At 40.1% G+C, this 72,089-nt stretch overlaps 1 protein-coding gene across 2 annotated transcripts; it reads left to right on the top strand.

Annotated features, from left to right (window-relative positions):
• The first annotated feature begins 16,693 nt into the window (after positions 1–16,693).
• On the top strand, positions 16,694–64,579 carry LOC124556514 (membrane-bound transcription factor site-2 protease). 2 transcript variants are annotated; one of them, XM_047130468.1, is made up of 6 exons: positions 16,694–17,072; positions 17,203–17,481; positions 27,117–27,220; positions 36,899–37,145; positions 50,164–50,344; positions 63,518–64,579. In XM_047130468.1, the coding sequence occupies exons 1-6, from the start codon at positions 16,998–17,000 to the stop codon at positions 64,111–64,113; spliced, it is 1,482 nt and encodes a 493-aa protein (XP_046986424.1). In that variant the 5' UTR covers positions 16,694–16,997; the 3' UTR covers positions 64,114–64,579. The 2 variants fall into 2 exon arrangements, with proteins under 2 accessions (XP_046986424.1, XP_046986425.1); XM_047130469.1 differs by lacking the exon at positions 17,203–17,481.
• Positions 64,580–72,089: the final 7,510 nt, after the last annotated feature.

Below are 72,089 nucleotides of genomic sequence, written 5' to 3'. Positions count from 1 at the left end.
GTTGCGGTAATGGCGTGCAAAATTCCAGCCATCATCGCTGATGAATAGCAGTAGGCATGGCTACATGGACCAGGTGCTTGCTGCAGAGGCCATACACAGCAATGTTCGCAAAATGGACGTTGAGGAGACACTATCGGCAGCCCACTGGTTCATCTGGGTGGTCAGTCTCGTAAGAATTGAAAGTCTTTTCTTCCATACACATCTCCACAACCGTTGGTCACCCCTGTCATCTATAGCCTGTGATGCACCACAGTTGTCCTTGGCGCCACTTCTGGGAAGTATCATTTTGCTGTGCTCGGTATACTTTTAGCATGATGGCACGAAAACAGTTCACAGACGTAGCCGTTTCGGAAATTTTTTCAGCCTTGGCCCGAAAGCCAATGATAATGCTCTTTCGGATGTCAGATAAATTGTTTCGTATCCCCATCATGACAATGACTGTGCTGTTTTCCGCATCCTTCAAAATCAAAATGTTCAAATGTGTGTGAATTCCTAAGGGACCAAACTGCTAAGGTCATTGATCCCTAGACTTACACACTACTTAAACTAACTCATGCTAAGAACGACACACACACCCATGCCCGAGGGAGGACTCGAACCTCCGGTGGGAGTGGCCGCGCCGTCTGTGCAGGACGCCTCAAACCATGCGCCCACTATGCGCGATCTTCATCCCTCGACAGGCTTTATATACCGTCCACTGGTAGCGCTACCATGTGCTGTCTGTGAATGGTTATTGCACTTGGACGTCGAACATAGGCAGTAGTCACATTAAAGGGCTTCAGACAGATTGGAAAATCCCTATTTTAAACAATGTAAAATTTATTCGTATAAAAGGTACCTTGTCTCAGAAACTAATGGGACTAAAAGTTTCAAATAAATATGACTTGTAGGCTACACATTTCTAACCACTTTAACACAGGTATTTCTAAAAGTTCTGTCGGTTTTGAGATAATAATTATTTTTGTAAAAAATGGACATACAGATACAAAGCAGTCTACACTTTTCGATCTATGTAAGGTTCTATCTTCTTTTAGATTCGCAAAATAAGAAAACCCCTGTGTTGAAATGTGCACAATACTCCAGTGAGTATACCTGTTATTTTTGACAAACTGTGGCAATTAGAAACAGCCATTGAAGTTTTCAATGCATCACAGCTCCTTAGTATGGGTCGTCTGCATCCTTTTCCATCTCATCCTCATTTTAGACATTCCTTTTTCTTTTGCTCATTACCACTGGCGTGCCCTTGTTTCAAGCCGCGCGGGGTAGCCGATCGGTCTAGGGCACCTTGTCAGGGTCCACGCAGGTCCTCCCATCGGAGGTTCGAGTCCTCCCTTGCGCATAGGTGTGTGTGTGTTGTCCTTAGAGTAAGTTAGTTTAAATTAGATTAAGTAGCGTGTAAGCTTAGGGGCTGATGACCTCAGCAGTTTGGTCCCATAAGCCCTTACCACAAATTTCCAAAATTATTCCTCGTTTCAAAGTCTCTAACGGGTCTCCCTGGTGCCCTAAGTCTTTCTTTATCTGAATTTAACATTTGTTTCGCTGTAAAATGGCCACTAGTTTCTAGCAGTCTTTCCAGGACTTCACACCTTGCAACATTTCCTTCATTCAACGTTGCCACTGCGCCAAAGGCACCAAAATGCAGTCTGCTAATTGAACAAATATTGTTTTGGGAATTCTAGTCCAGATTATAGCAAAAGGTATAGATGGCTTGTGAATAAATTTCTTGCTATTTTACTGTGATATATTGTATTTGCACCATGAATCACTTCCTGGACGGCATACACTATGAACAGCTTTGTCGTCTCTTGAAGAGAGATACCGAGTGATGTGGCGCAGTAGTTAGCACACTGGACTCGCATTTGGGAGGATGACGGTTCAAACCCACATCTGGCCATCCAGATTTATGTTCTCTGTGCTTTCCCTAAATCACTCCAGGCAAATGCCAGCTGATTCCTTTGAAAGGGCATGGCCAATATCCTTCCCCATCCTTGACGTCATCCGAGCTTGGCTTCGTCTCTCCCTTGATGTTGATGGGACATAAAACTCACTCTTGCTTCTTTCCTTCCTTTTGAAGAGAGATAAAACAAAACTGCCCATACACCTTTCTCGTGTCTTCCACGTTGTTGACATTTGTCCTGATGGTCATGCCAGAATATTTTTTATTTGTTAATTTTATCTACGACAAATTCAGTGGTTCTTTTCTTACCATCTAATCCTCTGCCATTTTTCAATTTCTTTCCCCTGAATCAAGTTTTCAGTCATCACAGCATGGTACCCATTTACTTTTATACGTGACCTATGAGCTTCAGTTTAGTGATAGTTACATTTTCTCCATATGGCTTCTCTTCCTCAACTGCTCTGAAAGCTTCTGAACCACCATCTCCTAAATAATTGCCCTGAGACTCAGGTGATTCAAAAGTCAACTTTCAGTCTGAGAACTGTCAAATGTACATGGTGACGCCCACTCAATGTTTTCCATAAATGAATGATTAAACCAGAAGTAAGATAACGATATGTTCGTATTATATACCATTGGAAAGTGGAAATTCCTTAGATTAACCCGCCGTGAATGAGGTGAGACATTGTTACACCAGTTATGAGGTAGGTATGAGATAAACGAAACTCTGATGACGAATGTTTGATATCATAATCCAACATTAAGCATTATTTACTTGGGATATTAATAATGGTGTCTATTAAACAAGATGAGTAAGTAAAATATTATGTTTAAGATACGAAACTTGTGTTTAGAATGAAATAATGGAATGTCCTATATTTTCTCAGGAAAAGTACAATTTACAGAAGTTTAACTTTTTTCATACGAAAGACGAACAAAATTACAGTTTCTTTGATTAATTATCATAATGATGTTATCTTCTAATTATAAAACAGAAAAATGAAATAAAAGGTTTTATGAGATCAATTAGCTCAGCACCAGCATTACACCTACAAATCAGTACATTCCCCACATATAAAAATCGCGTCCTCCATACATATTGTTGGCTTCTCACACATCGAACTACAAACAACACTGTTTTGTTTTCTTTTCTTTTTTCAGTACAGTCACCACGCCTGACAAATCTACAAGCTTTTTTTTTTTTTTTTTTTTACTAACGATGAAGTTTCTGCCAGTTGATCAGCAATCCTCTTTCGAATTTCCGTTGGAAGACGTCCGTTTTCTTGCCCCATGAGAAGACGAACAAAATTACAGTTTCTTTGATTAATTATCATAATGATGTTATCTTCTAATTATAAAACAGAAAAATGAAATAAAAGGTTTTATGAGATCAATTAGCTCAGCACCAACATTACACCTACAAATCAGTACATTCCCCACATATAAAAATCGCGTCCTCCATACATATTGTTGGCTTCTCACACATCGAACAACAAACAACACTGTTTTGTTTTCTTGTCTTTTTTCAGTACAGTCACCACGCCTGACATATCTACAAGTTTTTTTTTTCTTTTTTTTTTTTTACTAACTACACTCCTGGAAATTGAAATAAGAACACCGTGAATTCATTGTCCCAGGAAGGGGAAACTTTATTGACACATTCCTGGGGTCAGATACATCACATGATCACACTGACAGAACCACAGGCAACAGAGCATGCACAATGTTGGCACTAGTAATAGTGTATATCCACCTTTCGCAGCAATGCAGGCTGCTATTCTCCCATGGAGACGATCGTAGAGATGCTGGATGTAGTCCTGTGGAACGGCTTGCCATGCCATTTCCACCTGGCGCCTCAGTTGGACCAGCGTTCGTGCTGGACGTGCAGACCGCGTGAGACGACGCTTCATCCAGTCCCAAACATGCTCAATGGGGGACAGATCCGGAGATCTTACTGGCCAGGGTAGTTGACTTACACCTTCTAGAGCACGTTGGGTGGCACGGGATACATGCGGACGTGCATTGTCCTGTTGGAACAGCAAGTTCCCTTGCCGGTCTAGGAATGGTAGAACGATGGGTTCGATGACGGTTTGGATGTACCGTGCACTATTCAGTGTCCCCTCGACGATCACCAGTGGTGTACGGCCGGTGTAGGAGATCGCTCCCCACACCATGATGCCGGGTGTTGGCCCTGTGTGCCTCGGTCGTATGCAGTCCTGATTGTGGCGCTGACCTGCACGGCGCCAAACACACATACGACCATCATTGGCACCAAGGCAGAAGCGACTCTCATCGCTGAAGACGACACGTCTCCATTCGTCCCTCCATTCACGCCTGTCGCGACACCACTGGAGGCGGGCTGCACGATGTTGGGGCGTGAGCGGAAGACGGCCTAACGGTGTGTGGGACCGTAGCCCAGCTTCATGGAGACGGTTGCGAATGGTCCTCGCCGATACCCCAGGAGCAACAGTGTCCCTAATTTGCTGGGAAGTGGCGGTGCGGTCCCCTACGGCACTGCGTAGGATCCTACGGTCTTGGCGTGCATCCGTGCGTCGCTGCGGTCCGGTCCCAGGTCGACGGGCACGTGCACCTTCCGCCGACCACTGGCGACAACATCGATGTACTGTGGAGACCTCACGCCCCACATGTTGAGCAATTCGGCGGTACGTCCACCCGGCCTCCCGCATGCCCACTATACGCCCTCGCTCAAAGTCCGTCAACTGCACATACGGTTCACGTCCACGCTGTCGCGGCATGCTACCAGTGTTAAAGACTGCGATGGAGCTCCGTATGCCACGGCAAACTGGCTGACACTGACGGCGGCGGTGCACAAATGCTGCGCAGCTAGCGCCATTCGACGGCCAACACCGCGGTTCCTGGTGTGTCCGCTGTGCCGTGCGTGTGATCATTGCTTGTACAGCCCACTCGCAGTGTCCGGAGCAAGTATGGTGGGTCTGACACACCGGTGTCAATGTGTTCTTTTTTCCATTTCCAGGAGTGTATGAAGTTTCTGCCAGTTGATCAGCAATCCTCTTTCGAATTTCCGTTGCAAGACGTGCGTTTTCTTGCCCCATGAGAAGACTGTCATTTATCAGATTCAAACCTAAATTACGAATGAAATCTGGGCGCTTCATGTGTGTTTTGTCACCTTTCTTATTTTCTCATGAAAGCTGACAATGACTGGAAAAACAATGAAACAATGATACCTATCATCTGAGGATGACATGGAGGTCGGTTGGTACCACTGGGCCTTTCGAAGCCTGTTCAGGTGGGGTTCAGTTACTGAAGATCTTATGCACACATTCTTCTCTCTCATTCACGTTGGATTGAAATGGTATTGTTCTCTGACGGTAAAATCTTTTCAGGTGATCAGCCAATTGTTGGCGTCATCTTGTCGCAAGGTTTCAATGATAATGATGATGATGTTGGTTTGTGGGGCGCTCAACATCGTGGTCATCAGCGCTCATAAAAGTTCCCAATCTTTCCAGTTACCAATCTTGCCACTTTCAAAAATGATGATGAGGTGATAAGGAACCGAGCCAGGAATTGAATCCAGGACTCTGTGACCCACAGGTAGTAACGTTAGCCGCTAGACCATGAGCTTTGGACAACAAGCTTTCATTGAGTTTCGTACCCATCATCTTCAGGCAAAGTGAGTTGTCCTCTATTGTTTTAATACATGACAGTTTGGACACTTACACACGTCATAAAAAGTTTTACATCACCCCGATTCCCAGAACTCCTGAAGATAGACGTTGACTGTGGATCTTTTATCACAGACACAGTCCCTTTCACTGTCGAAAGGTGTCAAGTTGTTCTCTATTTTTTTTAATACATGACAGTTTGGACACTTACACACGTCATAAAAAGTTTTACATCACCGCCTATTAGACAGATGGGGGGGGGGGGGGGGTTCGACAGTCTATCAGTTCCAGTCATTCCACCAGGAAAGAGGTACACGGCTCGTGTTGTCTGTTGTTGAACCATGCCTAGAACGTCAATACCGCGGTTCGACCGCATCCGCATTGTTACTTCGTGCCAGGAAGGGAAATGTCCAGGCGTCTCAGAGTGAACCAAAGCAATGTTGTTCAGACATGGAGGAGATACAGAGAGAGAGGAACTGTCGATGACATGCCTCGCTCAGGTCGCCCAAGGGCTACTCTTGCAGTGGATGACTGCTACCTATGGATTATGGCTCGGAGGAACCCTGACAGCAAAACCACCATGTTGAATAATGCTTGTGGTTAAGCCGCAGGAGGTCGTGTAACGACTCAAACTGTGTGCAATATGCTGCAGGATGTGCAATTTCACTCACAACGTGTATGGCGATGTCCATCTTTGCAACCACAATGTCATACATTGTGGTACGGATGGGCCTAACAACATGCCGAATAGACTGCTCATGATTGGCATCACGTTCTCTTCACCGATGAGTGTCGCATATGCCTTCAACCAGACAATCGTCAGAGACGTGTTTGGAGGCAACCCAGTCAAGCTGAACGCCTTAGACTCACTGTCCTGCCAGTGCAGCAAGGTGGAGGTTTCCAGATGTTTTGGGGTGGCATTATGTGGGGGCGACTAACACCGCTGGTGGTCATGGAAGGCGTTGTAATAGCTGTACGATACGTGAATGCCATCCTCCGACCGATAGTGCAAACTTATGAATAAACGACGAATACAACCATGCTCCAATGCAAGAGGATGTTCTACTGGGTATCATAAGTACTGGTGTGCACAGCAATCTGAACCACCACCTCCGAAGTTCTCGCTGTATGGTGGTACAACACACAATGTGTGTTTTTCATGAGCAGTAAAAAGGGTGAAATGATGTTTATGTTGATCTCTACTCCAATTTTATGTGCAGGTTCCGGATCTCTCGGAACCTAGGTCATGCAAAACTTTTTTGGTGTGTGCATATGAATAGGGAAGCAACAAAATTTGTACCTTGATGTGTAAGTATTGTGACAGTATTGTGGAGTTCCAAAAAGGAAGACCAAATGTGTAACAAAAGCTTTCACTAAAAATGGCTCTGGGCACTATGGGACTTAACATCTGAGGTCGTCAGTTCCCTAGACTTAGAACTACTTAAACCTAAATAACCTAAGGACATCACACACATCCATGCCCAAGGCAGGATTCGAACCTGCGACCGTATCAGCAGCGCGGTTCTGGACTGGAGCGCCTAGAACCGCTCGGCCACAAAACTTTCACTACTAGCTCACTGTGACGACAACAATCGACACCAGACAATGTAGCAAGAGAATTAATCAATAATTGATAATATACAGGACGAGCCAGAACTCCGCTGACAAAGATTCAGAGGTTGTTCATGGATACCTTGTGAGTATTTTGGTATGAGGGGCCCATGGTCTCCGGTGGCTCATTATAGGGTAATACTGTAATTACGATTTATTCGTTTTGCTACCGTAATCACCCTTGTTTCTGTGAAAATATTTGCAAAACTGCAAGGCAGCCCGCTTTATGCAGTAACTGAAATGTACAATACACAACACAGAGTACTGCAAAAACCCTCAGGTGAAACATTGCACTGTGATATGGTTACCATTGCTGCAGGAATAGCTCAGTGCAGTGTCGTTATGCTGTTCTTACTTTACATTCAGTGAACCTATTACATGAGTCGCATGTCAGCCAGCCCTTTATCAACAAACCTATCCATACAGATGTGTATCACTGTTAACACACAACTAACACTGCCAGAAAAGCAAATCCAAGACAGAACTGAGCAGTACTGAAACCAAGCTTGAATGTGAGGAGCAAAATGAATACTACTGTTGTCAACTGCAGGTACAGTGAGCAGATGGAAACAAGACACACAGTGCATACTGTTGACATTTACACAGTTGTGCACTATTTTCAGTGAAATACAGATACAAAATTAATTGAGGCAAAAAACCAAAAGAAATGTAATAACTCTGCAACGAGCTGCAGGAGACTGCGGGTCCCTTGTGTCAAAATACTCAGAAGGTATCCCTGAATAACCTTTGAGAGGTTTCTCATTGGAGTTGTGGTTTACCCTTTATACTTATTTTCTTGCCATGCCTGCAGAAATGGTCATAAGATGTCCAAAGGAACTATTTCGAAGGGTCAAGAGGTCTCAGGTAGAGTTTTCAGTGGACTTTGATGTTTAATCTGTTGCGGTCACAGTGTACAAGAAAAGCAAGACCTGTAGCTTCGCATTGTTGACCCTTCCACCAGTATCTTGTAGTTGCTCCAGCATTTTTTGCGCACTTTCCACGATGACAAGCTTCAATGTCATCATGGCATTATGTAATAACATGTCACTGAAGCAGTTTTGGTATCACTAACCGATTTCCCTTGCAGGGTCTTATGATACAAAATATCGTATTCTGACACAAATTTCGGAAGAAAAGAAAGTTGTTAACATGCTCCATCTTGTTTCAATGCCTCCTGGAATTAAGAAATAAATGCCTCAGTTGCATGTAACATGTGAACTCTCCGCCTCAGTGCATCAGTATTTTGGTGCAGTTTGCCAGGCTTGTGGTGGATCTAGTAATCATACTCACCCAGCCTGTAATGTGAGTCAACTACTGGGTCTTTCAAATTATGAGCCAGAATAAGCCACCGTGGTCAGTGACTATTTTGGAACGTTTATCTCAAAGGTTGTACATGAAGTAGTTTACACTGAACACCATGGCCAACAATTCTGTCTCATTTGTACTGTAATTAATTCCTGCTTGCAGAATGAATTTTTCACTCTGCAGGGGAGTGTGCGCTGATATGAAACTTCCTGTCAGATTAAAACTGTGTGCTGGACCAAGACTCGAAAACGGGACCTTTGCGTTTCGTGGACAAATGCTCTAATGACTGAATTACACAAACATGACTCAGGAGGCGTCCCCTCTCCTTTACTTCCGCCAATACCTCGTCTCCTACTTTCCAAACTTCACAGAAGCTCTCCTGCGAAACTTTCAGAACTAGTTACAGAGCGAAAATTTCGTTCTGGAAACGTCCCCCAGGCTATGCCTCAGCCACGTCTCGAAAATATCCTTTCTTCCAAGAGTGCTAGTTCTGCAAGTTTCGCAGGAGAGCTTCTGCGAACTTCGGAAGGTAGGAGACAAGGTACTGGCATAAGTAAAGTTGTGAGGAAGGTTTGTCAGACACACTTGGGTAGCTCAGTCGGTAGACCATTTGCCTACAAAAGGCAAAGGTCCCAAGTTCGACTCTTGGTCTATGACACAGTTTTAATCTGCCAAGAAGTTTCAGTTTCTGTTATCTTGCTCATGACTTAAAACACAACCAATGATGTAATCACTGACGTCACTGGGTTGGCTGGACGATTTTTATAGTCCAAATAAATTAATAGGGAGGATTTTGTCAGATCATCTTCAATTTTTTTCGTCACCGATTTGTGACTGTGACATAACCTTGTGCGAGTCTACGGAAATATTTAGCGGTGTTAGGAAATGACTGTAATTCTTTCATCTTGATGCAGGAAAGTTGTCTATTGCTTTCATGCTTGTTTTTCGCCAGCAGAACTTATAATGCTGTCTATGTATTGCACATAAGATCTGCAAACAGTCCTGCAATTTTAAGGGTAAGTTGGCCCTTTGTTCGATTTTTCATTTGTATATGAATTTTACTACTTTCATTAACCCCAAAGTTGAAACCTGTTTAGTTTTTCTATTAATATTAATATTAAGGCATTATTATTTAAAAGTACTTTCTGATACTTTCATTCATTTGATAAACACGTGGTCAAAAATTTCCCAAATCCTCTCAGAGGTTAACATTAGCTTGTGTCATGGCAGGCTAGTGTTATACATGGCTTTTCCTGTGACAGGACTGGAGGTTAAGTTGTTAGGGGAGAGTGACGTATAAAGAAGCTAGTGTTATAACACTAGTCATCTTGCAATCAGCGTGGCTCTCCAGCAAAAAGCTAACGGTGGATGGCAACTCTTAGATTTTTCCCTCATAAGAGATTGATGCTCAGGCCAGGGGGAGTGTTTACAATTGGGAGTTGCTCATGTTATATGAGACCATCCGGCATTTCTGCCTTTACATAGAAACATGGTCGTTTTCAGCATAGATTGAGCACAAACCCATCACTCTTGCCTTCAAGAGACCTAAGGAGACTTTTTCTCTGTGGCAATTAGAATTTAAGTCAGTCGGTTTACTACAGAACTGAAACACATTAAAGGGGCATATAACACAAGAACCAATTATTTTTCGAGGCTAAACGCAATTTCCTGTACCACTGATATTGATCAATTGACTGCAGCGAATGCAGCTGATGTGCAGCTACGTGAACTCGTGCCAAGTAGAGATGCAGGTGAAAAAAGTGTCTCTAACAGCATAAAAAAATCGGTATGGTGCAATGCCTCTAAAAATCCTCATAGGCCATTTGTACCCACTGTTTTTCGCAAGTCAGTGTTTCATTCAGTGCACAACCTCCCACATTACAGAGCTAACAGCAAAATTAAGCTTATCAAGGACAGGTACGGTTGGCAGAGTACGGAAAAAGACTATTATTTGTGAACCAAATTATATTTCATATGGCAGAAAGCCAAAGCCAGTCATTACATTCATACACCAATCGGCCAGTTTTCTGAAACGTCACATTGTTTCTCACACATCCACATTACTCTGGTGAACTCACTACCTCAGTCTGGAGGATTCAGATATACCTTCATGGCAACTGACTTATACACCCACAGGGCCGAAGCTATTCCAATCATAGACATTCCTGCAGAAACAACAGCCAGCATGGATCAGCCAGTTTGACTACCTGGTACATTTAACAATAGACCAAATACGGCAGTTTGAGTCTGCCCTGTTTCTCGAACTCGCTAAATTATGTAGATCCCAGCACCACCACACCACTAGTTATCACCTAGCCAGGCTGGTAGAACGCTGGTGTAGGATGCTCAAAGACATGCTTACGTGACATGACATGACCAGGACAGCAACACTACCACTAGAGCCACGCTTGGCCTCTGTATTGCAGTTAGCGAGCCATTGGTGTGTCAACAGCTGAGATGGACTACCATCAGAGTTGTTCATATCACAACAGTCCCTCTCTGCACCCAAACCGCCTTTCGTACTACAACAAGTGAAGAGTCACATCTCCAAGCACCACTCTTCATCGGCACCCCAACACAGAGAAGCCAAGGTTTTGATTCATACGGATTTGAAGGCGTACTTATATGTTATGTTGAGGAAAGACGTGGTGCGCTCGCTGCTACAGCCTTCTTACGCTTGCCCTTAGCAAGTTTTCAAGTGTAATGAAGATACTACATGAATCAGTCAATGTACGACAGTATCACTTTAAAGGGTAAAGCCAGCATAGCTTTTACCTGTTGACTACCTACCAATTCAGCACTCCTGGCCTCTGTCACCACATGCAGCGAGTGAAGTCAACGTGCCACCCTGGACGCAGACACCAGTTCCCCTATAATCCCGTAGCTCCGCTGTAATGCAGGGGCCTATGTGGGAGTAGAAGTTCGATGAATGCTTTGATTGTAGTGTGTACTCTGTTGACACAGTGGATCGCTGTTCGCAACAATCGGTGCACTTCAATGAGGGCACATCCACACACAATGACCTGTCTGCACAGATATCTGCACAACTATCTGTGCATGCAGTATATCGCCGCAGGTGTGGCGTGTTCACATGAGACAGGTTCCAGTCTACAGCTCACCCACCATGTCGGTGAAGAAAAGAAATTTCAGTGGCAAGTGACTACACTCTCGTAACCTCAAAGTTTATTTCATTTGTTCGGAAATGGAGGAAATGCTGTTACAGTCTGTGTTCGCAACTTGTGTTGAATAAAAAATGCAAACAAAATACAGAAAACAGAAAGACTGATCAAAATGGTCTAGGTAGTGGCTACTTGTGGGAATGCAGTTTTCAGACATAAATTTACTTCACAACTTTCAGAATGAATCTAAAAACTGGTGTAATTATTTTTGGATGGATCTGGAAATGTATAATGTCTTTTGACGTTCATAGCTCCTTGTATAATACAGAAAAATACTTGTATGAGGAGAGCAATTTCTCCACATGAGCAGCTGATAGTGTCATTAAGATTCGTTGCAACAGGGGAAGCTAATAATATTTTTACAGTTTTAGACATGTTTGAAAAACAGTCATTATATATATGGCCAATGACAATAGTTTAGTTTGTTTCTGAGTCGGGATTTTCAAGTCCCTACTTGAAGTTTACCAGCCATCTGTTCAAGGCTTTTGTGCCAGAATATAAAACTCCATTCTGGACTCCAGACAAGTATTCATTGTGCGTCTGGAAAGGTTTATTTCTAGCATTGTGGCAGTGAATTCTACAGTTCATCTCTAAATCATTCTTGATATAACCTATTATTCAGGCAAATTAAGTTGGCACTCGACGCAGTGGCTGATGGGAGCATGCATTTACAGTCGCTTCGATCAGCCACTGTGCTGAATGTCAACTTTGTTTGCATGATTAGTACATACTATATTAGGTAGTAAAACGAGTATGTATCCCTGAAGGCACTGTTGCAAGATATTACATTATCAAGTTGGCACAATATTTTTCTTGCACTCTTCTTTATAACAAACAGGGCATTCTTTTTATGCTGCATTCTCACATAAGATTATGGCATAGTACAGAACTGAGTGAAAGTATGCAAGCAATCCCCTGAGCTCAGATCGAATAGATTTCGTTATTTTGTTTATCTCTTTCTGGTAAACAGTCTGCAACGAATTTATTTATTTATTTATTTACCGTTTCCGTTTGCTGTAAAATCAACCGCTCATAATTTCTCTTTAAAGAATTATGAGCAGCTGCCTTCTTATCCCTGTTGGTGTATTCCCTGTTCTTGAATTTCCACAAACATGTATGACTACTATACATATTCATAAATTCAGCAATAAACAATACAAAGCACTGATGTACATCTGTCATTTTGAAATAAATTATGCACACACTGACAACAAACACTAAACCAGTGGTCGCCAACCTGCAGCTCATGGGCCACATGTGGCCCAAATCAAGTGTTCATGTGGTCGGCGATTCTCAGCCATATTTTGTAACAGTATGCATCTAGAAACTAACAGCCAAATCCAAGACGTCAACTAACATTTGTAACTTCCTAAGAGCGTAGTTTTCCTTCTCATTATCAGTAACAAACAAAACAGCTTACAGGGGCAGTAATATTTTAAGAAGTGCTGAATTTTATTGGATGTTGGTGAATTCGGTCTTGAGCTAAGTAACGCTGGCTGCTTATATCAGGGACAGAGAGGTGAGTAGCGTGGCCACTGCGAGGTTAGAGGATGTGAGAGGGGGAATATTTTACTGTTTGTCTTCCAGTACAGAGAACTAATGGACGTGTGCAAGTCGTACCGATTAGCTGCTATGGTACAAATTATGATTCGAGAGTAACATGATTTGTGGATGCACATTACAGACATGCTAATCTTCAAATGCAGTACACGTTTGTAGCAAGGAATATGAAACTGAATTACGGGTGTTGTAATAGAATGCATTAAGTAGAAAAAATAGATTGTTCAAAAAACTCGTAAACATAGATACAGGGCGTTAAAAAAAAGTGTCGAATACTTTGAGAGGTGGTAGCACTCATCGAAACAAGAAAAATAAGTCCAATATACATTGGACCGGAAATGCATACTTTCCAGGATAAACAAGTTTTTATACGAGGGGCTGCGCGATGCTTGGTTGCAGACCCGTTGCACTGGCACTCTGTCAAATGTGTCGGTAGGGTATTATGATGTCTTACTCACAGTATTCTACCTACCAATAGGTGATCTGCAATCAGTTGCGTGGTTCGAGTTGTGTTGTAGGCTACGTTAGTTTTTGTCCTTTTTGTCTGCCTTATTGTATAGTACTGTCAAACCTGGGTGCATATCATAGTGTTTTACCTTATTCCAGATGTGGATTCTCTTACATGTTAGTGATATTGCGCTTTTGTACATACAAATGGTGTAGTACATTTACATTTGCTATCTTCCACCACTTGTTACCAATGGAAGCCCACTACTCAACAAGTGAAATGGCGGAAGCGATATTCTGCTATGGTTTAGCAAATGAACATACCCTTCAAGCCCATGCCCTCTACAGCGAAAAATATCCACAGGACAGAGTGCCCTCTGATAGGCTGTTAGGCGGACTTTCCCAGCGTCTGAGGAACAGAGGTGCCCTTGCACCTCAGAAGACTTGCAGTGGAAGGCCCTGCACAGCCCACACACCTGACGTGGAGGAGCATGTGCTATGTTCAATGGAAGAAACGCCAAGGACTAGTGTGTGACGATTAGTGGCAGCAGAAGGCATGTCTCACTCTCTTATCGGGGGAGTATTTCATGAATATATTGGGTATTAATAACCGCTTCAGCCATATTTAGTCCTTTGATATTAGATCACCACCCGTTTCAGGCATTAAAAGCCACATCTTCAGGTGAACATATGACTAAAACATTAGAGCAGAAAACCTTAGAATCTTTTTACCCAACATACGTTGTCTGTCAGGATAAAACACCGCTAAAAAGCGATGGATGGGTCCGCTTTTACAATCTATATTCCACTATATAGGAATCCTGCTGTTTTACCGAGTGAGGCGGCGCAGTGGTTAGCACACTGGACTCGCATTTGGGAGGACTATGGTTTAATCCCGCGTCCAGCCATTCTCATGTAGGTTTTCCATGATATCCCTAACTCGTTCCAGGCACATGCTGGGATGGTTCCTTTGAAAGGGCACGACCGATTTCCTTCCCCATCCTTCCCTAATCTGATGAGACCAACGACCTCACAGTTTGGTCTCTTCCCCCAAACAACCCAACTCAACCCTGCTGTTTTATTCTATGACATACCACCTTTTAGCGGTTTCGTTCTGGTGGACAACAAATGTTGGGTAAAAAGATTCCGAGCTTTTCTGCTCTAATATTTTAGTCATATGTTCATCTGAAGATGTGGCTTTCAGTGACACGAAACTGATAGTGATCCAATAATAAAGGACTAAATACAGGTGAAGCAGTTGTTAATACCCAAAATGCCTACTCATAGCTATGGTTGTCCCACCTACAAGATTGTCTGCACTTCATGAACAATTGCTGTATCCGCATCACCTAGAGTGCGTTCAGGCCCTAAGGTCACAGGATCATCATGGCAGATGGTGGTTCTGTCAGTGTCTGTTGGAAGTGTGCCGCAGATCGACTGGTCACATACAAAATTTTATTTACTGATGAGGCATGGTTCACAAGAGATGGTGGTGTGGATTTCCATAACCAGAGTGTATGGGCAGCTGCAAATATCAAAGAAATTCAGGAAAGAGAGCATCAACACCGATTCACAATCAATGTATGGGCAGATGTACTTGGTGATAAATTAATAGGGGCATATGTGCTACCAAAAAGGTTAACTGGGGTACATTATCTGGACTTTCTCATTACTGTATTGCCTACCTTGCTGGCGGGTGTGCCATTGCAGCAACAAATACAAATAATTGAGTAACGTGAGCTAAGGCGACTTTATTACCAAATGTGCCCTAACAAGACCAACATGCTGTTACTCTATTCTTGGCTGCCGAAGGACAAACACTGGTAGACTTCTTTTGGAACGTACAGGGCAGTATGTCTGTTAAAAACCACCATTATGGAATTGTCTGCCAAGTTCTGTGCTGGTTGTTATTCGACACAAGACGCCAGTCAATCTGGGAGGCCAGCCACATCCATTCTCATCAAGCCAACTCAAGTGGGAGGCACACGAGCACCTGCCCTATAGCCCTGATATCACCCTATGCTATAATCACTCCTTTGGCCCCTTAAAAAAGGCCTTGAAGGGTTGGCGATTTCTAACGGACTAGGACGTGCAGCAGGCAGTTACAGACTTCTTCACACAGAAGGACACATTGTTTTATCAAATGGTTATCTTCAGTCTGGTGCGTTGATTGGACGTTTGCCTCAATGCTCAATTATGATAATTGGCATACCGATTCTGGACTACACGGCCTTCGAAAGGAAACTTATAGGTCGCCCCTTGTAGATTGACAGTTAACAATAAGATCAGTACACATGCGGCCCGATGTGCCGACCCACAAAGTTAGTATTTGTCCTTGAGTGGGAAAGTTTGATGACCACTGCACTAGATGAACAAAAAGCTGATTCAAACATGTTTCGCGCGTCAGATATGCGGCGATCTCCTGTCCATACGCTCCAACTTGTGTGCACAGATGTGATTTGTCACTCAAATCTCCAACTCCAACTTCCAGATTTGCGCACATCTCATTTATGTGTAAATCTCTTTTTCACATGCAACAATCTGTTTGCGCTCGTGATCTAGTGGCTAGCGTTGCTACCTCTGAATCACGGTGGCCCGGGTTCGATTCCCGGCCGGGTTGTGGATTTTCTCTGCCCGGGGACTGGGTGTTTGTGTTGTCCTCATCATTCCATCATCATTCACGAAAGTGGCGAGATTGGACAGTGTTCAGATTGGGAATGAGTATGGCCGCTGATGACAGCGCAGTTGAGCGCCCCACGAACCAAACATCATCATCATCACAATCTGTTTGCGCAGATATGATGTGCGCAGATATTTGCGCAGACAGATCTGCTTGTGAGTACTGGACAGGCCTTAAGTCACTGGTACGTCTTGGATTCACTCGAGTTCAGTGCACGAATAATGTCATGTAAATGTTGCAAGCTGTAAATAAATTTTGTTATTATTCAGCAATTTCCAGTGCATGTTATTTAAGTGTTTAGTATTCCAACAATCTCACTGGCGTGCACTAGATAATGGCATTGGTCGTGACGAAGTACAGTGAGATCTTTGCCAGTTAGTTTGTAAACAACGTGTTTGTGTATGCGATAAGACATGATAGATGCATCGCTTGAGTATTTTGTGATGTAATGTTAGATAGGGCGTTATGATAGTTCCAACACACAGTATTTTTGTATGTAATGTTAAATAAAGTGTGATGTGCAGTGTTGTTCGTACTTCTTTTTTTACTTCTTCTGACACATCGGTAGGAGTTCAGTGCGCTATGGAAACTTTTAGCCCCAGGTTTCAACACAAGTAGCTGTCAGTTTTCATTCCACATCGGTTTCATAAATTAATTTGATTGTTACCCTGAAAATGACTTTCATAAATGTTATTGTCGGAGTAGTGGTCGTGCACTGTGCCCTTTACTTCTTCGATATACTATTTAAGGTAATTTGTAGAGAACTGAATGTATCTCGTAGCTTTCGGTAATTCAATAGATGTAAACTCTTCCTCGGCGAGTTAGCTTTAAATTTTCTGCATCATGGGCATATAAAACATTACGTTTCTTTCTTTTCAGAGCTGCTCTCACTACCCATACATCTATTTTCTTCAGAATGTTGGACTTAATATTGAACCGTTTAAAATAAAATGGTTTACTACAGCATTTAACAGGATATTTCAAAAATGGGGGACGTGGCACCCAAAGTTGTTGCGCTGCTGGTTCACAGTCGGTTCTTGGGTGTCACTAGCACTAGTTCCCCTCGCAACATACATAACGATTAAAACTTGTTTTGACTTCTGGCAAACAGCCTCTGTTGAGCACGATCGTAAGCATTCGGTTACCCTGGAGCCATTGGTGAGTGTTTATTTCGTAGAGAACTAGGTACAAAACTGATAATCATTACAGTGGTTATTGCGTGGTTGATGCCAGAGGTTTTCAAATTTACATAGCTTATAGGAGGTCTGTATCTTTCAGTGTTCGATTTTTTATTTCGTCACAACAGACTGATAAATCGATGATTTTTGTTCCTTTCGCTACACATTTGTTATGTGTATTTAGTAACAATATGGAATAACCATTTAATTTAATTTGCTACATGGTTCATTGGTTTAGAACGTATTGTTGTCAAATAAAAGTTGATCTTAATACTTGTTTGTAACAGCCCTCATGAGAGCCAGTAATTTCAGTAATTAGTACCACTGAAGAAACATTAAGTGGTAGGCAACTCACGAATGGTACAAACTTTCCACACCTGGAATGATGTGGGTGGATGGACTTATGTGTGGTGTACAGATATTTTGTTGGTTGTAAGTTGTTTTTATTGTGTATTATCATCAGTTCATTACACCTGGATCAGAATAACAAAGTGATTAACAGTCAGCCAGTGTTACCCACTTGCATTATGACTATGGTAACAACAGCTATAAGATCCTCTACACAATGCGATCACACCTGCTCCATTAACATGCAGTAGTGAAGTCACTTTGAAGGATAATATCTCAGCCCTATTGTGTGCATTTTTTTTATCCTGTTATGAACACCACACTGAGAAACAAAGCACACAATTTAAATAAATCACATCAGTAAAACTGGTCTATTCTAATCCAGGTGTAGGATAGTGTACAAAAGTATGAGTGAGTTGTAGTATTAGGTTTGTAACACCCCTTTGATGACAAGGTCATTACAGATGGAGGATAAGCACGGATTGGAGAAGGAAGGAAAAGGACATCAGCAATGCCATTTTCAAAGGAACCAAGCTGGTATTTGTCTTAAACAATTTAGAGACATCACGAAAAATGTAGATCCAGATGGCCAGCTGAGCATTTGAATCCTTTTCCTTCCAAATGTGAGTCCAGCCCCTTAATGACTACACCATCTCATGTGGTAAGGATACATGAATCATAGGAGTTATTTGAGGTTGAGGGTAGGTAAGAACACGTAAATCAATAATGGTGACAGTGTATGAATGTAAAGCAAATGCAGTGTAGCATGAAAAAACTGAAGAAGAGGAAGGAAGAAGAAGAAGAAGAAGCAGCTGATTGCTATTAATGCTCTGATAGTAATTTTTAGTCCGGAGAGTAATAAAACATTTTATTACTCTGATTTTTCCCTTCTTACAAGTTGTGGATATGTTCACATTTATTCGTTGACCTTTTGACACAACACCGTGATTCATTTATATAAAACAAACACAAGTTATTGGTAGTTTCTTCAGTGGCCTTTAAGTATCTTTGTATTACAAATCAAGATGTAGGCTAAAATTGTATTTCTTGTGAATGTCATTATGTCATGTCATGATAAGAACAGTTTGTGTGAAACAGATTCACTGATAAAAAAATGTCAGCATTCCCCTGCTAGAAACGTAATGTTAGAAGAATAATGTTATCATTTGATTAATATGTTCTAGTCATGTTCTTCTCAAGTGGTTATACAACTGTACATTTAGCTTAACAGCATACATTTTTAAGATGGGCAAATGTGCCATTCTTTACACACTAATAAGGGACCAAAATGCCATGTTTGCCATTATTGTGTACATTACTCACTCTCTGCTGTTGCACCAAAAATAATAATAATTTCGGTGTGTAAACTCTGTTAATTACAGTATAGCTAACTTATTTATTCTCATTTGTGGTGTACTCCATACAGTGATCTTTCTGGGAGTGGAAAATTACTGTCATTCAACAAGCTAGTCTTTCTGTCTTTTTATGGAAAATACAAACTTTTTTGAATAATTGAAGTTTCAGTACCACTTCAGCAACTCAACCAAACTATCACCTTCCAACCTAATGTAGAACTCAGGCTGTGCTACAGGTCAGTCAGTCACCACAACCTACTAATATAGATGGAAAAAAAGTATTATCAGTGTTCTGTTCTCTTTCTGTGTGCACACAAATGACTTCACAAACTTTGTCAGTATGTTATGGTACAAAGCCGACACCTAGTATTGGTTGTCTCAGTTGGCCCAAAATTTTACTGTGCTTCACATTATGGAACTGAAGCTCTCACTCCAGGTTTGAAGTGTTAGATCCATGATTGGCAGTTTGTGGTCTTGTGATTGCAGTACAGTGGTATAATATGAGCTTATATTCAGGAAAAGGCTTGGGACTGTCATTTGATTTTAAGAGGGAAGCTAAAACAGCTTGGGTCTAACCCGCCACTACCCTCACCAAAACTAAGTTTATTGGCGGTATCATTCCCTGTATATCTAATAAAGCCAACCAGTGCCCTTAAATAGTGCAAAGAGTCTCTCTACCAGTTTTTTGTTAGACACAATTTCTTCAGGTCTAGTTGTCCCGAAGATTCTGTATCTTTTACTCTCCAATGCCATGCATTCGAAGATTAGGTGTGATGCAGTTTCTTCACCCTCATCACAGATCCTACATTTAGGGTCTTCTTCCATTATATCCATTGTGTGTTGGTGTTCTTTGAAATTCCCGTGGCAGGTGAGTTTGATCTCTTTCCTGTTCAATCCCAGGATTACAGAGCTTCTTTTAAAACACAGCTTGGGCATCATTACCTTGACATGTTTTTGTTTATGGACCTTGGTCCAATATCCTACATGCTGTTTCCTATGCCAGTTCCGTAGCTCTAATTTGATCATAGCCTTGGTGATTGTCAGGACAGGTTCTGGTACAATAAATGGAGTTGTTGCCCCCATCCTAGCCAATCTGTCGGCTTGTTCATTGCCACAGATCCCTGAGTGGCCAGGGACCCACTCTAGGTTTACCCTATTGCTTCCCCTTAGCTCCACCAAAGCCCTGTGGCATTCTGCAACAATCTTAGATCTTGTTGCAGGAGCTGCCAGTGGTTTCAGGGCTGCCTGGCTGTCTGAATAGATGTAGATGCTACGATCCTTGTAGCCCCCTATGCATATTCTCCACACATGCCCTGATTGCAGTAACTTCGACTTGGAATACGGAAACCAGTTTTCCTAGAGAGATGACACCGTCCAGTCTTGGCTAAACCCCATACACCCTTGCCCCAACGCCTTGATCTATTTTCGACCCACCAGTGAAACAAACGATGTCCCCTGTACAGTGTCAAACTGTTTTTTCCCACTGTTCCCTGCTTCCAGTTGTTATATGGTAAGGCTTGTCGAAGCAGTTGGAAGTTGTTATATAGTCAGCAGGCATTTTCCCAGCCATTCCTATATTTACCTCACTCACTAGCTTGGTGTGTGATTCTGGAGATCTGAATGAAACCCAGTTGTTGCCAGTTTTAAGTCTGTGTGCCCCAGCTGCTGCCTCCACCTTGGCCCAAAGGGGTAGTGGAGGTATGTCCAGCATGGCTTCCATTCCAGCAGTTGGTGTGCTCCAATTCCACCTGTTATGGCTAAGCAGGCCAATCTCTGCACCTTTGCAAGCTCCTTAGCTGCAACCCGCTGTTCTACCTTCTTCCACCACACTGCGGCCCCTTAGGAAATCCTAGGTCTGACCACTGTGGTGTATATCCATTGCGTACCCCTGGGGCTTAGGCCCCAGTTTTGCCACAAGCCCTTCTAGTACTCACTAGAGTACTTTTTGCCTTGAAGCAGATACTCTTAATGTGAGGGGTCCATGTTAGCTTCTCATCTAAGGTTACCCCTAGATATTTCACTATCCCCTTCACAGGCAGAGTTTCATTGAAGAGCCTTAGGTTCCAACTTGAGTGTTGAATATGTCTCTTCGTAAATGGCACCACAACAGTCTTCTTAGGATTAACCCTCAGATCCTGTTTAATGCACGAATTTTGCACGATGTCCAAATCTCCTTGTGCCATATTTCTAACTGTGTCAGTAAATTTGCCAAGTATTACTATGACAAGGTCATCAGTGTATCCTTGGTAGAAGCATTGTCTGGAATTTAATTCCTCAATGAGTTCATTCACCACTAGATTCCATAATAGAGAGGACAAATGTCCTCCTTGTGGGCAGCCTCTAGTGATGTTAATTACCATCTTTTCATTCAGCATGGTAGCCTCTACCATCCTTCCACAAAGCATTGGCCTGGTCCACCTGCATATTGTGGTCCCCAGGTCATGCATCTCTGCTGCCCTTACCATGGAATCGAAGGTCGTGTTACTGAAGGCAACCTTGAAGAAGAAAATTTTGAGAAAGTCTCGCCTTTCGACATCCAGAAAGGTTTAGTAGAAATTGCTAAGAGACTAAAATTTGTAAAGTGGTTGTGAAATGGAATGCTGTTGGCAGAAACATCCAGTTCCCAACAAGCTGTTAACCCATAGACAGCGACGTGCCCAGGGGGAATATTCCATCGACACCGAGCTCCGTAGCACCTTGAACTTCAGAAAAGGTGTTGTGTTATATAGGGACTTAGTTGCTATTCCTATAGAAGAATTGAAGAGTGAGTGGGCTCAGGAGGAAACTGTTGATGTTCAGAACATTATGAAAAGGGTAGATGGAGCCCTGGTAAAATCCGACTCCTGTATTCTTACCTTCAATACCAACAAAGTCCCAGACCATGTCAAGGCAGGCTTTCTTCATCTAAACATGTGGCTACATGTCCCAAACCCAATGTGCTGTTCTAAGTAGAAGTGTTTTGTGCATACAGCTGTTGGGTGTAAGGGAGAAGTGACATGTGGCTACTGCAGCAAGGCAGCTCATGAAGGAGTTGGTTGTTCATCTCCTATCAAATGTATAAACTGCTCTGGAAGCCACCCTGTTTGGAGTATGGCCTGCAGAATCTTTCTAGAGGAATGCAAAGTACAGAAAATAAAAACAACAAAGCGTATCCCCCTACGGTGAAGCGAAAAATATCTACAAGTCCGTACAGCCCCCTGCATTTGCTACATCTTACATCTTTTGCATCAGTCCTTCAGGTAAAATCAAGTAGTAAACCATCGGACCATGTCAACATGATTCTACCTGATGCTTCATCTGCCTCTTCTCCAGGGATGGTGGAGTATGAAGTATGTGTGAGGCGATCGTCTCGCCACACGACAGAACCTCTGCCTGCCGCAGTCTCTCACCCCAGCAGAGAGACAGGATGAAGGTGCTACCGCCCATGCTAGATGACTCCCATACTAAAGTGGAACTTGTGGGGATGTCTACTACCTCAGGGTAGACCACTGTGTTTGTGTTTCCGGGAGACTAATTTCAAACAATCATACAGAGGAGGAGTAGGTATTTTCATCAGTACCAACTACCACTCCTCGCCCCTCTCCTTTACAATGAATTTACAAGCAGTTGCAATATCAGTGCATGTGTGGCATCCATTGACAATATGTTCCCTTACGAGCCCCCAAATGATGCGCTCTACGAAGAGTCTTTCAGTGACCACCTTACGCTGCTCCCCACCCCTTCATCCTCTGTGGTGATTTTAATGCACACAGTGTGCTCTGGGGATCTACCACTACCAGCCCGAGGGGTAGAGCAACTGATAGGCTTCTCGTGTCATCATGTACATATTTGCTAAATACAGGACGGAGCACACACTTCTTCACTGCAACTTGCTCGTTCTCTGCCACTGATCTCTGGTTTGCTCTCTAGCCCTTGCTCACACTGTTCAATGGGAAGTGGTCAGTGGCTTGTACAGAAGTGATCACTCTGCTCTGAATTCACCTGCCAAGTGGAATGGAGCACGAAAGGAAACCACCACAATGGGTGCTCTGTAGAGCAGACTGGACACTTTGTAGTTAGTTAGCCCAGTTTGAACATTGTGTCAATGTCGAGGTATGGGTGGATCGTGTTACCAAAATGATCCACTGTGCCACTGACATGCATTCCACAGTCCACAGGGCAGCTGTCCTTTGGTGGAGCGACGAGTGCTGCTCTCCAATCAGGACTAGGTATGCAGCTGTGCATAGGTTCAAGTGCCAGCCAACTGCAGAGAATCTTGCAGGCTTTCAGGTGGCGAGGGCAAAATGTCACCAGATTATTCTAGAGAACAAGAAGTTGTCGTGGCATCAGTTCCTGAACACCCTTACTCATTCCACTAAGAGTTCCGTTGTGTGGGAGATCATCAGGAGAATTTCTGGGAGAGGTGGGAGATGCCCCATGCCTGCTGTAATGAGGAACGGCACCTCCAAACCAGTCTGATGACAGACATTGCCCAGACTGTGGCAGCCTACTTTGGCACAGTTACTGCAACTGCCAGTCAGGATCCAGGTTTCCAGTGCCACAGAGTGGTTGCTGAGAGGAGAAGTTTGTACTTCTGGTCCACCATTGATGAAAATTACAACTGCCCATTCTCCATATGAGAGCTGGATTCTGCGTTGTCTACGGCTTGTGACACATAGACTGGTCATAACAGAATACATCACAGTGTGCTGCGGCACCTCACAAGGAGAAACAAAGATATCCTCTACATACTTTTTAATACCATTTGGGCATCAGGTCACTTTCCCAACTCGTCGTGTGAGGTAGTTTTAATTCCTTGTTTAAAACCTGGGAAAGATAGTACATGCCTGAGTAGTTATCATAGTGTTGCCCTCTCGATCTGTGTGAGAAACACCTTGGATCAGATGGTCAACTGCCACCTTGTACCTTGGAGCAGATTGTAAACTGCCACCTTGTCTGGATCTTAGAATCCAGGCAACTCCTTAGTCACTTTCAGTATGGGTTCAGGAGGTATCACTTCACCTTTGATAACCTGGCCCTCCTGAAGGCAGCTATACAACAGGCTTTCTTGCGCCGGCATCACCTTCAAGGTACATTTTATGACATCGAGTATGCCTGTGATACTACTTGGAGGCTTCTTATCCTCAAGCAGCTTCATGAATGGGGCTTTAGTGGATGTCTTCCCATTTTTATTCAGTCCTTTCTCTCGCTATGGTATTTCCGATACCAAGTCAGTGGCATCCTGTCTGATCACATTGAGCAGGAGAACGGTGTCCCTTAAGGTAGTGTTTTATGTGCGACTGTCTTAGCCATAGCTATCAATAACATTACGCCAGTTGTGAGAAGTTCTGTCCAGTGTTCTTTGTTTGTGGATGACTCCTCTGTGTTTTGCTCATCTGTAGACCTTAACAGCAACACATCAGTTGCAACTAACTCTTCTACATTTGGATGAATAGGTGCAGAAGAGTGGTTTTATTGTATTCTTTTTGACTGTTCTCATTCCCATTTTAAACTTTCCTGAGTTGAGGGTGAAGGACACTGATATTAATTTTAAAGACCAAATGTGGTTTCTGGGCAAAAAAAAAAAAAAAAAAAAAAAAAAAAAAAAAAAAAAAAAAAAAAAAAAAAAAAAAAAAAAGTGCCCCTTAAGGCTCTAAGTATTTCAAAATGTCTTATTCATATTACATGGGGAGCAGACTGGACTTTTCTGCTCCAGTTTTACAGAGCTTTTGTGCGCTCTCAGATCGGTTATGGGTGCACAGTGTATGGGTCTGTGAGAGCCTCATATTTAATAATGCTAGACGTGGGATTCGGTTGGCCACTCGGGCATTCAGAAGAAGCACCATACCAAGCTTCTGTGCAGAGGCTGATGAACTGCCACTTCACATCAGGCGACAGCTCCTCACATTGTGCCAGGCATATAAAACACTGTCCACAACATACACATGTGCATACCATACCATTGTTCAACCTCCAATGGAAATGCTTTTTTGTAACTGGCAATGGGCAACAAGGCTGTATGGGATTCGGGCACAGGATTGCTTTTTAGTGATGGGTGTGGTCGGTCTTAATGTTTTACATCGAGGTTGGACCAGATTTTCACAGTGGCTCCTCCAGAGGCCCAGACTTATTTTAGATGTGTCCATTTTTAAGAAAGATAGTACTCCAGATCTTACATTTCAGTCTCTGTTTTTTAATATTTTAGGTTTGCACATGGTTTCATGGTAGTGTACACTGATAGCTCCAAACAAGGGAATTCCCGTGGCTGCTCTGTAGAGTTCCTCGACCGTGTCACCAGGATTCACCTTCACGATGAATATACCGTTTTCTCTGCAAATAAAGCAGTTTCATTCTGCTGGGTGCTAGGGCATGTGAGGATACGGGGAAAAGAACAGGCCGATCAGGCTTGCAGAGGACAGGATGTGGCACAGTGCCCTACTCCCCTGCAGGCTGTCATTTTTACACTATATAGGAAGTTTATGCAGTTGTGGGATGAGGAATGGCTGGCGGTAACAGACAATAAACTGCGGTCGGTGAAGTCAACTATCCGGCCATGATGTTCCTCCTGCCGGTTGTTCAGACGGGCCAAGGTGTCCCTCACGTCTTCAAATTCAGCACTGCCCTCTTACACATGGCTTTTTCCTTTGGCGAGAGGCTCCACCATTTTGCGATGCTTGTGGCGTGCAAATATCTGTATGCCATATTTCAACAGAGTGCATTTTATACCATTATGCAAGGGCAGAAACAAATATTAGTGGGGATCTGCCCTCTATTTTAGCTGATGGTGACACAAGTGTGACTTGAGTTTTAAAATTTTGTGCTGTGACTGGACTCTGGCCTAATCTTTTACGATGGAGGTTTTAGTGTGTTGCAGAGTGGCTGGCTTTATTTTATTTTATTCTTGCAGTCAACCAGCCACGTCCATTTGCTATATTGCTCTAACTCCTCCTACCACTTTCTTCCTGTTTAGTTAATGTTTTAATATTGGCAAGATACTTCATTTTAAGCCTCTGTGTGGGTACACACACACACACAGTCACATCTTAGTACAAATAATTCACTCAAGTTCTGCACCATGGTTTCAAACAAGATACATCATTTGAAACTGGAATTTATTCTTTTATGCAGAGCACATGCAACTCTAAATTGAAGTCAACAGTAATTTTTGTTGTTGTAACAAAAGCATTTGAGTCTTTGAACATTTTGTACTTGTGGACAAGTTGGTGTTGCTCCAGTCCTGGGTGGTGCTAAGTCAAAAGGATGGCACTCATTTTGGTGGGTCAGAGGGTATGTGGAGGATAGTAAGTGACTGGGCAGACAAGGCACATGAGATCTGTTTTTGGACAAGGTGGAGAGGGTAACTGCGCAAAAACGTGATCCTGAACATGGCATATGATACAAAAATAAGGAATTTTACAATCGTAGAATGATGAAATACTACAAAATCAAACCTTGCAATTCTAAGACCTGAAAATGGATGACAAGTGTTTGTGCATGTGTCACATTCAGAAACTTGTTCAGAAATTGAGTGTTGCAGTCTTCACTGTGAACATAATCTCCACTGGCAATGAAATGTGAAATATTGTTCACTTTGCCATTTTTCCCACGCTATTACTCCCTGAGGCGCATTTTTTTGTGTTGTACATTAACAAGGAATATTCTTAGCCCATAAAGATTATTTTTTATTTTTGTTTAGCCGTCATAGTAATATTGTGCACAAATTAGTATTTTCAAGATGTGTACTTTTTCTCTCTTGTTTTCCAGTCATTTAAAAATTATGTAGCAAGTGTTAGAAGTATATTGCAAGTGTTGTATTATTTTGTGTATACTGGACTGCAAGTTTTGGCTGTCACTAATGCTGTACTGTATTCCACTACTGCAATCTAGTCAGCAGTTGTTGACAATTGCTACAGAGGCAGATATCCTCTTGCAGGTACCTGGAGTAAATTTGCCAGCAAGTGAACTCGGATACTATGGATTAACAATGATTGCCTGCAGTATTGTTCATGAGTTTGGTCATGCAGTGGCTGCAGTTCGGTGAGTGAAGGTATTGTTATGAACCAACCCATATTTCCTAGTTTTCCAGTCGTGGAAATAGGTAGCCAAGAAATAGTCCTGATAAAATAATAATAAAAATAACAATAATTAAAAAGAGGCACACTCAATTGGATCTGCATCTTTTGCCCAGTAGTTCCATACTTACGCTGTGAGGTTTAACTTATATGCTGTGTACCTCAAGACAAAGCCTCAGTGCTTTGAAATTGGTAAAAAAAAGGCAATTGTGGAACTTTTTTGCCTTGAATGTTTACTTCTGCACACACTCCAACATTTTTTTTCCAGAATGATCTGTGCTTGTTTTCTTCTTTAGGCTCTATTTAAGTTTCTGACAAACTGATTGTTTCTGTTAAGAAAAAGCAACATTTTCGAGCCAATGAGCAGAGTGCTTCTCTGATTTAAGGTGTTTCACAACATTATTTTTCTTTTTGTGCCCAATTTGATAATTACAAAATCAATAGATTATACATTCCGATCATTCATGGGAATTCATAGCCATCCAACCCATACTTGACAATGCTACAGATAGACCCAACAAGGTACTGAGCATAGAAGTAGCACTAAAAATAACTCTATTTGCACATTAAGGGAAGACTTTTAGTGTGGTTGTAATATGTTGACAGGTTTTGTTTTCCATTCGCTTTTGCACAGAGTTGGGGACACTATAAACTGACATTCAGCCATGAGTATGAACAAACTAGAATTTAGACAACTGGAGGGGAGAGAAATGGTGAGGTGAAATGAGTCCTGCCTCCCTCTTGCAAGACAGCCAGTCTACACTCCTGTTCTGTGTTTCTGCAAAACTCGAACTGGCACATGGTCAAAAGGATTGCCGATCCTTTCTGGTTTCGTGAAGGCTGTAATCGAACTCCACGATGGACCTGGATTAGTCTCTTCTAAGAGAAAGGAAAACAATGAGCAACACACAACACAAAGCATTGAGTGATGGCTACTTTGAAATTGGTTACTGATGATGGCAGTGTCATAAAAGAGTTAGTTAAAGCCTGACCTCTACCGGTACTTGATTTAACTACAGCTCAAAACACTCACCACCTAACAGAGTCCATTCAACCACGTACAGTTGATGTGGCAGCAGAACATTGAGTGCATCGATACACTGTTGTGTTCATGCACTTTCAGTTTTGCAAACTCATTATACATTATTGTTTTGTTTGGGCTTGACCATGATGATATGAAATACTAGTAACCAAAATTGGTAACATTTTTGATATTTATTTGCAAAAAATAAAACTATTTCACTCTACCTCTGGTAACATAGCTCACCTGAATACAGCCTGTTATGAAACAGCATGTATTAAGTAATTTTGTGTTCTCGCCTTTTGAGACAGAATTTACATCAATATTTGGATTTATTGCAAGTGCAATTTTTTTTTTTTCAGGTCCCTATTCATTGCATAGCAGGTTCAGTATATGTGAAAGTTTTTATCATCATTTTGTGTGAAAACACACTTGACCTCTTAGCAACAAATAATCCTGAGCTAATAATGGGCATCAAAACACATACTGGGACAGATAAATATTCTCTTGCTGCCTTCCTGAAAGACACTCTCCACTCCTTCCAAATTAACAGTGTAAGTCTGGACCAGATGTGGCTTGAATTGAAAGTAATAGTATCAACAGCAATTGAGAGATTTATTCCAAAGAAATTAACAAACAACAAAGCTGGTCCTCCGTAGTACACAAAACAGGTCAGAATGCTGTTACAGGAACAATGAAAGAAGCATGCCAAATTTAAACGAAAGCAAAACTCACAAGACTTGCAATCTTTTACAGAAGCTTGAAATTTAGCATAGACTAAGAAAACTGTGTCTCAAAACCTGGCAGAAAATCCAAATAGATTCTGGCATATGTAAAGTATGCTAGCGGCAAGACACAACCATGCTTTCTCTGTGCGGTAACGATATAAATACTATCAATGACAGTGCTGCTAAAGCAGAGGTACTAAACACAGCCTTCCAAAATTCCTTCATCAAAGAAGATTAAGTAAATATTCCATAATTTGAATCAAGAACAGCTGCCAACATGAGTAACGTAGAAGTAGATATCCTCCGACTAGTGAAGCAACTTACATTACTTAATAAAAGCAAGTTTTCCAGTCTAGGTTGTATACCAGTTATGTTCCTTTCACGGTATGCTGATGCAATAGCTCCATACTTAACAGTCATGTACAACCACTCGCTCTATGAAAAATCCATATCCAAAGACTGGAAAGTTGCACAGGTTACACCGATATTCAAGAAAGGAAATAGGAATAATCCATTAAATTATAAGCTCATATCATTAACACTGATGTGCAGTGGGATTTTATAATGTATATTGTGTTTAAACTTTATGAATTATCTTGAAGAGAACAGTCTATTGAAACATAGTCAACATGGATTTAGAAAACATTGTTCTTGTGAAACACAGTTATCTCTTTACTCACACGAAGTGTTGTGTGCTATCAAAAATGGATTTCAAATTGATGCCGTATTTCTAGATTTCCAGAAGGCTTTTCATACTGTACCTCACAAGTGGCTTGTAATCAAATTGCGTGCTTATGAAATATAGTCTCAGTTATGTCACTGGATTTGTGATTCCCTGTCAGAGAGGTCACAGATTATAGTAATTGATGGAAAGTCATCAAGTGAAACACATGTGAAATCTGACATTCTCCAAAGCAGTATTTATCTATATAAATCATTTAGGAGACAATCTGAGCAGCCGTATTAGATTGTTTGCAGATGATGCTGTCATTTATTGTCTAGTAAAGTCATCAGAAGATCAAACCCAATTGCAAAATGATTTAAATAAGTTATCTGCATGGTGTGAAAATTGGCAATTAACCCAAAATAATGAAAAGTGAAAGTTCATCCACATGACTGCTAAAAGGAATCTGTTAAACTTTGATTACATGACAAATCAATAAAATCTAAAGACTGTAAATTCAATTAAACTCCTAGGAATTACAATTACTAACAACTTAAATTGGAAAGAACACACAGATAATGTTGTGGGGAAGGTGAACCAAAGACTGCTTTTTATTGGCTGAACACATGGCAAATGCAACAAATCTGCTAAAGCGACTGCCAACATCACGCTTGTCCATCCTCTTTTGGAGTACCGCTGCGCGGTGTGGAATCCTTACCAGACAGGATTAATGGAGTATGTTGAGAAAGTTCAAAGAAGGGCAGCGCATTTTGTATTATCGAGAAATGGGGGAGAATGTCTCATGGACATGATACAGGGTTTGGGGTGGACATAATTAAAACAAAGGTGTTTCTCATAGCGGCAGCATCGTCTCATGAAATTTGAATCACCAACTTTCTTCTCTGAATACAAAAATAATTTTTTTGATGTTGACCTACATAGGGAGAAACAGTCATCTAATGAAATAAGGGAAATCAGAGCTCACACAGAAAGATATAGGTGTTTGTTTTTCTGCGAACTGTTCGAGAGTGGAATAATAAAGAATTATTGTGAAGGTGGTTCAATGAACCCTCTGGCAGTAACTCAAGTGTGATTTTCAGAGTAGCCACGTAAATGTAGATATCTTCATTGCGTTCATCCCCTGAACCCATTAATTTCATTTCAGTGGATTTAATTAATTTCATTCTCTGTATATTTGGCTCATCAGATTATTCTAATTTGACAATGCAGGAATACCAAGAATATTTAATTGTGATTGACTAGGTTCTGTAGGCTTTAAAGAAACAAAAGTGTAGTTCCCTTACTTCACATATGAAAAAAGAGAGCACTTCCTTTGTGCATTGTGTACTCAACCAGCAGGTAGCGTTCCTTCTGTTGTGATACAGCAAAAAAAAAAAAAAAAAAAAAAAAAAATTACCAAGTAGTGTTGATTAACATAGATCAGTTTATTAAAAGGAATATGAAATTTTTAAGAGCTATCAGTTTTCATGTATATCAAAATGCTTAAACAAAAAGTTCATGCTTTTATTCATGTGTGTCAAATATATACTTTCCGGATGTATTGTTTCTTTTTAGAATGCCAACTACATGCCATCTAAAGGAACTAATTTCAGTTAGTAGCAAAGGTGCTGACATGTGTGTACTCAACAGTAAATGTTCAATGAATACATATTTCTCAGGACAGCAACAAACTTGTAACAATCAAATCATGTGTGATTCCTTAGCAATTTGCTTAAAATGTGTTTCACGTTATAGAATAAACATATAGTGACAATTGAAAACCTATGATAGGTCTTCAAAATACATACACTCTTTCTTTCTTATGTCTATTATGTATTTCATTCAATGCATTTTAGGCTCTGTTTATTTGACAAAGTGTATGTGTCTGTTGTGCAGGGGTTCAAGAGACTCGAGAACTTTATAGAGCTACAATTCCACACATCCTATGGGAACAGTGTAGTGTCACAGATTGAAGTCTTGCAACAAAGGCAGGTCACAACTCAACTTAAAACTGGATACATCATAGTTCACTTATAACTATACCAACACTTTCATGAACTATGCCTTCGTGGTAGAGATGATTAAATGATAGTGACTCAGTTGCAGTTGTAACCCTCGCTGAATTCTGCTGTTTGAGAGAGTTTTGTGTAATTTGACTGACTGGATAGAAATGATAGTGTACAGTTTGTAATTGTAAGTTTGCATGCCAACACCCTATATTAAATTTCGAACTTTCCATGTTTTCTGGTATGAGTGCACAAAAAGGTGTAAATAGTGATTATCATGGAGAACCTTAACACTTGCAGTACTTGTACAGGTCTTGATTACATGGTAACATCATGTTTCACTTTCTCCCTTTATTTATGCTGTAGATTCACATTATTCTGACCACTTCCTAGATGTGAGAACTACAGAATGTACATAGCTCATGAGAAACATAGTGTGATGTGCACTGTTGAAATAGGTACCTACGGAGACTGGCAGGCTATTTGTTCACATTTTTCTGACTGTTGCTTTAGACAGTGTAGCAATTTATCTGAGTTGCAAAAGGGGCGGTGACAAACATTTGGGCCAAGGAGTAAATATATTTGAAATAGTGAAATTTATAAACTTTTTCATTATGTCTGTGGTGAAAGTGCATCAAAAACAGACATAATGGCACCACTGTGAATAACTGCTGTGGAAACTATGAAACACTGTGTGCTGTTTATATCAACTAAAGTGGAGTGTGAAGTACAACTAGACTTCTACACTGGAATACCTCACTGCCCAGATATATCATAGGACTGACAGACTCTTGTTTACCATAACAGCTTAGCAAATCTTACTGTGAATGAGGCCCCAAAGCATGATATTTACACCATTGTTAATGATGCTGCATCAGTTAACAAGACTATAAATTTGATTGCCAGTATCGAAGTTGGACCGCTGTTGATTGACAGTAATGACCTTGTCCAATGAGTCTCATTTATTTCCTTTAAGGGACTATAGACATTATCATAACCAGCAAGAAACAAACATTCTAAAGCTGTTTCTGAAGAAAAAAGGAAGAAAAAGACAATTTGGTCTTTTTCTAGAGGTAACAAATATTTTCATGGCATATCCTTAGAGCATTAATCTCCATGGGAAATATCATTAACTCATCAGTCGCGCCTTGTAGCAGTGACAGCAGCAGCTACCACCACCTGATGATGTCGAGCAGTTGCATCGAAGAAATATTGTACGATTTACACAATACGATCCGGCGGCAAACCCGAGAAGCGTATTTGCAACTCATTATTACTTGGCAAGGTGAAGTGACCATTGTGAGAACTTGATCATGTGACAAAGTACTGTCACATTCCATTATAAAACAGTGCACATTGTTAGCTCATAGTGTGAGTGCCAAAAGTTTTCATGGAGAAACGTTTGGTAGAAGCTGCGACAACTTACTGTTATTGGCCTCAATTTTAATGACATTGAGAATGAGAAAGGTGTGATGGTGCTGACAGAGAAGGTAACGGGAGGTGCAAAAAAATGTGGACAAGAAAAAATTAAAGAAGCCAGTGATGTGCAAATTACAGGAGGGGGGTCACCATGCAAGGTGTGGCAGGATTCAAATATTTGCCCCAAAGTAGAATGAGCGAAATGCTCACAATATATATTTTATTGATGATGTAGATAAATGTGGTATTAGGCAGCAATTGCTGGAATATTTCGAACAATACAGAAAATATTATCTTTGTAAAAATTTCACAGCTTTGTTCACATAGAACTGGAGTTCCAGGCTACTAAATAAACTCTAAGAAATAATTGTTCCATCTGTGGGATTTTATTTTAAAAGGTGCCAGAATGAATGATAACTATTTGTGGCTGAAAGAACATACTTGCTAAAAGGGCATATAACATTAATTTTCTTACAAAAAGTGAAGCATCCAAATTAAAGTGGTCAGTAGCTAATTTAGATGAACTGTGCATTCATATAAACAGCACTGTGAATAAATGTTGCCAAGCAACAGCATGTAGAGAGCATTGTCAAACAACTGTCTCAGCTAATGTTTCATTGTTGTGAATGCTGAATTTTCTTTCATGTTCGCTTGTCCTCTATGTCTATTACAGGAAAAATGTAAGACTATCATGTGGAAACTGAGAGAAGAAATTAAAAATATATAGAGATATGAAAAGGTGAACTTTTGACATTAATTAAGAAGCACCAACCCTCCCCTGTTTATTCCACTGACAAAATTTTGCAAGGAAACAGTTCTCTTCCCAACTCTGCCATACCATATGAACTTACATCCTTTAGAAATGGTCAGGAATCTTGCAAAGAATAAGATGTGTAGTCATAATATGTCAAGCATCACACGATCTAACCCGAAAACATAATGGCTGATGCTTTTGCTGCTAATAGATGAATGTCATGTGTCTTAGAAGATAGATTAAGAAAAGACTAACCTACGTTTCTCGCATTTGTAGACCTAAAGAAAACTTTTGACAATGTTGACTGGAATACTCTCTTTCAAATTCTGAAGGTGGCAGGGGTAAAATACAGTGAGCGAAAGGCTATTTACAATTTGTACAGAAACCAGATGGCAGTTATGAGAGTCAAGGGGCACGAAAGGGAAGCAGTGGTTGGGAAGGGAGTGAGACAGGGTTGTTGCCTATCCCTGTATCTGTATATTGAGCAAGCAGTAAAGGAAACAAAAGAAAAATTCGGAGTAGGAATTAAAATCCATGAAGAAGAAATAAAAACTTTGAGGTTTGCCAGTGGCATTGTAATTCTGTCAGAGACAGCAAAGGACCTGGAAGAGCAGTTGAATGGAATGGACAGTGTCTTGAAAGGAGGATATAAGATGAACATCAACAAAAGCAAAACTAGGGTAATGGAACGTAGTCGAATTAAATCAGGTGATGCTGAGAGACTTAGATTAGGAAATGAGACACTTGAAGTAGTAGATGAGTTTGGCTATTGGGGAAGCAAAATAACTGCTGATGGTCAAAGTAGAGAGGATATAAAATGTAGATTGGCCCTGGCAATGAAAGTTATTCTGAAGAAGAGAAATTTGTTAACATTGTGTATAGATTTAAGTGTCAGGAAGTCTTTTTCTGAAAGTATTTGTATGGAGTGTAGCCATGTATGGAAGCAAAACATGGACAACAAATAGTTTAGACAAGAAGAGAATAGAATCTTTCGAAATGTGATGCTACAGAATAATGATGAAGATTAGATGGGAAGATCACGTAAGTAATGAGGAGGTACTGAGTAGAAACTGAGGAGAAGAGGAATCTGTGGCACAACCAGACTAAAAGAAAGGATCAGTTGGTAGCACACATTCTGAGGCATCAAGGGATCACCAATTTAGTATTGGAGGGAAACGTGAAGGGTAAAAATTGTAGAGGGAGACCAAGAGATGAATACACTAAGCAGATTCAGAAGGATGTTGGTTGCAGTAGTTACCTACTCGGAGGTGAAGAAGCCTGAACGGGATATAGCAGCATGGAGAGCTGCATCAAACCAGTCTCAGGACTGAAGACCACAACGATAACGTCACCTACCCTGGTGTAAGCCTTTCAATGTAAAACACTTCTTTGGTGACTTGTGCAGCAATTTTGCTGCTTTTATATTCAGGCAGCTTTTCAGTTGGTCTAACAAGGTTGAGTTAAACTCCTTCCAGGCCTTTCCACCCGAGAAAAAAATTAGGTGGTCACAGGGAATTGAACTCATGACCTCGATATTCCAGCAAAAATGAGAACTACTAGACCATGCAGTCAGTGTGCTTGTACTGTTTGGCTTTAGATTTTTGTGTTGTGACAGTATAAAACTACAAGGACCATATATCAGGTAAAAAAAGTGTGCGGTGACTATTGGATGAGAGAGAGTATGATGGATGAAGAAACTGAAAGTACAACAAAATCAGTCATATAAATACATCTGGAGCTGAAACAAGAGATGACAAAACAACATCAACAACTGTGGAAAACAGTGATATTGTGAGAGAAAGCAGTTTTGCTATACTGCCAGTGAAGTGTTGTGAGCAGCCAAGTTGAGATATACTGTCTCTCCTGTTTGTGTTCTTGTTCCCAATGGGCACTTCATTTAGAGGCATGTACAGACATGTATGTTGTGGTAGTGCTCCATTTGTAACTGGAGCATACACTGTTACTTCCTCCCCTTCCTGCTTCTTTGGCATAAATGCAGTGGTGCTGTCACCGTGGCTAGGTAACCAGGTCACTTTGACAGGTAATAGGTTACAAATTCATTTTCAGGGGTCATGTTTACCTCTACTCTACGATAATCTTTGCTGGGATTGATTTGATCTTTTGGCAGGTTGATGCACTATGTCAGCTGGCTAAATGCGTCTTCAGATAGTTTTAAGAGCAGGATTGTGTGTTTCAAAACACTTGGTCTCCGAATTCCACGTGTTTATTCAGCTGAGCTTCTGTGAGACCACCTTGAGGATGAAGTTTGCTGTGGAAATCCTCCAACATATACACTTCTGCGGCCACAGGAAGCACTGCAAGTAGCATGTCTCCAGGTTCTTGTGGGGACTTGACAGCACCAGCTTGAGTCACTTTTGACTCATTTAGCTGTATGCAACAGATGGCAATTACTCTCAATTGACAGCCGGCAGTTATAGTGTCACTACTGTGAAGTGCAGTGCCTGTTGAGAGACTTTGTGAATTTTTGGTACCCGCCAAGGGCTACACCGTACATGCTGATAACAGTCACTGTGACTTGCATGTCCCTAGTGAACAGACACTGTTTCTTCAGAAAAATCTGAGCAGGCACTTGCATTTAGCATGTGCTAGTTGTTGGGTGCTCACTTGGTATGTTTGACAAGTCACTTTTTTTTTTATTATAGAAACATCATACGAGTAGTTATTTTGGTTGAAGATGTAGTTAACCCCAAGTACTGCCAGCATATGACTCTTGGTTTATTAAAATGATACTTTATTTATCCCAGTAACTTCTCGGCGAGCTGAAGTACACTAGTCTTTCTCATGGAGGGTAAGTGAAGCTTGTAATCTCTAGCAGTTCCTATGTGATGAACATGTTGGTGCACTTGTGGCTTTTTAATGTAGGTGAAATTTTAGTACATAGTTTTTTGCACTTGTAGCTCCACAGAGTGATGATGTGATTATTCATGGAATGTTTTCATTACCTCAATCATTTTTTCATATTGTGTGTGTATTTGTTATCTGAATGTGTAATAGTGCAGTTGCAAGTTTTGGTCATTTTCTCTCTTTCAGGGAAGATGTTCACATATCAGGCTGTGGCATAATCTTAATAGCTATTGTGCCATTAGCGTATGTTAATCTTAATTCAGATCAACTGGAATCCCTGTCTCCAAAGAGGCAACTACGAATTTTGTGTGCTGGTGTATGGCACAACATTGTCTTAGCAGTTTTTGCAGCTATATTCCTATGGCTGTTGCCACTGATTTTCTACCCAGCTTTTGATTCAGGCAGTGGTGTAGCAGTGCAGAACATCAGAGAGGTATTTGTCTGTTTACTGTTGATTTTTAAGCTCTCATACAATGGTAATTGTATCAAAAGGCAAATTAAATCGAGAAAAATGTTAAAATTACAAAGCGATAGAATGGCTGAGCAGTACTTACCTCTAGAGGGCAAAATTTCTAGTACTGGTGAGAGAGACACTGCAAGTGGAAAGTGAAAGCTAGGGATAGGTGATTTTTACTTGAAATGTTTCTGTCACCAGTAATAGGGACTCTGCATACTGAACTATGGTAAACTTGTTATAAGATTAGTAGAACATCAGTAACATCATAAACTCATTTCAACATTCAGTGTATATCATGTAGTCAGTATTGAATTTCAAAGACCTGCAGTAAATTTTGCTAAAACTGATGTATGGTCTTTTTCGTAGTAAATCCACAACATTAGAAATATTGTACAATATAGGCAGACAGTAAAAGTCTTGCAATAAATGTCATGAATTTGCCACGTCTTTGATAATGATTCACTTCATGTTTATTTTTGCATACTCTCTTTCTCACTGCAACCTTTAACTGTAATGTTGTTAAACCTTTTACAGTGTTAATATGGCACTACGTGTTGTATCAGGGTTTCAACACCCTGCTCTGAAATTAATTCTCCTTCTGCACCAAAAACTATTTGTTATCGATCAGCTTTATTTCAGATTCAAGCCACCATGAAAGAGTTATTGCTCCTACAGTTGCGCACCAACCGAAATGCAGTTATGTTGTGTCTCCCTGTTGTATTATAAACAACCAGTTACCAAAAATGGTTAATGATTGATGGATATGGATGAGAAAATATTTTGCGAGGACAGTTATAGCAATGAAAATTCATTTCACAAAATTATTCAGAGTACTGAAATCCTCCTCGTTGTACTTCATGACACTTTCTGTAACGCAGAGAATTTTATGGAAATTGACTTTGGCAGCAAAAGCCTACAAACTTTCTATGAAAATTCTTGGTAGGTTTTGCTGCAGGTTTCTGTGCTGTCCAGTTGTTTTCACTCTAGGTTTCTGTGCTGCCCAGTGGTAGCATTAGTATTTATCAATTGTTACAGTTTATATTCAGTTACCGGTAAACCTCAATTCTTTAAAGAATCAAACTCCCATGCGTAAAAAAGCTTCAAACGTCTGATCACTGTGCAAATGAGTTAATGTGTTAAATATTTGACTTTAAAAATGTAAGCAAGAAAAAGTTTAGGAAAGGTTTGAAATTGCACTTAAAAGTTTTTTGGAAGTCACTAAGTGCTCTTATTATGGAACACTGCCTAAACATAGTCTGGGTAATTTGCATTCCATTGTAAGCAAAAGCTAGTTTTTCCTGCATTTAAATGTTTATGACATTATGTCTCCTGAATTACGTGTTGTACAGTGATCTAATTTTGCAGGTACAGTAAGTGGTATATGTGGGTACTGGTGCTGTGGTATATGTGGGTACTGGCGCTGCAACCTGTGTTGCAAGTGTAGTAGGCAGTAAAGGAATAATAAACTAAAAAGTCGTGCATGATGCTGAAGTTTTACTTCATTAACAGTGAAAGAACTTTCTTCCTTTCATCATTTTGTGGGGGCTATCAGTAAGAAAAAGTTTTGGAAAGGTTTGTAATTATGTGTAAAGTTTATTAGAAGTCACTAAGTCCTCTCATCCTCAAATACTGGATGAATATAGTCTGGGTATTGCACCCCATCGGTTACACTGCCTCAAGACAAGCACACAGTTTCTAACTGTAATAATTGTGTTAAGCTTTAACATAAGATTATACGTCTTTATGAATAGCTTGTGATAGCTTTTTAAATTTGATCAACTATCACACAAAATATTGAAACTGAATTTTGTTTGCCCCTGTAACCAGTTAGATAGGCAACCTGCAACTAGGATAAGATTTTGGAATAGCAGTTAAGTAATATAGATACCTATCAGTCTTAAAATCTAAATCTTAGGAAGCTTGATTGTTTTTGATGTGAAGTCGAAGTGATGTTCTTAGAAAGGGAGTTTTGATTCCAATGAGTAACTTATGGCAATCATAAATGAACATTTTGCAGACCAATGGGAGAGTAAAGGTGATCTCCCCCTCACACACACACACACACACACACACACACACACACACACAGTAATTGTCCCAATGCTGGGGATCCACTTGGGTGAATAGTTGTATTAGGTGGAATGGGCGAGAGGAGCAAGGGGCTAAAGGACAAACGGGCAACAAGGGAAATGTATGGGAATGTGAAACCAGCAAGGTGGTGCAGTCAGGGATACTTTTGTGCAGAGCTGAGGTTCTTAGTGAACAGATAAAAATAGGGGTTGTGGATTTTTTTTGCATTGTACAGGATCTTGGAACGGAGTTTGTGGTAGCAAGACAGGGTCTGGAAGCTATGAGAGACTGGTAGGGTGAGTTCTCTGGGGATAGCACAGTGATTATCACACTAGGTTCAAATTTGGGAGAAAAGCGGTTCAAATGCCCATCTGACCATCCAGATTTTCTTGGTTTTCAAAAATCACAAAATGCAAATGCTAGGATTATTCCTTTGAAAAAGACGCTGCCAATTGACTGCTGCATCCTCCTCCCAAACTGATCTTGCACTCTTCTTCTTACCCATTCCAACCAATACAAATCCTTCTCACCAGGAGATCCACAGCAGTACTCCCCCATTGTTAGGTCTTTACAATATCAGTTTATGACTTCCATAATCTTCTCATTGGAGTTAGAACTTCCATCAAAAAAATTCTTTGATTTGTGAATAGGCAGAAGCCGGAGGATACCAAATTTGATTAATAGAGTGTGTATGCCAACATTTAATACTACACATCCCAAAGTTTTCCATTGCTGAAGTAGCTTTGTGGTCAGGTACTTTGCCCTGGTTGAAATTTGTTTTTATTTTCTTTTAGCAGTCTAGGTCTCTTTGCACATATTTCAAAAGGTTCAAATGACTCTGAGCGCTATGGGACTTAACTTCTGAGGTCATGAGTCCCCTAGAACTTAGAACTACGTAAACCTAACTAACCTAAGGACATCACACACATCCATGCCCGAGGCAGGGTTTGAACCTGCAACCGTAGCAGTTGCGCGGTTCCAGACTGGAGCGCCTAGAACCACTCGGCCACTGCAGATATTTCTTCCACCTAGTTGCTCCAGAACACTTGCATAGTATTGGCCATGAAATCAACTACATGTGCATCCAAAACCACTGGCTTCCACATACTGCTGTGTTTAATGTTTCCTTTCTAGCGTGGAGTGATGGAGACACATCTTATCCAAAGTAAGAAATTGGTGCACAACTATACTGGAAAATTCATTTTTACATTTTCTCAACATTCAACTAATGTGGCATCCATCTTGTACAGTTCTTTCTCATAGTTGGTTCTCGATGTGAAATACAGTATAGTATTTCTTATGCTCAGCTATTTTATACGTCTTTAGTCATACAATACTACACTGTGCACTTTCTTACTGTGTTGAATTGATTTTGCGGTTTTCATATATCCTTCAGTTGGATCATCTACAAGAGATGCACAGCCACATTTGAATTCAGCCACATAGCTATTAACAGTTGAAAATTGAGGAGCAGATGCCTTATAAACCTTCACCAACTTTTTAGTGAATTTTCATTGGTCATAAACTGTTCAAAATGAAGAATTTTTGTTAGGGCACAGTGTTTCAGTATTTCCATGTGAACAAAATACACACAGCTCTACTTCTTTACAAACTTATGTAAGCAAACTTACTTCACAGATCAAGTAGACAGTTTCTTATGTACTGTGCAGGCATGGCATGCAACTCAATAGGTATGGGAAGGGGAGACTGGCAAAGCTTATAGGTGACAGTGTAGTGGGTGGTGGTGGGATTACTCATGAAAAATTCCTGTAGTAGTTGTTGTTAGAGCTGCACCTTTTTTAGATTGAAGTCAGCTGACAGGTGTACATGCTTAACCCTTTAACTGCTCTGGACGTGTTAACATGCGCACCCTTGTACCTGTCCCTTTGTGTCCTCTGAATGTGTTTATGTGCGCCACCAGTCCTTCTACCTGGTACTCTGAATGTGTCTACATGTAGACACGTCCAGAGTACCAGGTAGAAGGACTGGTGGCATGCATAAACACGTTCAGAGCACACAGGGACAGGTACAAAGGCGTGCGCGTTAACATGTCCAGAGCAGTTGAAGGGTTAAAGGAAGTACCTCTAACTAAGGAATCACTTTCAGAGGACATCATGTTTCCAAGTAGAGAAGGCATTAGCATATTTCATCAAAATATAAGAGGTATTAGACATAAAGTTAGTGAACTGCTTATAGATGTTGAGTCTGAAATTATTGGTATATGGGAACACCACTTAAATGATTTGACAATTCAGAGGCTTCCTTTACCAGGATACAGATTAGCTGGCTGTTTCTCAAGCTGTTCCTTGCAGAGTAGGGGAGTGGCCATGTACATAAAAAAACCTGTATTCCATTTGAGTCCATAGACATATATCACGGCACTACACTGAACAGATATTTGAATGTTGTACAGGGGGAGTTGAACTTGTTGTTGTTGTTGTTGTTGTTGTTGTTGTTGTGGTCTTCAGTCCTGAGACTGGTTTGATGCAGCTCTCCATGCTACTCTATCCTGTGCAAGCTTCTTCATTTCCCAGTACCTACTGCAACCTACATCCTTCTGAATCTGCTTAGTGTATTCATCTCTTGGTCTCCCTCTACGATTTTTACCCTCCATGCTGCCCTCCAATACTAAACCGGTGATCCCTTGATGCCTCAGAACATGTCCTACCAACCGATCCCTTCTTCTAGTCAAGTTGTGCCACAAACTTCTCTTCTCCCCAATCCTATTCAATACTTCCTCATTAGTTATGTGATCTACCCATCTAATCTTCAGCATTCTTCTGTAGCACCACATTTCGAAAGCTTCTATTCTCTTCTTGTCCAAACTATTTATCGTCCATGTTTCACTTCCATACATGGCTACACTCCATACAAATACTTTTGGAAACGACTTCCTGACACTTCAACCTATACTCGATGTTAACAAATTTCTCTTCTTCAGAAATGCTTTCCTTTCCATTGCCAGTCTATCCTCTCTACTTCCACCATCATCAGTTATTTTGCTCCCCAAATAGCAGAACTCCTTTACTACTTTAAGTGTCTCATTTCCTAATCTAATTCCCTCAGCATCACCCGACTTAATTCGACTACATTCCATTATCCTTGTTTTGCTTTTGTTGATGTTCATCTTATATCCTCCTTTCAAGACGCTATCCATTCCGTTCAGCTGCTCTTCCAAGTCCTTTGCTGTCTCTGACAGAATTACAATGTCATCGGTGAACCTTAAAGTTTTTATTTCTTCTCCATGGATTTTAATACCTACTCCAAATTTTTCTTTTGTTTCCTTTACTGCTTGCTCAATATACAGATTGAGCAACATCGGGGAGAGGCTAAAACCCTGTCTCACTCCCTTCCCAACCACTGCTTCCCTTTCATGTCCCTTGACTCTTATAACTGTCATCTGGTTTCTGTACAAATTGTAAATAGCCTTTCGCTCACTGTATTTTACCCCTACCACCTTCAGAATTTGAAAGAGAGCATTCCAGTCAACATTGTCAAAAGCTTTCTCTAAGTCTACAAATGCTAGGAATGTAGGTTTGCCTTTCCTTAATCTAGCTTCTAAGATAAGTTGTAGGGTCAGTATTGCCTCACGTGTTCCAATATTTCTACGGAATCCAAACTGATCTTCCCCATGGTCGACTTCTACCAGTTTTTCCATTCGTCTGTAAAGAATTCGTGTTAGTATTTTGCAGCTGTGACTTATTAAACTGATAGTTTGGTAATTTTCACATATGTCAACACCTGCTTTCTTTGGGATTGGAATTATTATATTCTTCTTGAAGTCTGAGGGAATTTCGCCTGTCTCATACATCTTGCTCACCAGATGGTAGAGTTTTATCAGGACTGGCTCTACCACGGCTGTCAGTGGTTTTAATGGAATGTTGTCTACTCCCGAGGCCTTATTTTGACTCGGGTCTTTCAGTGCTCTGTCAAACTCTTCACGCAGGATCGTATCTCCCATTTCATCTTCATCTACATCCTCTTCCATTTCCATAATATTGTCCTCAAGTACATCTCCCTTGTATAGACCCTCTATATACTCTTTCCACCTTTCTGCTTTCCCTTCTGTGCTTAGAACTGGGTTTCCATTTGAGCTCTTGATATTCATACAAATGGTTCTCTTTTCTCCAAAGGTCTCTTTAATTTTCCTGTAGGCAGTATCTATCTTACCCCTCATGAGATAAGCCTCTACATCCTTACATTTGTCCTCTAGCCATCCCTGCTTAGCCATTTTGCACTTCCTGTCGATCTCATTTTTGAGACATTTGTATTCCTTTTTGCCTGCTTCATTTACTGCATTTTTATATTTTCTCCTTTCATCAATTAAATTCAATATTTCTTCTGTTACCCAAGGATTTCTACTAGCCCTCGTCTTTTTACCCACTTGATCCTCTGCTGCCTTCACTACTTCATCCCTCAGAGCTACCCATTCTTCTTCTACTGTATTTCTTTCCCCCATTCCCCCATTCCGGTCCCTGAAACTCTGTACAACCTCTGGTTCTTTCAGTTTATCCAGGTCCCATCTCCTTAAATTCCCATCTTTTTGCAGTTTCTTCAGTTTTAATCTACAGTTCATAACCGATAGATTGTGGTCAGAGTCCACATCTGCCCATGGAAATGTCTTACAATTTAAAACCTGGTTCCTAAATCTCTGTCTTACCATTATATAATCTATCTGATACCTTCTAGTATAGTGAAACTAAACTTCTAATTTTTGTTGTTTATAGGTCCCCTAACTCTGACTTCAGAGCATTTCTGCTCAAGCTAGAGAGGATTCTTGAGTCACTTTATAGGAAGTACCAGAAATTAATTATATGTAGTGACATCAATATTAATTTTGTGTATGATTGTGCAAGAAAAAGGGTGTATGTAGAGCTCCTAAATTCATATGAACTGACGCAGCTGTGTTTTTTCCAACTAGGGTGCAGGGGAATGGTAGTGCAGCAATAGACAATATTTTTATTTATGCTTCATTACTCGATGGGCATTCTGTTAGTGAAAGGCTGAATGGCATTTCAAACCATGATGCACAAATTTTAACACTAAAAGGATTTTTTAGTCAAACAAATGTCACATATAATTACAAACTATGTACAAAAGTTATTCCAACGGCAATTGAGAGTTTTTTAAACTTCATCAAGGAACAAGAGTGGCAGTATGTTTATAGTGCTGATAACACAGATATGACAAGTATAGTGCTTTCCTTAACACATTTCTCATGCTCTTTGTTTTCCATTAGAACGTTCTAAACAGGGTACTAGCAGTAAAAGGCAGTCTGTGTGGCTGACTAGTGGGATAAGGATATCATGTAGAAAAAAGCGGGAATTATAACAAAACGTTAGAAGTAGCCACAATCAAGCTACAGTAGCCCATTACAAACAGTACTGTAAGGTGCTTAAAAATGTTGTTAGGAAGGCAAAGAGTATGTGGTACACAAATAGACTATCTAATTCACAGGATAAAATTGAAACCATATGGTCAGTCATGAAGGAGGCAGCCACAAGATCGACGATATAAAGTCAGTTCATAGTAAAAATATGTCTGTTACTGTTAAATCAGATACATGTGCAGTATTTAACAATCGTTTTCTAGGCACTGCTGGTGAATAAAATTAAAATTTAGTTTCTACAGGGAATCATATAACTCTCTTGGAAAATGCCTTTCTGTGATTGATGTCTGAAATACTCCTCTGTGAGACAGACGAGGGGGAGATTGAGTCAATAATTAAATGACTGAAGACTGAGGACTCTCATGGGTATGATGGAGTGCCTAGCAGAATATTAAAGTACTGTGCTGCACATGTTAGCTCTGTATTTTACCACATTTGTAATTTTTCCTTAAGGTTGGTTGTGTTGGGGAAGGAGACCAGACAGCGAGGTCATCGGACTCATCGGATTAGGGAAGGACAGGGAAGGACGTCGGCCATGCCCTTTGAAAGGAACCATCCCGGCATTTGCCTGGAGCAATTTCGGGAAATCACGGAAAACCTAAATCAGGATGGCCGGACGCGGGATTGAACCGTCGTCCTCCCGAATGCGAGTCCAGTGTCTAACCACTGCGCCACCTCGCTTGGTTTTTCCTTAAGGAATGGACAGTTTGCTGAATGATTAAAGTACTCAATAGTAAATTCGCTTTGCAAAAAGAGAGAAAGGGATAATGTAGAATATTTTAGACCTATTTCTATGCCATCAAGGTTGCTAAAGTTATTGAAAAGGCTGTGTATGTAAGGATAATTGATCATTTTATATTATACAATTTGCTATCAAATGTACAGTTCGGCTTTAGAAGTTGTTTAACAAATGAAAATGCTATATTCTCTTTTCTCTGTGAGATACTGGATGGGTTAAACAAAAGGTTTTGAACACGAGGCATACTTTTTTGATTTAACTAAGGCATTTGATTGTGTTGATCACAAAATATTGCTCCAGAAGTTGGATCATTTCGTAATACTGGGAGCAGCTCACAATTGGTTCACCTCTTACTTTAGCAACAGACAGCAAAAGGTCATTATTCACAGTGTTCAGAATGGGGTCTGAGAGGGGAACAGTCAAATGGGGGAGGTGCCTCAGGGATCAGTGTTGGGGCCACACCTGTTCCTTATTTATATAAATGATATGCCCTCTAGTATTATGGGTAACACTAAAATATTTCTGTTTGCTGATGACACTAGCCTGGTAGTAAAGGATGCTGTGTGCAAACATAGGCTCTGTATCAAATAGTGCCGTTCATGACATAATTTCATGGCTTGTAGAAAATAAACTAACGCTAAATCACAGTAAGACTCGGTTTTTACAGTTTCTAACACACAATTCAAGAAAACCTGACATTTTAATTTCACAGAATGGACATATGATTAGTGGAACTGAACAGTTCAAATTTCTGGGTGTTCAGTTAGGTAGTAAACTGTCATGGGAAGCCAACATTCAGGATCGTGTTCAAAGACTTATAGCTGCCATCTTTAAGGTTTTAATGGTATCTGAAGTAAGTGATCATTTGATATGAAAATTAGTCTACTTTGCTTATTTTCATTCGCTTATGTCATATGGTATTATATTTTGGGGTAACTCTTCCCATTCTAAAAAGGATATTTTTGGCTCAGAAACAGGTATTTTGACATAGCCCCCCCCCCCTCTCTCTCTCTCTCTCTCTCTCTCTCTCTCTCTCTCTCTCTCTCTCTCTCTCTCTCCTGCATTTGGGTTGCGCTTCCTTAACTCTTGTGCAGAAAGGTGTGCAGTATACTGCTGAATCCATTTTCGATAAGCTACCACAAGGATTCAAAAATCTTAGTAGTAATCCATGCTCTTTCAAATTGAAACTGAAGAGTTTCGTCATGGATCACTTCTTCTATTCTGTTGAGGAGTTCCTTGAAAAATTAAGCTGATTCATATGTTGTATTGTTGAGTGCGTTTACTTAAACTTATAGCTTGACTTTTTTGGGTTCATAAATACTTTATTTTATCTGTTATTACTTTTACGTTGTAATTTCATGTACTGACATGTTCCATGACTTTGGAGATTTGCTCCTCAATTTTGTCCTACAGAACTTGACATTTAAATAAATAAATTCACTAGGGTGACAAAAGTCATGGGATATCTCCTCCTTTTGCCCAACATAGTGCAGCAACTCAACATGGCATGGACTCAACAAGTCGTTGGAAGTTCCCTGCAGAAATACTGAGCCGTGCCACCTCCATAGTCATCCATAATTGCAAAAGTGTTGCCACTGCAGGATTTTGTGCACAAACTGACCTCTTGATTGTGTCCCATAAATGTTCGATGGGATTCATGTCTGGTGATCTGGGTGGCCAAATCATTCACTCAAACCGTCCAGAATGTTCTTCAAACCAATTGTGAACAATTATGGCCCAGTAACATGGCTCATTGTCATCCATAAAAATTCCATTGTTGTTTGGAAACATGAAGTCAATGAATGCTAAATGGCAAATGGTCTTTAAGCTGCCAAAAATAACAATTTACAGTCACTGACTCAGTCCATTACCTTCAGTCACAGCCCTCACCATTATGGAGCCACCACTAGCTTGCACAGTGCCTTGTTGACAACCTGGGTCCATGGCTTTGTGGGGTTGGTGCCATAGTCAAACCCTACCATCAGCTCTTACCAATTGAAATCAGGGCTCATCTGACCAGGCCATGGTTTTACAGTGGTCAAGGGTGCAACCGATATGTTCACGAGCCCAGGAGAGGACTGCAGGTGATTTCATGCTGTTAGCAAAGGCATGCACGTTAGTCATCTGCTGCCATAGCCCATTAATGTCAAATCTCGCCACACTGTCCTAACAGATACATTTGTCATATATCCCACATTGATTTCTTTGGTTATTTCACACAAAAAAACACTGCTCTCAATCATGAATGGATCTCAGAATATTGAATTCCCTAATGATTTCCAACATGGAATGCCCCATGTGCCTAGCTCCAACAGCCATTCCACATTCAAAGACTGTTAATTCCCATCATGTGGCCATAATCTCACTGGAAACATTTTCACGACTCAGCTGAGTACAAATGACAGCTCCGACAATGCACTGCCCTTTCGTACCTTGTGTACGTGATACTACCTTCATCTGTATGTGTGTGTATCACTATACTGTGACTTTCATCACCCCAGTGTATGTCAGTGTAGCAGAAAGAAGATGTAATTGATGTAAATGGTGTCATACCAAAAACATTTCTCTTGAAAGAATTAAAAACTTTTATGAGACAGTATTTCTGGTAAGTACTTACCATCAGAAAGAGAACTGTGTAGTACTGCTAATAGGCACACATTAAAGTACACACACACCATCCTAGCTTTTGTAACTGTTAATTCCTTCCTTGGGGAGGAAGGGGGGATAGGCTGGGGAAGGTTAAAAAATTGACAGGTCTCTCAGACCACAGAATGAGAGCCACCTTTCCATTGTGAGGATGAGGGGAAACAAAGATGAAGGGACAGGCAGTAGAGGGAGTAGAGAGCCAAGAGACCACCAACCAATTAAAAATATTGTTAGCCAAAGAAAGAGGTGAAAAAATTGCTAAACACTGAAAAAAGTTTCTAAACATGGGAAGAGGTCAGTGTATATAGAATAAAATGTTACTGAAGACTGAAAAGATTGCTCCATACCAAAAAAGCTGGCAGGTAAGAATAGCAGCCAGCACACAGATGAAACAAAATTAGGATGCTGAAAAGGTGGTTAATTGTATCAAAAGAAAGAGTCATTTGAGATAGCAAAATTTTTTGCGAGTCAGAATTGCTGGCAAGTACAGGGTGGCGCAGGGAAACGGGAAATTTCGAAATAACGTCATTTCCATGAATAAATTCATAAAACTAGTAATTTATTAACGAAAGTGAATGTATTCAGTATGCCATTATTGAGTATGTCTTTACAATCAAAATGTCCAAAATTGTCTCTTTACTTTTTAAAGATGATATCGGAAAGATGTGCTCCCATTCGGCGTTCACACTCTAACAGCCTGTTATGAAAATTCTGGAATGCACGGTGTAGCAAATCTTGGGGAATGGCAATGATTTCGTTTTCGATGTTCTCCTTCAGTTCATGGATTGTTGCAGGACGTGTACGGTACACCTTGCCTTTAAGATATCCCCACAGGAAGAAATCGCACACACTAAGATCAGGGGATCTCGCAGGCCATGCAATGTCACCGTTACGTGAAATAATGCATCTTCCAAACAATTGACGAAGTGCTGCCATCGATTGTCGAGCAGTGTGTGACGTGGTTCTGTCCTGCTGAAACCACACGTTTTCGACGTTAAGATTAAGCTTGTATAGTCTCGGTGTAAAGAATGTTTGAAGCATTTAAACATATCGAGCGGATGTTACTGTCACTGCACTACCATCTTCACGTTCAAAAAAATAAGGGCCAATAACACCATGACATGATACAGCACACCATATTGTGACCTTGGCGCTATGTAGTGGTCGCTGGTGAAACTCACAAGGATTGTCTTGTGTCCAATAACGAAAATTCTGTTTGTTCACGAATCCGTTCATGTGGAAATGGGCTTCGTCTGATACCCATAAGTTACCAAGGAAATTCGCATCCTCGTTGATTTTAGCCAATATCTGGCTACTAAACTCCATACGTGACGCTGGGTCTTGTTCATGTAAGTGTTGCACTATCTGCAACTTATAGGGATGGAAGTCTAATTTGTGCAGTATTCTTTGTAAGCTTCGTCGCTTAATCCCTAGCGAAGATGCATGCTGTCGAACAGAGCGGTGAGGACTTCTCTTGATTGCAGCTCTAGCAGCTGCAATGTTCTCTGGAGTACGTACCGTTGGAATGCCACCTGGAGGTTTCTTTTTCAAGGCAGATCCTGTTTCTTCAAAATTACGCACCCACGTTGTAATCACATGCACAGATGGGACACGTCCATGACGTCCAAGCTGGTAATGCTGTCGAAATGTTCTCTGTGTGGCAGTCGCACTATCACCATTTTTGTAAAACGCTCTCACAGCTACTGCATGTTCTGCACCAGTCCAATTCTCCATGATTACTAAATGGCAATGCGTTCACATCAATTGTGCAAAGTTTCGAACATCTGCCGGCACTACAGTGCTGCCAACTGTAACGTTCAAAATTTCCCCTTCCCCTGCGCCACCCTGTACTTACCTTCAGGTGGTAAAATTTCCTCTCATCATTGCAAAACTGCATTTAATGACCTACATTGTCCAGTGTGTCCATAAGCATTCCTATAAAAGTCTCATAGTTGATGCAAATGCTTAAAATTAAAAGCAGATGTAGTGACATGAAGTAACGCTCGTAAAGTATCCTTGTTTTTTTTTTTTCCCTGTATCAGAAGTTATGCAGTTTGATGTAGTTCCAAATAAAATGTATGTTTAATTTTTAGACATCTGTCTTATATTTTATGCATTGGGTACATGTTTTTATATATCAATTGTTTTAGGATTCTGCACTCATGGGGCCAACTGGACTGAAAGTTGGAGACAGGGTGGTGGCAATAAATCAGTGTGAAGTTTTGGATTCAGAGACTTGGTATCACTGTACTTTATTGGCAATCAAACAACCAAGTCCTGGATATTGTATATCAGCTGAGTTGGTCAAGGAACATGATGAATCTGTGCCAGGTAACTCCTACGATGTAGCTTATTGTTGTCACATGAAAAGTTTTCAATTGTTGACCCTCTATTCCAGAACTGTAATTATTTATCTGTGATATTTTTGTAAAACATATTAATCAGTTATTAATTTTGAGCCAGATACTTGTTATTGACATTCCCAGTAAATGAAGTATTTCAACAACTGTGTTGAATGGATGGAAAATCAAACTTGTGCGTGCGATGACTTGCTGACATTGCAGGATATGCTGCAATCTACTCACCTTGTGCAGTCATTCATGGCTTGTGTTTGCTTCCTTGATGAAGTCTAGAGCTGTTGAACTGCTAAAAAAAGTATTAACACAGTGCTGCAGAAGCACCCAGGAGCAATTATCGCCTAGGCATAACAATATATTGGTAATAGGCAGACTTAACTGGACTCAGGGGCACCCCAAATAGTTGAAAAGGAAAATTCTATTGAGGAAACTAAAATTACAAGGACGTAGAATGGCTGGTCAGTTCTTGTCTTCAAGAAGTCAAATTCTGAGTACTATCTGATAGAAAAAGTGTATTTCCACTTTTATAGGAAGTATTAGGAATTTTACCTCCTCATGGTAAATATGATTCTTTGGTACTCTTATTTTAAGATGTCTAATAATTTTTGTGCTAGAAAGTTTGGAGAGAACGTAGGAAAAAGGGGGGCGGGGTGAGGAAAAGAAGTGGCCGCAGGTGAGGTAGGTTGTGGATCATGATGTTAAATAAAGTGAATAATGTTAATTCACTTGCCGAACAAGCTAGTGGACCTACCTCAGTTGGACTCTTCATTCTTCAGTAATGTCCAGGTACTGTCACAAGACAAAAGCAGTTAATATGGATATGAATAAACAATTTGGATGTTCTTGCTATTTATAGCATTGATAGTTTTATGTTAGTGTCAACAGGCTGTTGTTTTTGGTGTTATCTTTATCAGCTCTTATCACTGTGTTGACTTATCTCTTAAAATTAAATTATATTTAGTGATGCAAATTTTCAGGAAGAAATATCTTGACAGTAGCCAAGTACAACTATATGCTCTATGTAATTTTTATCATTATTATTTCTATCCCTTCACTTGCCTCATAAGTCTTGAGATTGAAATCTACTGCTGGCTTGTTACTAACATTTGAGGGGGTAAACAGAAACAAGGTGAACATGAAAAATGATTCTTTGTCGATAAAGTGCTTGGTCACTTTTCATCTTTGTATGACAATTTTAATTTTCTTACCAGAGTTGTCATTGAACCATGAGCAACTGTAATTATATCCTGTTATTCTTTATATGGGGTGGTTATAATTAAACTTGAGAGGGCCCTCATGAAAAACGAGTGATCGTAGGACAGCGAAATTTTGTTCAAATGGTTCAAATGGCTCTGAGCACTATGGGACTTAACATCTGAGGTCATCAGTCCCCTAGAACTTAGAACTACTTAAACCTAATTAACCTAAGGACATCACACACATCCATGCCCGAGGCAGGATTCGAACCTGCGACCGTAGTGGTCGCGCGGTTCCAGACTGAAGCGCCTAGAACGGCTCGGCCACACCAGCCAGCCGAAATTTTGTGGGAAGATTTGTAAGGACATGCAGAAGAGAAATAATGAATAAATCAGTGAAAGAAACACATTTTATTTTCTGTTTAAGAAGGTAATATCTGTTAATTGTGTACCATGTTTACGTTCCAGGTTATAAAAATTGCTCAGTGCAACAACTGTCTGCATATACAACAGCCTGGAACTGCACTAGAGATTGCTCTACTGCAGGCCAAAACAATGGTGGACCACAAAATGTTCAGCAGTTGTGACACAGCTCGCACACTGCTTGAAGCTCACACATTGCATCCAGCATTCTCAGCCATTCCAACAGTAACTTCTTCAACAGTTTGTGGTGGAGCTGGCCATCAACCTCTTCCAGGGGAAATTCCCAAATTGCCAGTTAATTCAAACTTCCAAACTGTGTTCTTCAAGCCCAGTGTGGAAAGAGGACGTCTCTGTATTCCTTTAATGCATTGTTACTCGCGAAGAGCAGCAGCACTATTGCTATTGTTTTGACAAAACTGCTTTGCGAATAAAGCCTTGCTCACCTTGTCTACTTCTATGTTGACTGCCTGTAACTGTAATGCATACTGATGCTTCTGTTTCAACCGTGCACTGTCATCTTTGCTATAAAGTTGGATATCCGTACGGTAAATAGTTTCCCTTCTACACTGGCTCAAGTAGCAAAAGTTTAAATATCATCACACTGTGTTGTCTTCCACTGATATGATTAAGCTTGCTTCTGGTTTTCCAAGATGTTCATTTGTGCTGCTCCAGGGGAACAGTTTTATGCAACAGTCCTCTTCACAACCTGATGATGATTCCAGTTTAGGAGCAATTTCTATACATTACTTTTCCCATACTGCTGTAATTTTCCTTGAATCTTGAAGGCCAGCATACTTTAAAATACTGAGAGCCATGCTACATAAAATAGCATGATAAGTCTTCATAATAGCTGCTTCATTTCAGGACAGCAGCAATCTGCCCAGCCATTAATAAAGGTTTTTCGACAATTGCTCCTTAAAATTTTGGAACGCTCACTTTACAGATTTCTGAACCATTAAGAGGTTTTCACCCTGCATATTCAGGTGCCTGGGTGTCACAAAGTTTGACTAAGTGAAAAATAAGCTTCACTCAAAGCATGAGCATAGAGTCAGGAAAAGTCACTCATGTGAAAAACTGCTCGCTTTGCAGACAGTAGATGTTGATGGATGGCTAGAGTCATTGGATGGTGAATGTTCTACAGAAATGAAAGTAATATTGATTTTGCCCCAAGGGAGCATATGTTCTCAATATATGTAAATGGTATATCAGATACGGTCCGAGGCACTATAAGATTGTTTGCCAACAATGCTCTTCCCTGCAAGGATAAAAAAAAAAAAGTTGACATGTTCCACATCCACGAGAATCTCCTCAACATGGATCTATGGAACGAAAAACTAATCTAATCATTGGACAATCATAAGGAAATGGAGAAAGACATGGGCAAAGTTTCCACTTGATGTAACAAATGTTAGCTGTTTGTAAATGTTGATTAATGCAAGAAAATGCTTATAACAAAGGAAAAGAACCAAATAGTACCCAAGATTAGTAGTGAACATATGAAATTGGACGAACATCTAATATCAGTATTAACAAAGGAGAATAGAGGAATTTTATTTGTGGTAAGATGCTAGTGCAATGAATTCTAGTGTATTGTTTCAGTGTTTGGATCCCTAATAAAGGTGGCATGGCAATAGACACTGAATGAATTTAGAGACACACTGCTGGGTTCATAATGGTTCATATAACTACATAAATGTAAGAGAAATGATCAGAGAACTTAAATCAGAAGGTGACATTCTTATAAGGAATTCATTGGGTTAATTTAAATAACTTTTATTCAGATAAAGTAGTGTGACCATTATGCTACCACCATATAAGATGAGGTAGATTATGTTATGCATAGAGATATTCAGATGGTTATTTTTCTGTTGCTCATTATGCAAATGGAATATGACGGAAAAGCAATAGCATTGGTACAAAGTACCCTCTGCCATGCACTGTACTTTGCCTTGAAAAATATATATGTAGATGCAGGAAAATAAACATGCAAGGGAATGGATGGAAGTGACAGCACATTAAGAGAAATAAGCACATCACCAGAAGCGACAACAACTTTATGCGAAAACTGTCCTCCATTACACTGATTAATTGAGGTTAGAGAGAATATGTAAATGACAGGTCTCGAACTGATAATGTACTTGAAGGTTGTAGTGGGAAACACCCAACTGAATTCTGCATCAATATATGACATATGCTATGAAAGGAGATATGCCTAAACTGTGAGGACTTGCAGGTAGAAGAGGTTGACAGTTTTAAATTCTCAGTGTTATAGAACTGCTGAAACTTCTAAATAAAACTATACTTTCAGTGTGAATGTGTCAGACATAGGTGACATGAAAAAAATAGACATACTATGCTTACTTTGATTTCATAATGGCATACTGTGTAATTACAATTATTTCTGGTTTTAACTCAAAAAAATCCTGTGGAAAACTCTTTAAATTACTGTGTGTACTTACTACTATATCTCAGCATATGTATTACTCAGTAAAGTTTCTTTCTGTAACAGACAGTTCATAAAACCCATACTAAGATTTAGAACAGGTGACATAAAGACTTACTTTGGTCCAGAAAGGTGTCCATTTTTCAGTCCCACTGATTTCCAGTAATTTTCCAGTAACTATAAAAAGTTGAGGCACAAATAAAATACTGTTTAAGAGGAGCCTGAAGGACATACTGGTGGCCAACTCTTTCTACTTCATCAACAAATTTGTTAACGGTGCATATTGATGTATGTGTTACCAATAGTATCACATAATGTGAGTGCCATGTAATTTACAAGTTATGCACAACTGATGGAATATAACTGTCATAACTGTCCTTCATCACAGCGCTCTCTCTCTCTTTATCTCTATCACACACACACACACACACACACACACACACACACACACACACGGAACACTGCATGCATTTGGTGAGTAGTGATCATTATACATATTAATGTGTCTATATTCGCATGTTTGTGCAACTGTAGCATTAAATTGTAAACAAAAATGAGCCATTTTTAAAGCTTGGTTCCCATCCTCGAGGGCCACTTGTCTAAGTACCTGTTGAATGAGTAGTAAAGCAGAGCGTATTGATTCTGTGTAAAATATGCACTCTATGTTCTGTTTTAATTACATGTCCCAAATCCATGAGGATCTCATAACTATAGTGCAGGGATTGGCAGTACACCATAAATGTAAATAAATGTAGCATGTTACACAGATACAAATATTGAGAGACCCATTACAGTTCAAGCCTGCTGTTGTTGAGTGGGTTCAGACAGAACAGATCCTGTGCAGATAACCTCCTTATTTTACTACAGATCATGGAGAAACATAACAACAGGGAATGAGCTACACACTGCCTTTGTAGATTTAGCAGAAGCTTATGATACAGTTCCTAGAGCAAAACTGTAGGAAGCTGTGAACAATATAGATATGGATGACCATCCTTTACAAATTGGTATTGAAATGTTCAGAACTAGTAAGGTACAGGTAAAAAGAGTGTCAGAATTATCAGAACCTGTTAATGTTACAAAATGGCTAAGACAAGGTTGCATTCGATCACCCACATAGACCTAGACATAGAAATGGCTCTTCAAAGATGGAAGAATAGCTGTAGAGAAATGCGATGTACAGGTGTTTGTGTTATTTTCTCTGGTGATGAGGTCATTCTAAAATAAGATGAATACAGTCTTGAATTCCTGGTATAACATTTGTATCAGGAATATGACAAATGGGAACTACAGATAAGTGTAACAAAAATTTAATATCTGGAGGTGAATAGGGGCACTGGTTTTGAAGTACACATTAATGATGAAGGAGTTATGAGACTGATAGAGAAATTTATATACCTAGGGACATGTATTGATGAAAGTGGATTGGGTAATGCAGAAATAAAATGGAGAATATAGCAAAACAGAAAAGTAATAGGGTGTATAAATTCTTGTTGGCGGGTCAAGAACATTTCTAACAACAATAAGAGAGGAGTGCCTAAGCCAGTGATTGAATCTGTCCTATGCTATATATCAGAACTATAGATTTTAAATGCTGACCTCAAAAGAAGACTAGTAGCTGTAGAAATGGGTTATTTACAAACGAGGGCCAGGGAGCTGAACAGGATGCTCTAGACACTGGCAAAATCTTACATAAGTGTTGTTCCAGTAAATGCTATTGGTAGGTGGGGATACACTACACATGGCCTGCACCTGAATAGGATGGGGAAAAGTAAGTTAGCTTCTCTAGTAGCAGAAACTGTAAGGGGGTCCACAGTCACACAAGGGGTGATCCCTGTGGTTAATGGGTCCAGGCAGACAGGTTTTTTAGGTTAAAGCCAAAGTCCAGACAGTTGACAATCAAGATAAATAGAATAAAAGAAACTTCACGTACATTTAATTGGGGTAAAGCTAAGGGCAGTATCAACATACTCCACCAAAATATCAGGGGAATAAAAAATAAAGTAGATGAGCTGTCAGTGTGTTTAGATGAGATTGATATTATCTGTCTGTCTGAACACCATGTAACTGTGGGCATGGATAGTGTCACTATAAGTGGGTATAATTTAGGATCTTACACTTGTAGATCTAGGATGAATAACGGAGGAGTTGCCATTTTCATAAAACAAGGGTATAAAAGCAAAACTGTAGAAGTAAGCAAATTTTGTGTTGATCAACACTTTGAGGTTTGTGCATGTGAACTTCAGCTATATAATGTAGTATTGATATTAGCAACAGTCTACAGGTCCCCATTAGGAGACAGGGAGCTGTTCATAAAAAAGTTTGACTCCCTATTATGCTGTCTGTCAGAAAAAAGAATGAGTTATTAATCTGTGGTGATTTCAATGTAAACTTTCTAAGTAATTCTGATAGGAAAAGTGAACCAGAAGTGTTATTAACAACATATAACTTTGAATCAGTGATCAATTTCCCTGCATGTATAGCTCAGGACAGTAGCACGCTAATACCAGGTGTACTGGTATGAAATGAGCATTTTTTGTGAAAATGAAACACTAATTTTGAATTGAAAAGTAAAAACATTTTATTCAAAGTACTGACCATTGCTTTCTATACATTTTGACCACCTTTCTGGCAATTTGTGGACACCATGCCAATAGAAATGTTCGTCTTTTGAAGCAAACCAATCAGACACTCAATTTTCAACTGCTTCGTAGGAATCAAAGTGTTCCTCAGCCAATGCGTGTCCCATTGATGAAAACAAATGGTAGTCGGAAGGGGCCAGGTCTGGTGAATACGGCAGGTGGGGTAGCAACTCCCAGCCAAGTGTTTTGATTGTATCCTGAACCAGTTTTGCTTTGTGTGCAGGTGCATTGTAATGTAAAAAAATTATTTTGCCATGTCTTCTGGCCCATTCTGGTCTTCTTTCGATCAATGCATAGTTCAAATTGATCATTTGTTGTCTGTAGCGATTAGTATTCACAGTTTCACCAGGTTTTAGAAGCTCATGATACACTACATCTTTCTGATCCCACCAAACACAGAGTATTGTCTTCTTGCCAAATCGATCTGGTTTTGCAGTAGATGTTGATGGTTCTCCCAGATTAACCCATGATTTTTCTCATTTAGGAGTCTTAAAATAAATGCATTTTTCATCGCCAGTAACAATTTGATGCAAAATTGATTTCTTTCATGTCTTTGAAGCAAAATTTGACAAATGGTTTTTCGGTTTTCCATCTGTCTTTCATTAAATTCATGTGGCACCCATTTTCCACACTTTTGGATCTTTCCCGTATCCTTCAAACGGTTAGAAATTGTTTGTTGTGCAACATTTAACATTGCTGCCATTTGCTTCTGACTCAAAGTATCATCTTCATCTAATATTGCTTGCAATGTGTCTTTGAACTTTTTTGGTGGTCTTCCATGTTCTTCATTTCTTACATCAAAATAATTATTTCTGACCCGTTGAAACCATCTTTTGCATGTTGCTTCTGATAGAGCATAATCACCAATGTTTCGACAAGCGTTCAATGTGACTCTGCAGCACTTTTTTTCAAATGAAAACAAAAAATTAATGCTTTCCGCAAATCATCGCTTTCTGGTACAAAATTCGACATTGTTAATGTTGTGGGTTGGCAGGAGAGCCAACACCGGGTTACTAGAGGAAGCTGAAAGGCACGCATTTTAGCTCACGCAGGCTGGTGTGAGGTCTGGAACAGGACAAGGAAATTAGAATTTAGAAAAACGGACGTAGCTGGTGGAATACTTAACCTTAATCCGTAACTGTTGAATGTCGCTCTTGACTGTACATTATTCTCAATATCAATAGTAACTGAACATGGCACCTTGCTAGGTCGTAGCAATTGACGTAGCTGAAGGCTATGCTAACTATCGTCTCGGCAAATGAGAGCATATTTTGTCAGTGAACCATTGCTAGCAAAGTCGGTTGTACAACTGGGGCGAGTGCTAGGAAGTCTCTCTAGACCTGCCGTGTGGCGGTGCTCGGTCTGCAATTACTGATAGTGGCGACACGCGGGTCCGACGTATACTAACGGACCGCGGACGATTTAAAGGCTACCACCTAGAAAGTGTGGTGTCTGGCGGTGACACCACAGTTAACACGATGAAAACATATGAAGATGTTCGTTCCATGACTTGATGTATACTAAATATCTTTGACAGATGTCATACCAACCAAACAAAAAAAAATTAAGGCTCGTTCACAACAAATGTTCCCTATCAACACATTTGTATCTTAACGCTCATTTTATACTGGTACACCTGGTACATAATGTATTTGTACAGAAAGAGGATGTAAAACAAACACGTGCTTTCCCTGTGGTAAACGGGTTGTCAGACCAAGATGCACAACTGGTTAACTTACAAAACCTAACAGGGTGTACAGTTCAGAAACCATTTAGTAAAAGTGTGAGGTCGCTCAACCCCGTATCTATACAGCACTTCAGAGAAAGCTTAAGAAATGTTAATTGGGGAGATGTATATAATGAGCCAAATGCTAATGATAAGTGCAAAACATTTCTTGATAAATTTAATCACTCTTTGAACATTGTTTCCCAAAGAAAATTACTAAGTGTAACACCACACACTTTTCAAAGAAACCTTGGATTACTACCGGTATTAAAGTGTCTTCAGAAACAAAAAGAAAACTGTATGAGACAGCAAGAAATAGTAAAGATCCAGCAGTAGTTTTACACTATAAAAATTATCGTAACATACTGAGAAAAGTTGTAAGGAAATCAAGAAATATGTATGTTAGAGGAGAAATCAACAACTCCGGCAATAAAATATAATCAATATGGAATGTTGTTAGAAGGGAGACAGGAAAAGTAACCACTGGGGTAGGTAGTATTACTGTTAAAGAGAATAAGACCATCCTAACCAACAGTACACAAGTAGCTAATGTATTTAACAATCATTTCTTAAGTGTAGGAGAAAAAATTGGTGAGAACAGTTCAAAAGAAGAAGCTAGGCAGAACGTGGAAGAGTCTGTTTTGAAAAAATTTAGTCAGATTAAGTTTCACCTAACAACTTCTTGTGAAATAAGTAAAATTATTAAATCTCTGAAAAATAAATGTTCTGTTGGAATAGATGGCATCTCTAATAAGATATTAAAACAATGTGGATCAGTTACAGCTGATGTTCTGAGTCATATGCAATGCATCACTAACTCAAAGTATTTTTCCAGACAGGTTAAAATAAGCCATTGTCAGACCTCTCTACAGAAAGAGGGTCACCACAGATGTCAATAATTATCAGCCAGTATCCTTGCTTACAGCATTTTCAAAAATCTTTGAGAAAGTAATGTACTCAAGAGTGGTTAGCCATCTCAACAGTAATGGGATACTTAGTAAATCACAGTTCGGATTTCAAAAATGCTGTTCCACTGAGTCAGCAATATACAATTTCACTGTCCACATAATAGAGTCTTTAAATAGTAAAATCTCACCGATAGGAATTTTCTGTGACTTGTCCAAAGCATTTGATTGTGTGAACCATGACATTATGTTACAGAAATTACAATTCTGTGATATAAATGGAATAGCATATGAGTGGTTTAAGTCATACCTACAGAACAGAAAGCAAAAAGTTTCCTTATATGGGTCAAGTGATTTAAATAAGTTTGCCACTTCATCTAACTGGGGTGAAATTACATTAGGTGTTCCACAGGGTTCAATCATGGGTCCCCTTCTGTTGTTGATATGTGAACAACCTCCCTTCCTGAAACTTCCTGGCAGATTAAAACTGTGTGCCTGACCGAGACTCGAACTCGGGACCTTTGCCTTTCACGGGCAAGTGCTCTACCGTCTGATCTACCGAAGCACGACTCACATCCGGTCCTCACAGCTTTACTTCTGCCAGTATCTCGTCTCCTACCTTCCAAACTTTACAGAAGCTCTCCTGCGAACCTTGCAGAACTAGCACTCCTGCGAGCCTTGCAGAACTAGCACTCCTGAAAGAAAGGATACTGCGGAGACATGGCTTAGCCACAGCCTGGGGGATGTTTCCAGAATGAGATTTTCACTCTGCAGCGGAATGTGCACTGATATGAAACTTCCTGGTAGATTAAAACTGTGTGCCCGACTGAGACTCGAACTCGGGACCTTTGCCTTTCGCGGGCACGTGCTCTACCGTCTGAGCTACCGAAGCACGACTCATGTCCGGTCCTCACAGCTTTACTTCTGCCAGTATCTCGTCTCCTACCTTCCAAACTGTGGCTAAGCCATGTCTCCGCAGTATCCTTTCTTTCAGGAGTGCTAGTTCTGCAAGGTTCGCAGGAGAGCTTCTGTAAAGTGGCTAAGCCATGTCTCTGCAGTATCCTTTCTTTCAGGAGTGCTAGTTCTGCAAGGTTCGCAGGAGAGCTTCTGTAAAGTTTGGAAGGTAGGAGACGAGATACTGGCAGAAGTAAAGCTGTGAGGACCGGACGCGAGTCGTGCTTAGGTAGCTCAGACGGTAGAGCACTTGCCCGCGAAAGGCAAAGGTCCCGAGTTCGAGTCTCGGTCGGGCACACAGTTTTAATCTGCCAGGAAGTTTCATATCAGCGCACACTCCGCTGCAGAGTGAAAATGTCATTCTGGAAACCTTCCTTCCTATCTGAAACAGGAAGCTGAATTACACTGTTTGCTAATGATACAAGCATCATTATTAATCCAGTAAAAGAAAGTCCAATTGAAAATGATACAAATAAGGTCTTTGGAAAAGTCATTAATTGGTTTTCTGCAAATGGGCTTGCTCTTAACGTTGAAAAAACACTGTACATCCAATTTTTTGCTGCAAAAAGTACAGTTCCTTCAATAAATATAACACATCAATAGAAGTCAGTAGACAGGGTAGAGCATACTAAGTTTTTGGGTGTTCATATAGATGAAAATCTTAATTGGAAAATTCATATTTTGGATCTCCTAAAGTGACTAGGTTCAGCAACTTTTGTGATCAGAATAATTTCCAATTATGAAGATATAGAAATTAGTAGGGTAACATACTTTGCATACTTTCCCTCTCTGATGTCATACAAAATAATATTTCGGGGTAACTCAAAATTTAGACAAACAGTATTCACTACTCAAAAGAAAGTGGTTAGAATAATGTGTGAGGTTCATAGTCTCACATCTTGTAGGCATATTTTTAAAATATTAGGAATTCTTACAACTGCCTCACAATACATCTACTCACTAATGAAATTTGTTCTCAGCAACATAGACCAGTCTAAAAACAACATTGATATTCATGATTATAATACCAGAAAAAAGAAAGACTTACACTATCCTTTGCTCAACCCATCTTTGGCACAGAAAGGGGTAAAATATGCTGCTATAAAAATTTTCGACAAATTACCAGATGAAACAAGGTGTCTGATAGACAGCAGTAATAGCTTCAAAAATAAATTGAAATCATATCTCCTTGACAACTCCTATACCATAGATGAATTCTTGAATAGGAATAAATAAGTTTATAAGTATAGTATATGCATTTTGTGCCATTTAAGGGAATGGGGTAAATAATAGAAATATTAATCTTTAACTCTGGATTTGAAGTAATAGCTAGAATGAAGGCAAATGAAACAGTGATAGATAGAATTGAAAGAAAATCATTAAAGTGATATGGGTATTTGCTGAGGAAGCCAGATCACTGGTGGCCAAAGAACATTTTTGAATGGAAACCACCTGGCAGATCATGATACTCTTTGAAAACCACATCAACAAAGTAATGCAGCATGGCAGTGTACCCAAGGAGGCTTGGCAGAAGATAACAGGAATACAGCAAAATATTGTTATTAAGTGAACCTGGTGTTATTAATTCTGTAATAATAATAATAATAATAATAATAATAAATAGCAACAACAATAAAATATCTCAGAGTCTGTATCCATAGCAATCTATAATGGAACAGCTTTATCAAACTAATTGTGGGCTTCAAATCAGTGAAATAATTCTAAGGTAATGTAATTCATTCATGAAAGAAGTGGCTTACATACCAATTCGTGAGTATTACTCGTTAGTCTGGGAATGTTAATAGTAGGATTAATAAAGAAGATTCAAAGAAGAGTGCTCTGTTTGCTCCTAGGTTTGTTTAGTGAACACAAGACCATCGGAGATTATGCCATCAAACTCCAATAGCAGGTGCTGGAAGAGAGGCATTGTGGATCGCTTAAATGTTTACTGTTAGAACTCCAAGAGCATAAGTTAAAAAAAGAATCCGGCAACATACCTACGTCCTCTCTCTCTCTCTCTCTCTCTCTCTCTCTCTCTCTCTCTCTCTCTCCCCCCCCCCCTCTCTCTCTCTCTCTCTCTCTCTCTCTCTCTCTCTCACACACACACACACACACACACACACACACACACACACACACATTCACGCAATAAATATGATTAGAAAATGGGAGAAGTTACTGCCCATACACAGGTTAACTGACAGTTATTCTTCCTATGCAACGTTCACAAATTAAACAAGAAGTGAGGAAATGATAACGGTACTGGAAGTACCCTCTGCCAAACAGCGTGAAGTGGCTTATGTTGTATTGATGTAAATGAATATATGGGATGCATGCTATATCTAAATTAATTGTAAAGTCAGTTATGTCTTCCATTCTTCATCATTCACTCAAGACTTGTTACTCATGATTATTTGAAATATGCTGACACACTACATCCAAAACCATTGCGATAACAAAAATATGTCACATTGAATGGTCATTCTTTAGTAACACCTCATAAAAATCTACCTTATATGTGTAATTTAAGGTTTGCAAGTATACATTTTGTATTTCAGTAACTCTTAATTGTAAATAACAGTATATTCTCGATTGCAGGATGATTCTGTACAGTATTGATTATAATCAACTTTTATTATGACTGCATATGTTGTTGCACTGTTGGCACAACCTTTATCAGTTATTTTTTGGCAATTTATTGCAATGTATTATTTGATGTCAATTAGATCATACCTTTTCATATTGTCATGTATATATTGCTGTTGTTTACTGTAGATGTAAAAAAGAGAAAAGAAATCTAAATTCTGCCCAGTCATTTGAACCATGTCTCAAAAGATATTTTTATTCTCACTTTCCAGTTCGACAGCTTCCTAATGGTGCAGTTGACTGTTGTGGAATGAACAGCCCAGATCACCTCTGCTTTGAATATTTGGAAAAGGAAGGAGGAACACTAGAGTTACCTCAGCATTCTTGTCTACCAGGTCGAAAAGTGGTTGAATCTGCTGCACTTATGTGCTCAAAAGCTACTGACTGCACATCAGATCTCCACTGCTTAAAGCCATCCCTTGAAAATTCAACAAGACTTGTTCGAATCGAAAGATTAGACGCAAAGGTAGTTTTATTTTTGGGTCGACCAGCTGAAATCTATCATACAATTGCAGTTAGTGATTATGTTCCTTTATATTTCATTCCTTCAACGTTGCCTGAAATGGTGACCCAAATATGTAAATACTGCATATTATTTTCATCTGGATTGGCTGCAGTTAATGCCATACCATGCTTTTTCCTAGATGGTCAGTACATAATGAGAGCCTTAATTGATTTCCTGCTAGGTAAAAAAATTCCCTTGAAAAGTGTAAGGCAGACATTAGCAGTATTTATTACCATCATTGGTACATTTTTTCTTACTGTAAATGCACTCAGCATTGTTATAACAAAAGTTTATTATTTGTAATGACAGCCTACCACTGTTGCAGTTTTTCATTTGTGTATATATTACATTAAGTCTTCTTGTCTTTCTTTAGTAAGTAACTACTGTTAAAGCAGTATTTTCATAGTGCAGCTATTAAAATTAGTTTTGATAAAAAAAATTGTGACTTAAGTTATTATTAGTGATATGATCTTTAAAATATAAGTAATTGAAATCTCTTCAGCGGATGGTGTTATACATCTTTCATCAGACATCTCAGGTTGTATATGGCATTGAAGCTACCACTAATTCAGTTAGAGACTACAGTCAACTTCAAGGTTGATAATGTACAATGCACCAAATATGGTATGTCCATGGAAATGCTACCTTGACAGCAGTTGTGTGTACCTTCCGAATAGTTATGTTATTCATTTTTGCCATTCACATTATTATGGAAATTGCAGGGGAAGAGTTGGCAGTGTAGGGGAAGAAAATATGTGAAGATCCATATTAGGAGGGGGGAGGGTGGGGGGGGGGAAGCTGACAATATCACAATGTAAATGTTTTGAACTACATCTCATTAAGCAAACTGAAAATAAAATTGGCTTTGTTCAGGAAGAGTGCATCATATTCAAAGACATAATAGTATTTATTATTGTATTCATATATGGTGACATTAAAATGTAATGAATACATAGTGACAGTTAAAAATTTATGGCAGACTGGGTCATGAACCTGGATTTCCTGCTTATTGTTACTTTAACTGTTAGGTGATCTGTACATGCCTCCAGGCCTGACTCAAACTCATTGTCACTGATGCATCTGCATATGATTTTCAAACACTATTACTAGAGGTTCTCTTATGGAGTATGTGGGAATTGCATCATTGGGATAGCGGAGTGTGTCCATGACCACGGTGCACCCTGCCACAAGGGTATTCAGTACATTTAATTTGTTTCAGATATTAACTGGGATGTGGCTTCTAAAATCTTTCATTGATAACATGAAATGTGATCAAAGCATAAGGTATGATAGAAATGACAGACAGTATAGACTGCTTTGAATAGTCTGCTCATAATTTTGTAACAAAAATGTAGCATTTCACATGTATAGAAAGTATCTTTCTGCACGTTTGCTCCAATGTTATTATTTGTCCAGGGGAGAAAAATAATAATGAGACCCATATCATGGTGGTAGAAAATAGAAAGTCAGAAGGTAAAACCAAAGTGAAGCCGTGAATACAGACAAAATACATGTCTGTTCAATGTAATGCAGTATCATCACTGAAAAGTAGAAAATTCCCTAAGAGTTGCATACAAGTATTATTTTCACGCATGTCTAAGTGTATTGAACAGTACCCTTGAAGTTCTTCCATTGACGCAATATATTTTCTGCAATCAGTTGCATGTTGCTCTTGTTAAATATAAGTAAATACTACCTTTTTTAAAAGCATTTTTGAAACATGTTGTCACTGATGTTATAATACTTATAGTCAACAATTTCCTCGTCTTTATTAATGGAAATGAAACATGTGGAACCATTAATCACCACGCCTAATATGATATCCTCACAAATTAGTTTACTAACTGCTCAAGATAATTTATGGATAATGCATTCAGTGCAATACCAGAAAGTCCTTGACCCTGATAACAGTTTTAATCACATGAGCTTCCCAGTCCATAGCTCACTAAGTTGAAATTTCTAGCTGCATCACGATCAGGAGGATATTTAAACACAACATTCTCAGAATCATTGTGCCAGTACAACCTTTGAGGCAGGTGGTCCATAAAATCAGCTGATGTCATGTTTGACCCACCTTTAACTCTTACTGCATCCATCAGCTGTCTAAAGGAACTGAAGATGGCCTCTGTACTCAGTTGGCCAGTGCCACTTTTGCGAACATGTGTCATGATTTGCAGGCAGTGCACTCAGCAGCCACCACCGGAGCCTCTTCCCCATTTCAAAGGAACCAACGCCGCCCACCCCCCCCCCCCCCCCCCCCCCAAAAAAAAAAAAATCCTCACCAACCAGTAGGCATATCGAACGTATGCACTGACTTATTTCCTGTCCTGGCAGGCATTTCCCTGAGAGACTGTATTGTCTGCATAATATTGCACTCTCAGTAATCAGCATACCCATCCTTGGCACTTCTGCTGCCCTTTCAGGAACATCAGCCTCCCTCCTAGCAAATGAGGTGTTTCTGCCATTCACACTCAGATGAGAACAAATTAGCCAGGTTAGGTGTATCAAAAAGCGAAGAGACATCAGGGATCTAAGACAGTATGAGATTCTTGGCACAAATCTTCTCCCTTGTTGCTATCTTCTTAATATAAAGCTGTAAAGTTGATAATAATTTGTCAGCCTTTGGATTCATCGCCAATGTTGTATGCCTCACTCTGTGTGCTACAGAGAGGTATGGAGATTAAGCCAGGATATTTGGCATATCAAAGGGTAAGTGCTATACCACAAATCAAAAGGTCTGGAGTTCAATCCTCATTGGGTCCTAAGATTTTTCTGTCATATATCACTGCTTTTACCTCTGGCAGTAATTTGTTAATATTAAAAATGCTAAGTTGCACTGTCATTTCATACTACTATAAACTTAAGTTATTATATGGTTTTAACAATTAATTTTGTCTTGATTACATAGTAAATAAGTGTATTATTATTACCTGTTCCACTTAACCTTCCAGTCATATTATTCGTTAAAAGTGAAAAGTTTGTAAAAATAGAAATCATACTTTCAGGTTTTAATTTACTTGCAATAAACATCATCTTGATTTACTTTTTTTCATTTCTACTTCATCTAAAAGACTAGGTATCTGAGTACTTAACACTTTGGAGACTAAGCCCGAGCATAGCTCAGGTCACAACGCTGTGTTCCAAAAATCTTGCTTGAATGTAGATCGGGCTGCGATTTTCTCGACACCCAACGCACCTGTTTCTCGGAGTGTACTGATTTTGTATGAGAACACTGTAAGGATGTCTCACTATCTGTCCCTCGACAGTTGCTGCCCTCTGTTGTCAATTTATAGAATTATTTGAAAAGCAACGTTAGTCAATGTACCAGCTGCTGTTGTGAATGGCTGAGCCAATATGTGATAAGTTGATGTAATTTCGTGCCTGTACGCAGTATGTTTTGCAGTTTACAGTAATTCTGCTACAAATACGTAATTTTTTTTGAGTAAGCAAGGAATTTTGGAAGCTCAAGAAGAAGAAATTGCACAGTAACTCACTTCACACTTTTCTTTCTGCCCCCCCCCCCCCCAACCCGCCCCCTCTCCAAAGGACAATTATATTTTCTGTCATCATTACTTTAAAATTTGTAATGTATGAAAGAACTAAAGCAAATTTGAAAAATAGATCTTGAAGCTTGGTCTCTTCTTTTTATTATCCATTACTCTTGAATATTTATCAATCACATATGTGCCAGTAATGCCTTTTGAGTGGCTGGTCTCCAAAGTGTTAATTTTCTTATAGACAAATAAATGTAGGATTGATTACATTTAGTTTATATTATGTTATTTAGTGCTAGAAGGCAAGACCAGTTGTTTACGTGTATCTTCACGTATAAGCCCAACTGTAACATATCACTAACACATACAAATACATTTATATCTGTGTAATTATTTTTAATATTATAACCATAGCTGACAAATGTGCATGGTGCCGCAGATTATTTCATAACATGTGATTGGTGTGAGAGGATTGTGAATTGCAATTTCACTGGGGCAAATGCAGTGGAACAGAAAAAGAGATTGTTAGTGGGGCTCTTCCATGGTTACGTGTAAAAGACATAAATATTGCAGAACAAAAGGCAGATAATTATGCCTCAAAAATTATATTAGAGCAGTCTGTGGGGAAAATAGGATGAGGGAAAAGGTAACCGGAAATGTTTGGATAAGTCAGCTACTATTGAGATAAAGAATAGACGAGAGGAATCTTATTCAGCTGTAGAAGAAAGTAGGGTGTAGTATACTGTTTATAAGAACTTCCCCACTGGGAAACGCAAATATTCTTAGGAAAGTTTGAGTCATTATCATACCATCTAGTAGAGCAAAGAAAGCAGATGATCATCTGCGGAGATTTCAATATTAATTTTCTGTAAGACACAGACAAAAGAGATGGCTTGGAAATTTTACTTAACACTCGTAAAATGAGTTTTTGATGCTACCACTTGAAATAAACAGAAAAAACAAATAACATTTTTGTAGATGAACATTTAATCAAAGATTTAAATATTTTTTCATAAGCAAATGTGCTCTCTGATCATGATACACAACTACCCATACTAAATAACTTACATGTTTGGAGTGAAGTTGTATCATGGAAAACAGTTGAGAGTAATATCATGGTAGTTATAATGGCTATTCTTGGCAAATTTAATTCTTAATTGCCATTTGTGAAATTATGATCAAATGTATACCAATTTACAGAAGAAATTTAAATACCTAGGCTCTTACATGCAAATGATGGAGGACTGGAGGCCGAAGTACAGCACAGGATAAATAGTGGATGGATGAACTGAAGGAAACTGAGCAGAGTACTGTGAGATAAGAAGGTTAGCTGCAGAATGAAAGGAAAGCTTTACAAGTCTGTGGTGATGCCTGTGATGCTGTATAGTGCAGAAACTTGGCCAATTACCAAAGCCCAAGAGAAGGAAGTGGCAGAAATGAGAATGTTAAGGCGGATGAGTGGGGTGACATGAAAGGATAGACTAAGGAATGAGTACATCAGGGGAACAGTGAAAGTGGGGCCCATAGGGGAGAAGATCCAAGAAAGTAGGCTAAGGTGGTATGGACATGTGCAGAGAAGAGGAAAGTTCTACGTGGGGAGAAGAGTTGGAGACCTAGAAATCAAAGGATTAAGGAGAAGAGGAAGACCGAAACTGAGGTGGAAAGACAAGGTAGCAGGGGACCTATGGGAGAAAGGATGGCTCAGAGAAGAAGCACTGATAGGCATTTATGGAAGAGAAGGATCCAGCAAAGCAATTCCAACCCTACAGGATGTGGGAAAATGGTGAGATGGTGGTGGTGGTGGTGATATAGTTGTTAAATTTTGTAAAATACCTGTAAATTTTGTTAGGTTTTTTTGTTGTATATAGCATCACAATGTCAAATTAAGAATCTAGGAAACTCCTCCAAAACCAAAAACTCTAATGGAGCTGATAATATCTTGTGGTGATGTCAGTTTCTGTGCAAGTAGCTGATGCAAGGGGTAGGAGATAATCACTGGCTTGGCAGAGAGTCTTAATTATTGATAGAGAGTTTCATTGAATATTCTTTGTGTTTACTTGTTTGCTCCAACTTAGTGTCCACAGCTCGTGGTCTCACAGTCACATTCTTGCTACTCGAGCATGGGGTCCCAGGTTCGATTCCCAGCAGGGTCAGGGATTTTCACCTGCTTCAAGGTGACTGGGTGTTTGTGTTGTCCTCATCATTTCATCATCATTCATGAAAGGGGCGAATTTGGACTGAGCAAAGGTTGGGAATTTGTACGGGCACTGATAACCGTGCAGTTGAGCGCCCCACAAATCACACATCATCATCAGCCAACTTAGTGTGCGTGCAAATAAAAGAACATACTGAGTGATCATTGTATCCGCAGTTTTCATATGGGAATTATTTCTTGTTGACAAAATACCCTTAGTGGTGCCCCAAGGTGATTCTGTGAGAGGAGATTCGGACCTGAGTATTTCTTTTGCAATAATGAAGGACACAACATTGCAAACACCGGAGACTGAATATGAAATGGAACAAACCCTGTCTCTAACTAAACTGCAATGTGGAGCCACTGACTTAAATCGGCAAAACGTATTCCATGACCTGTTTTAATCATGTCACATTTCTGTTGTTCTGTCCTAATCACGTACTGATGATGACAAGTACACAATCATGGACATTTAGAAGGAGCAGTGATTGGAGATACAGATGTTCTGCTGCAGTGTTACAACACATCAGTAAAGGGGGCACTCGTGTAACACCACACAATGTTGCTGGAGCTTCGGCTGCAGAAAGCTTTTAACGATGAGCAGCTAGGCAACAGATCCCTATCTCAAATGTTGCAAGCTTTACCTGCTTTCGCTGGACCTGACGTGCTGCCTGACCAGTAGCTTGCTATAGCTTCATAAGTTGTCAGCCAGTATTCACACAGTCATGTCAACACATCAAGATTTGTTGTTGCAGGTGTTGGCAGAGAAGGGTGACGCAGTAGCGAACATCCTGTCTGAAGTTCCAGTATATGCTAAATTTGAGAGCATGACTGACAACGGCTTCAAAATCCGTGTTGAAGCAGCAAGTGTCACCACTAGCCCTGAATCGTGTATAATGGGCGCAGATGTATCAATGGAGGAAAGAAAGATGGAACAGTTAGAGGATCAGATTGTGTACCTGAAAATGAAGCTGTTGGCACAGCAGTGCAAATTCTGTTGCCACTATGAGTGTACTCCTGAACGGCAGACAGGGCACCAGAAATATGATCAGCATAGATTTGATGTGACTACTGGTCAATGGTGCTGATATCGCAGGCATTTTGGAGGTGCAGCTCACAAATTCACTAGCCCCTGCTATTGCCCAAACACCACAGACAGACGTTAGAGGACCTTACATTCATCATCAGCAACGTATGCACCTGCAACTGAAGGACGAAAGACAAAATCACCGTTAAGAATTGTCTTGTAGATTCCAGGTCTGCGGTGAGTGTTTACCCCAAATGCAGGATTCTAGTGAGAGTCGTTTATGAGGTATCATATTTTAAAAAGTTGTCCAGCACCGAAAAGTTCTTCAGCACCGACACTAGTACAGTGCCTTTGGTAGCACACAGTAAAGAACAACACAAGTGCATACATTACTTATGTGTATTCTGACCAGAAACGAGACAGTTGACCATCTTAGGTTGTGTTCAAAATGACCACCAGCAGTGGCAATACATGCATCTACTCTGGTACGGAATGGCTGCTGCACACATGCTAGCATTTCAGCAGAGATGTCTGAGCAGACTGCAGTAATACAGCGTTAAATATCATCAAGTGTGGTTGGTATGTCCTTGCAGGTAGTGTCTTTCAGTTTTCCTGACAGAAAAAGTCTACAGGTATCAAATCCAGGCAACGGGCCTGTCAAGGTACAGGTCCTCTGCATCTAATTGAAAGATTTGGAAACAATTTGTGAAGATATTCTGTAGTACTTTGTGCACTATGAACTAGACAGCCATCATGTCGGTATCACAGATTCCTCCTAGTCTGCAGAGGAGTGTCTTCTGTCATACGTGGAAGATGGTCTGTTAGGAGGCTGTGATACTTCTGCTCATTCAGTGTTGTGTTTATGAGAAATTAGCCTATGAGCCAATGGTTCACTATCCTACACCACACATTTGCACCCCATGGACGCTGACATTCCACGTGATGAAACCAACGGGGATTTCAGCAGATCAGTAATGCATGTTTCGGCAGTTTAACAGGCCATGATTGATAAATGTGGCTTCATGACTAAACAAGATACACAATACATCTGGTGTATCCTGTCTTAATGCCCATGTATAGAAGTTAACACAATTCCCATAATCATTGCTGTGCAGCTCTTGCTGGAGAGAGATGTGACAGGGATGGAACCTATGTTGACAAAGAAGGCGCAGGACACTTGCCCGACTTGTACCACTTCCTCATGCGATTGTGTAGGAGCTAACGTGCGAATCAACTGAAACAGCAGTGAGAACATTAATTTTCCCCTCTTCTGTTGTCACTTGTTTCCTTCTGTTAAGTGTTCTAGGTGTTACACTACCATTTCACATAACTGGTTGAAGGTGTTGGTAAATAATTGCCGAGATGGTCAATGGGATGTATTGCCACGTGCATCATACAAGGACAAACTGCATTTTTTCTACACTCTCCATATACCATGAGTATATCTGCTTTTTCTACATTGATAAATGCTATCGTCCACTCATAACCTACTGCTTGAATTGTCCCACGCCAACTGACTAGTAAGTCACAATGCCCTCAAGGAACACACAAACACATTGTAAGC

Source organism: Schistocerca americana, chromosome X (genome assembly GCF_021461395.2).
Source record: "Schistocerca americana isolate TAMUIC-IGC-003095 chromosome X, iqSchAmer2.1, whole genome shotgun sequence".
Classification (NCBI taxonomy): Eukaryota; Metazoa; Arthropoda; class Insecta; order Orthoptera; family Acrididae; genus Schistocerca; species Schistocerca americana.
Note: the sequence above shows the minus strand (reverse complement) of the source record. Positions and strands in the feature narration are given on the sequence as shown.

What these genes read in the sequence shown, in the direction of transcription:
- LOC124556514 (XM_047130468.1), top strand. Translation starts at nt 16,998, where the DNA reads ATGACTTTCATAAATGTTATTGTCGGAGTAGTGGTCGTGCACTGTGCC. An exon ending in TCTTCGATATACTATTTAAG is followed by an intron (nt 17,073 to 17,202) that starts GTAATTTGTAGA and finishes CTTTCTTTTCAG; the next exon opens with AGCTGCTCTCACTACCCATA. An exon ending in CGGTTACCCTGGAGCCATTG is followed by an intron (nt 17,482 to 27,116) that starts GTGAGTGTTTAT and finishes ATCCTCTTGCAG; the next exon opens with GTACCTGGAGTAAATTTGCC.